The sequence below is a fragment of the Sciurus carolinensis genome, unplaced genomic scaffold, assembly GCF_902686445.1.
Source record: "Sciurus carolinensis unplaced genomic scaffold, mSciCar1.2, whole genome shotgun sequence".
In the NCBI taxonomy this organism is placed as follows: Eukaryota; Metazoa; Chordata; class Mammalia; order Rodentia; family Sciuridae; genus Sciurus; species Sciurus carolinensis.
The window spans coordinates 1,266,012-1,338,100 of record NW_025920142.1 but is presented as its reverse complement, the minus strand read 5'-3'; the positions used below and the strand labels follow the sequence as shown (position 1 = coordinate 1,338,100).

The window sequence follows — 72,089 nt, the reverse complement described above, 5'->3', positions numbered from 1 at the left end:
CTTCTGCCATACACTCCTTGCCTGAAGTTAGGATTCCATTCCTATCAGAGGCTTAATGCACTGAATAGGCAAGACTCTCATAACCTAATCATTTAATATTTGAACCTTTTTGCCTTGTCTAATGCATGAGCTTTTGGGGGACAACAAACATCTACATCATAATGCTGACATTTACAGGAACCCATGTAACTGTCTTTGGTTTCTGATTTCTATAAGGCTTAAGATAAACTTATAGAAGTCAGGATAAGACTTCTTTAAATCTGACATCAAAATTCAGGTCTATTGGGTAATCTGGAAACCCAGACAGGTGAATTGTTTACAAAACTCAGCCATTTCAGTGGACATTTTATATCTACATGAGGTGAGGTGTTTCACTGAAGCAATACAGTATCTAAAAATCTGAATTTATATTTGGACTTGGTTATAAGCAGATCATCCTCACATTGTGAAAGGATTTCTCAATACAGTCATGGACCTCACTAGCAATTTTGATAGACTTGTATTTAAAAAGTAACAAAAAATAAATCCGTATGTAAGAAAATCCAGTAGTACTGAATTGTTACTCATCTCTTAAAATTGGTACTTTTAGGCAGTCATTGTTACCTGGCATTACTATTAGTAAAGGATATGGATTTGGTTATTATTGGATGATTATCTGAAACAGTTACTTTAAACTCTCAGATCTTGCACAAATTAGTATGCATCAGTGGGTTTTTTGAAAAAGAAAGTATTTAAACAGAAGAATTTGGTTATTGCATGCTGTTTGGCAAATGCAACCAAATCTATCTTTTAAGAACTTGACCACAAGAGACTTCGTCCCTATTAATACTTCACTCTTAAGGGGGTATTGTTTCTTCTTGGGTGATTGCCACCTTCTTAAACAAAATATTTTTTGAGATAATATTGATCATCCTTCTCATGGTCCCTTTGACCATTATAGCCTTATTTATTTATTTATTTTGACCATGGATGGTACCCACGGATATATATCCTTCGGACTTTTTATTCTTGTTTCTTATTTTGAGTCAGGGTCTCACTAAGTTGCTTAGGGCCTTGGTATGTTGCCTAGGATGGCATTGAAATTACAATCCTCTTGACTCTTCCTCCCAAACATCTGGGATTAGTGGTATGTGCCACTGTGCATGACTCAGTCATTTTTTAAAAGACCATCTGTACTTCAATTTAATTTATGTTTTAAAAAATTGAATATTTTTATTTTTTCATACATAAAAATTATATTTAATGTATAAAAAGTTTATATTGTTATATATGTACACATAAAATACAAATATCACTTGATTCAAATGACTTTGCTGTAGTCTTAACATATTTCCATTGCTCTTCTCATTTATAATAATTGCCCTGCTCTGACAATCATTTTCACATTCAAACTCTTTTTTGACCTTAATATTTCTTTAAATCTGTATTCCAGATCAAATAAAATTTGGTAAAAATGGAGTTCTACTATTTAATGGACACTTCATAAAATATCATAATGAATATTATTATTGCTATCACATTTTTGGTTTAATGACTTAAGATATGAAAAACTCATAGAATGATATGTACACATGTAAAATAATCAAAAAAGATTATTATCAAGGCAGGCAAAATGGTGTATTAGAGTGAGGCAGCATGTCTCCTAGGTCAGTTACTCAGAACTCAAATAGCAGAAATAGTATTTCTCTCTGAGTCTCCGAGTGAAAACTCCTGAGACTGGAGGGCCAATGTGCTCTTGCTGAACCAGATTGTTCAATTCACTAAGTTGATCTAAAAAATTTACCATGAGTTTACCAATCATCAGTGGAGAGCCAAACTAGGAGTCATCTTGCAAGTACACCACAGCTGTGAAAATGAGTAGTGGAAACCCAGATCTGAGAGATGATGGTGAGGCCTGCATAAACCTCTCTGAGCCTAGTAAAGACTTAACTGAGCTTCACAAACCTAGGGAAAATAAAAAAAAAAACCAAGAGCATTTTTGCCTTGGTAAACTCCAATTGGAGAGGCTAGGGAGAACTCAACTCTCTCCAATGCTGTGAGTCCTGTGGCTCAAAGGAGCTCATAAGACCAGCTACAATGGATCAGAAATTTGATAGGGTTAATTTCAGGGCACTTGGTTCTCTGATTGACTGCCTGACTGGTCCTTGGCATTTCCAAGATCAGAGCAACCACTTTTCCCTTGCATCCACCTAGTTTGATAACTGTTGAATCACTGACACCCACCCATTATAAGGTACTCCCTGTTCCTGGTACTGCCAGTTTTTTGACACACAAGTGATGCTGGCCTTCCCTACATGACTGGTCCCTGGGATCCCAATCTGTCTGGACCCCTAGACCCCTGGGACACAGTCTACCAACCCCTTCAACTTCACATCCTGGCCACTGCTTGATTTACTAGGTCTGCAATTTCACTACTTGGTACATAGTTCAGCCTGCCAAGCTGCAATGTCCCTACCAGCTTAACCTGACCCAGGTACACACATTGCTATCTGGCCCACAGGCTGTCCCAACCAGCCCACCATTTCACCACCTGACCTGTCCAGTCCATCACAGATTGACATCTGTGAGGCTTTAGAAGAATATTGATTCAACAATGCCAGCAACTCACCACAAAATAAAGCATCAAGAACCTCAATAAAACTAAGTCCTTGAAACCGGAATTCCACCTATGGAAACTTCTCTCACAGAACCCAATTGGGTGCATACACTGATAATTGATGGACAGCTCATCCCATTCCACCCCTTAAAAATCTCACAAGAAGGGAAGTTTAGAAATCTTAGAACCCAGCTGGCAAAATGGTGAGCAACACACTAAAAAGGAAGGACTCAACAGTCCAGGCCCATATGCCCACACTCAGTTCACACCTCAAGAAAAAACAAAATCAGTCGGGGACAGACAAACACATATGCTTAGTATTTGTCCAACAGAGTCAAAACAGCTCCACAATTTCATAACTTTTCATCCAGATTGTTCACATTTTTTTAGTTATGTTTTTTTTGATTTGGGGTTCCATTTTACTTGAATTTGTACTGATTCATTCAAGAACACCTATACATATAAAGATTTGTTTCTCTTTCCTATTTTTTAGCCATCTTGTTGAAGATATTTATTTTTCATGGCCAGTTTTTTGAGTGTCAATGTTTTTGAACAGCATAGTTTTATTTTGTTTTGTTTTTTCCACCACTGAATTCTCTATTTCCATTTCTTCCCCTCCCTTTTCTATTGTGACAACCAAATTCTATCTTCATTCTTCTTTTCTATTCCTTCTTCTATTTTTCTCCCTCTTCCTTATTAACAACACATCATGTTACCACTGCATCTGTCCTATCTACCCTTTAAAATTGCAAACTTTTTCTACCTTACTATCTCTTCTTTCCTCATACTGAATTCTATCCTTAATATCTCTTAATGCTATTTGATATATAATGTCTTCCCCTACCACCAATGACAGAGCAGTAATTAATATGGGAGAAGTCATAGACAACACTTATTTTTTGACTTTGTGACAGACATAATTTATGATTACTTATTTTTTACTGATGGAAATCGCTGATCTTTCCATTTTTGTATATTACACCAAGTAACACTGTAGATGTCAAAATAGGAACAAAGTAACTTATCTACTGCTGTATATTTTTGGCAGAGATTTTTATGTATCTTTGGTCTCTGTCCCCAAACTGTAAGGCATTTACAACATAGAGGCACCATATAAATTCATAAGTGAGAAACTCTACTTCTTCAGATCCATCCAGATACATTGGTGGACACACAAATAAGATAAGAAATGAATGGAACACACCATACCAAACAACATAGATTACCTCAACAACAAACTCCACTGACATAATAGAGGAAATGCCAAAGATAAAATTTTGAAAGTTTATTGTTAACTGAGGTATAAGGTAAAAGATGACAAAATAAATGAAAGCAGAGAGAAAATACAAGAAGTGAAAGGTAACTTCAATAAGGAGATATAGATCCTGAGGAAGAATCAATTGGAAATTCTCAAAATGAAGGTATTATTAAACCAAATTAAAAATTCAATGAAAGTCATCATTAACAGACTAGACCACATGGAAGATAGATTTTTCAAGACTTAAGACAAAGTATAGAATTGTAAAACAAAAAAAATGACTACAGATAAAAGATGTTAAAGGACTATGAACAGAAATTTTAAGATGAATGTTCTGAAATACAGACTAAATAATGCACAACCTTAACAATAAAATAGCATAAGAAAAATTTTCAAATCTTAAAAACAAAATGGAAAATTAAATACAGAAATCATAAAGGACTCCAGATATACAAAATTGCCAGAAACTCATTTAAAGACACACCATTTTCAAAATGCCCAATATACAGAAATAAGAATATAAAAAGCAGAAAAAGTCTGGTGACATTTTGAGGAAAAATCAATTCAAATCTCAGCTGACTTTTTAACTCAGACCATAAAAGGTGGGAGATTTTAGAATAATATATACCAAACTCTAAAGAAAATGAATGCCACCCAAGTATACTATATAAAGCAAAACTAAGGTTTTGAATTGAAGATGAAATAAAAAATTTCCATGATAAACAAGAGTTAAAAGAATTCACAAGTTAAAACTGACACTACAAAATACCGTCAATAAAATATTTCAAGAATACATGGAGAAATAACAAAAACCAGCAAAGACAGAAACAACACTAAAAGAATACACAAAGGAGAATTAGTTCAAGTTAAAAACTAGAAATAAACCAAAATGACAGGAAATCAAAAACATCTTTCAATAAAAATACTGAACATAAATTGTCTCAAATCATCAAAAAGACAGATTTGCAGATTGAATTGATAAAGAAGATCCAATTATATGCTGTCTTCAAAAGACTTACACATAAAGAAAGACATCATAGACTAAAGTTGAAAGTTGGGGGAAAATATATTATTCATGTTTTCTTCATAATCAATCAGGGGTTTCTATTCTCATATCAGATAAATTGAACTTCAAAGTAAAGTTAATCAGAAGACACCTATAAAGAAGGCCTTTTATTCTGCTTAAGGGAATCATACAAGTTATAATAGCACTCATTTATATTCATGCCCTAAAAGGAGCAGCTGTGCATATTAAGCAAACTCTCCTCAACATCAAGAATCAAATAGGCCAAAACACTGTATTATTGGGTAATATTAATATACCACTGTGAATATTGCATAGATAATTCAAACAAAAACTAAATAAAGATGCTACAGAATTAAAATAATCTATACTTAACAGACATATGTAGAATATTTTATCCATCATTGACTGAATATACCTTTCTCAACAGCACTTGGAACATTTTGCTAAATACATCTTTTTCTAGTCCAAAACATCGCATTGCAAACACACACACACACACACAAATAAAGCTAATGCTTTGCATACTATCACATAATAATGGAATTAAATTACAAATCAATGTTAAGACAAAAAGTAGGAAATACTCAAACACCTGGAGACTAAATCATTCTAAATTATTTTATTGAATGATGAATGAATAGCAGTATGAATCAGATGAGATAAAAATACTTAGAAGTAAATGAGAACAGTGGTACAACATATCAAAATTTCTGGGCCACTGTAATGGAGGCTGTAAGAAGAAAGTTCATATCATTGAGCTCATTCATTAAATAAACAAGAAGACAGTAAATAAATGAACTAACATGACATCTCAAGGCCATAGACAAAGAAGAACAAATTAATAACAATGTCAATAGAACCCAGGAAATAAAAGCAGATTACAATTCAATGAATTTGACATTATATAATCATTTTAAAAAATGAATGAAAAAAGTTGGTTCTTTGAAACACTAAATAAATTTGATAAATTTTTAGTCCAGCTAAATATAGGGAAGAGGAAAAAAATGCAAATTTTAAAAATCCATGATGAAAATAACATCACAGCCCTACTAAAATACAGAGGAGAATCAGAAAGTACTTTGTGTTCTTATACTCCAGCATGTTAGAATATTCCTAGATACATGTGACCTAATCAAATTGAATCAGAAGGATATAGAAAATTTGAAGAGAACAAATTTTAGTAAGGAAATTGAAGAAGTTATGAAAAACCTACCAAAAGAAAAGTCTAGACTGCATGGATACTCAACCAAGCTCTACCACGCTTTTAAAGAAAAACTAACATCAATTCTCCTCAAATTTTTCCACAAAATAGAAAACTAAGAAATTTCAAACTAATTATATGAAACTAGTAGCTTGATACTATCGCACTCCCTGCCCGCAGAGAGACACGACACCTGGTTCTTTTCAGCCCTTTTATTGCACGCACCCCCATCCTCTCAGTTCTTTCTTTGTTCTTCTTCTTTGAGGAACTTACACTCCAATATATACAGTACCGTAACCAATCAGCCTTTTAGCATGAGGGGAGAGCATGCACAGATACAGGCAGCAAAGGCAGGCATACAGTGGACCTGCACTGTCCATCAGGGAGCTCAGCCAATCCCTCGAACTTCCTCAAAGTAATGTCAGTTGTTTGTGCAAAAGTTAACTGCTCTGGCTCACTGCCAGGCGCCATCTTAGCCTTGTCACACCTAGGGCCAGGGGCCCGGCCGAAACCCCGACAGTTCCCCCTTTTCTCTTTTAAAAAGAAAAGGAAAGCTCGGGACCGTGCCTGTCTTAGGCGGAGTGGTCAACCACCGTCCTTACCCGTCATCGGATAACTGCAGAGCATGCTACAGCTCCTGTCTTAGGTCGGTACGGGGGTTACCTCCTTCCTTACCCGTCTGGCTAGTGATCCAGCATCGTGAGCCATACTTGTGGGGAACTGCCGGCCTCTAGGGCAGCCATGGCCTGATGGAAGATGATACGATCTCTAGCTTGATCTCGGCGCATGCGCATGATAAGGCGTGTGAGGAAGATAACAGTAACAACCATGAACATACAAAAGGCTCCCATACCTGCCCATTGTTTTACAAAACTGAAAGAAGAGGATAGCCAACTTAGCACTTCGGACATTGGAGCTACATCAACTCTAGTAGCATTAAGGCTAACAATTTGAGATCTAAGAATAGCTGTAAGATCATCAAATTCATAAGACCAGTTAGCGCGTAACTGAACAGACAAGATTCTAGACAAGTTTGCTGCATAGCTGAAGTTATGGTAAGCTACAGGTGTAACGCACAGTCCCGCCAGATGATAAATACATCCCACGTTTAACAGTTCCTGTAAAATGTCCATTTGTTCTTGAAGTAAGTCCACTCGCTGGTTCACTAAAAGAATCCCTGCTTTTAAGTGTTGATCCACTGTCTGCTGAGTAGATAAGGCAGTAGCAGTCTGTTGAACCACCTTATTGATTGTGGCTGCAGATTGTACAGACGTAGTTAAGGCTACAGCTGCCGCAGTGGCTGCTGCCGCTGATGCAACTATGGCGGTAATGACTGCTGCGGTGATTCCAAAGTCTCTCTTGTTTCTGGAAAGCAATACTGGCAATTCATCATCTGTAACAGAGACTAGCATAGGCAAGAAGGTAGGAACACACATTAAGTCTGCCAGCAGGAACCTAGAAGCATTTTAACATTGAGAGATAGCACAAATCTGAAGTACAATTGAGAGAAGCAGTTGTTTTGTTACATAGTTGAACTGTTCCTCCTAAGAGACTAAAAAGAGGTAGTAAGTTAGTTTATTCCATGGAAACACACAAACTGAGCCGCAGCTCCAGTAAAGCACTGAGTTACCCTTATTACCCAGAGTTAAAAAACCCCAAACAAAGAGACAAAGAGAAAGTTTATCTTTAGGGGACCTGAAGGTCTCCTCTATTCCCCCTTTTTGTTTATAAAGAGCATTTTTGAGGGTGAGATGTGTATGTTCGACAATACCTTGTTTTTGTGGGTTATAAGGTATATCTGTGGTTAGAGTTATTTTAATTTTAGTGAGGAATTGGTTCTTACCAATTTTAGTTTTTAAAGAAAAATTTAGACTTTATAATGCAGTACAATCTTTAACAGTTGCTTAACCATAATTGTATAAACCCCTATTTTTAAGACAATTGTTCTAAAGAATAAAACTTAAGAGACACAAAGTTAAGAGTAAATTAGTGTTTCTAAGAAATCCTTGTCATTTTACCATGTCATTTTACCATATAGATTGAACTTTGGCTTATATCAGAACATTAGTATTTTACCTTAGGAAAAACCTTAAATAGCTTTAGCTGTTTTACATACATACAACCAACTTAGTTACACACAGACTTGTTGAAACTTATCCTTTGTTGTACACAGACTTTTTTATCCAGAAACATTTTCTTTTACCTTTTACTAAATACATTTTCATATCCAGACCCTTTTATTTTTTTTTCCTATCTGTTGACCCCTTTTTGTTCACATTCTGAAACAACTCTTATAAAATTTTTGAATTTAGATAAATCACCCTATTTTAATAAGATTAAATATTTTGTTGTTTATAGTACTCTTAATTGAAACACAGTTGAAACTTTTGGGACCCTTTATATATAGAATTCCACTTGTTAGGACATAACTCTTAGTAACCTTGTTTTTAGTTTAGTGAGGACACAAAGTAATCGTAAACCCTTTTTATTTACCAACCTATGAAAACACCAATAATGTTTAAGTATGATACCCCATGTAATTTAAGAAGTTAAAAGTACTTGATGTTATTTAACAATTAGCATTTTAACTTTGTAAATTAACCAGACGTCTTTACAAACACATTTGAGTAATCCCATACATGTTAACTCCAATTTATTTATTTTATAAAAACCAAGATATCAGACAAGTGTCCTGAACAGGATCTGCTGCCTCTTTCCTGTTGAAGAAAAGTCCTAGAAGCAATTGATATTAGACATTGTTTAACATCAATATTTTATTAGCTTAACCACCTAGAGAGTTGTGAGTTATTTCTTAAGACATTTTACTTTCATTAGTTTACCCAATTTAAATTGAACCCTTTTAAATCACGTGAATAAAAGTATTTGGATCCATTTTTAAATTTTAATTTTAAGAGCGCTCAGTTTTGATGCAGACAAAACATGACATTAGACAGCACAACATAACACATAACACAAAATCAAAGGCCTTGTAACTTTATAGGTAAATGTTCATTGCAATGAAACAGCTGTTCAAAAACTTCAGTTGAATAAAAAATAGAACTGATCAAAAAGAAAAAAATCATTAACCTAGGTATGTAGGATCAAAATTATGAGCTCAAAAATACAGCATTAAAGAAAAAACAAAACAAAACAAGAATCCTGAAGAATAAGTTAGTTTTGTGTAGCAGCCCAGGAGTTTGAAACGGACACTTCTCTTTTTTTTTTTTTTTTTTCTTTTCTTCTTATCTTCAGGCTACCCCCCTTTTCTCCTTGAGACGCTGTAGCCACATTCCAATGTGGCTTCAGCAAGGCCAGGCAGGGGGAGGAAGGATTACCCAGGACTTTTTAACCCTTTTTTTACCTGGTTGAGAAATCAGGTTAGGTTTGAATGCAGAAAATCACAGAACATTATTTTTTATTACTTTTAAGGAATGGAGCTGCTGAGCTCTCTGCCTAGGGGGACCCTCCCCTAAACTGATTTCCCTCTTTCTAACAAGTTGTTCCTTACACCCACTTTCATTTTTATTTTTGTTTGTCCCTGATCTTATTGACGCCCTTTTTGATGTTTTAGACCTTTTCTCTTATATTTTTTCCAAAACCTGACTGCCCTCAGTCAGAGGCTCCACAAAAGAGTGTTTTTTAACTATTGCCCACAGGTCTCGAGTCTTCACCGGTGTCAATGTCATCATTAATAGGGCGCTTAGACTGCATTGTTAGCTTCCCAAATGTCCTTTCTAGCTCCCCCCCTGAAAATTCCTCTTTTGAATCTTCCCCTTCTGAGTTATTATTTCTTTCTGAGTTCTGAGAACAGAACCGTTTCTCTTTAATCTCTTCTAAAACCTGACTTCCCTCTTCTAGGGGTCCCTTTAGATTTTGTTTATCTTTATGTTGTAAGCAAGATTTAATCAGGGACCAAATGGCTAAAGTTCCAACAGGTAACAGCTTTTGCTTTTTTGTTATGTGTAGATCCTCTCCCAGGTGCTTCCACTGAGGAATATATTTAACAACCCTTTATCTAAAAACCACGGAGAGACCTTTTTTATGGTATCAAGGAATGCTCAAGCTGTTCTGCCTTCAGCGGCATTCCGTGATTCCCCAACAACTCCCTAAGAGGCTGCTGCATTCCAGTCTTAGACAGTTCTGTTCCTATGATTAAATCTTACAGCACTAAGAGCTCCAAGCACACAAACAAGCCACACAACAAACACAAAAATAACACACCACACACACAATTTGGTACCACTGCATCTATCTATGTAGACTCAATTTTGCTGGGTTCCCTACCCTGCACTGCCGGACTCAAGGTCTTGAAATGAATATCACTGATGGACTCAAGGTCTTAATATGAATATCACTGACGGACTCAAGGTCTTAATATGAATATCACTGACGGACTCAAGGTCTTAATATGAATATCACTGACGGACTCAAGGTCTTAATATGAATATCACTGACGGACTCAAGGTCTTAATATGAATATCACTGACGGACTCAAGGTCTTAATATGAAAATAAATACTTACCTTTTACTTTACCTGTAGAGCTCCCGGGTTTTGGCGCCACCTATCGCACTCCCTGCCCGCAGAGAGACACGACACCTGGTTCTTTTCAGCCCTTTTATTGCACGCACCCCCATCCTCTCAGTTCTTTCTTTGTTCTTCTTCTTTGAGGAACTTACACTCCAATATATACAGTACCGTAACCAATCAGCCTTTTAGCATGAGGGGAGAGCATGCACAGATACAGGCAGCAAAGGCAGGCATACAGTGGACCTGCACTGTCCATCAGGGAGCTCAGCCAATCCCTCGAACTTCCTCAAAGTAATGTCAGTTGTTTGTGCAAAAGTTAACTGCTCTGGCTCACTGCCAGGTGCCATCTTAGCCTTGCCACACCTAGGGCCAGGGGTCCGGCCAAAACCCCGACATGATACCAAGATCAGACAGTCATATCAAAGAATGAAAACTTCATGCTGATATACTTGATGATCATAAGTGCAAAAAATTCTTAATAAAATACTGGCAAATTGCATAGAAAAACACATTAAAATTATAGAGCACCATGGTCATCCCAGGGATGTAAGGTTGGATCAACATATGAAAATCAATAAATATAGCCCATAATATAAATAGACATAAAGACAAGAATGATATGATCATCTCAGTAGATGCAGAAAAAGCTTTTGATAAAATACAGCATCCACTCAATATTTAGAACATTGGAAAAACTAGGTACAGTTGGAATGTTCCTATATATGACAAACACAAGGCTGACATCATTCTAAATGGAGAAACTTAAATCATTCCCAGTAAAAGCAGGAAGAAGACAAGGATGTCCTTATTTACCAATTTTTTTCAACATACTCCTTGAAACTCTGGCTAAAACAATTAAGCAAAGATAGAATTTAATGTGATATGAGTGGGAAAAAGAGTTCAAAGTATTTCTTTTTGCTAACAACATAATTCTATATGTAGAAGTCCCAAAAACTCAACTGGTACTATTCTAGAACTCATGAAGATATTCAGAAAAGTAGTGGGATAGAAAACTAATACCCTTAATTTAATTGAATTTCTATGCATAAACTAAAATAGAAATAAAGAAAACTATCCTATTCACACTAGCTTCCAAAAGAAACTACTTAGGAATCAACAAAATTAAAGAAGTGAAGTACCTCTACAATGAAAACCAGTGAACAGAGCTATAGTTTAAAAAATTAGATATCTTGGCAACAAAATAGACACAAAAGAAAATGGAACAGAATAGAAGACAGAGATAAACTCCACATAAAAATACTTACCTCCTATTAGACAAAAGTGTTAAAAGTGCACACTGGAGAAAAAACAGCCTTTTCAACAAACCATGCTGAGAAAACTGGAAATCCATATGTAATAGAATGAAAATTAATCCTTATTTCTCATCTTGCACAAGTCAACACTAAGTAATCAAAGAGCTAGAAATTTTACTAGAAACACAGCACCTACTAGAAGACCAGTTAAGCCCAGAACTCCAACACATTGGTATAGGAACTGATTTCCTGAAAAAGACTCTAAAATTAAAAAAAAAAATAATAATAAAATAGATGGGATAAAACTAAACACCTTCACAGCAAAAGATGCATGAAAACAGAAACTACAGAATGGGACAAGAACGTTGCTACCTGAATATGTTATCAATTTCTAGGATATACAAAGAATTCAGAAAGCTTAACACACACACACACAGACACACACACACACACACAGACACACACACACACACACAATACCAAACAATAAAGGGACAAAGGAACTGAATAGACCCTTCTCAAAAAGTAAATAGAAATGATCAACAAATATTTGGAAAATTGTTCAACATTTCTAGATACTAGAGAATAACAAATTAAAACTGCCCTGAGATTCCAACTCAGGCCAGTCAGTAAGAGCAAATATCAACAATATAAGTAATGCATGTTCAGAAGGATATAGGGAAAACAGAATGCTCACACATTACTGGTGGAACTGCAGATTGTTGCAACCCCTCTGGAAAGCATGGATATTCTTCAGGAGATGAATCCACCATTTATTCCAGTGAAGCCATCCTTTAATATTTTCCCAAAGGACATTAAACTCAGCATACTACAGTGGCACAGCCACATTAATATTTATAGCAGCATGATTTAAAATAGCTAACTTATGAAACCAACCTAGGTGCTCTTCAATAAATGTATGGATAAAGAAATTGGGGCATATATACACAATGTATTGTTATTCAACTGTAAAAATAATGACTCCATGACATTTGCAGTAAATGGATGGATTTGAAGAATATTATGCTAAGTGAATTAATCCAGTTCCTGAATCCAAAGGTTGAATTTTTTGCTGATATGTGAAATCTATATAAAATATAAAGTGGGGGAAAGTAAGAAAAGTACATAAGATTAGACAATGGTGAAAAAAAAGGAGGGAATAGGAATAGGAACATCAGAATAAGTCTAACATAATTTTCCTATGTGTACGTGTAAAAATACATGAGTTCCACCATCATGCCCACCCACAAGACAATTGTCATTCTAATTAGAATTAGTATATCCAATGCTTGTATAAGTTCATATAAATGGATTCTACTGTCATGTAGAGCTAAAAAGAACCAATAAAATTAAATAAAAATGACAACTGTTTGAAGAGCTAGATGGTTATCCTGTTATAAACATAATGTATACATGAAACAAAATTTTATTGCATAAATATAATTTTTATTTTAGATATTAAAATAAGTTTAAACTTGAGAAACAAAGCACAAACAACATATCCAAATGGTATTGTTCTTGTAAGTACCATAAAATATTTGAACTCATTTTAACTAGTAAATATTTCCTTTAAGTGGTCAACCTAATTACCTTTCAAGTTTTCTAATTCTACTGGTCCTGGCATAGCTACAGAAATTACTACATTTTCAGAAAACAGCTTGATCCCAGAACTACTGAATCAGATTTTTCACTTCAGTAAATCTCTGATTCATGGTTGTACAATAATATCTGAGAATTTTCTCTATTAATTACCATAAATTTCTCATGTGAGAGATATGTACCATTTAGGTCATGATATATAAAATTACAAAATCTACATTCTTGTATCAATGTTTGAGTTTTATATTTTATTTCATGAAAGTGGAATTATTATACTCTTTTTGGACTTACATCTCTTTTTCTTCAGAGGCATATAATAGTATCAGTGTATAAAAGTATATTAATAAAAAATTAAAGTCATCATCTATGTGAGAGTCTATTAACTCCTGTTGCAACTTGTTAAATTAAAAACTCTGTGAATGATCAAATAGTCAATATAATATTTGTTTACCTATTCTTATTTCAGAAACTGTTGACTTTCAGGGATGTGACCCTTGATTTGAGTGGGAATGCCTTTAGTCAGTTCAACGAATCTTATATAGAGATGTGATGTTAGAGAATCACAGAAACTTGGTCTTCCTGGGTAAGTATAATTTTTCTTCACAATTTTTAATTAATTATGATTAATTAATTTTTTTTTCTTGCAGAATATATTTTGGGAACTTCTCTATAAGAATATGTGAAAAGATAGAAAAAGCTTGCACCTGTGTAAATACGAGGCTCTTCCCAAACTGCCCTCAACCCCTCATAAAGGCTGCAAAGAATTTATGTCTCATCTCTTATCTTATCTGTAAAGGCCAGGAGACTGACCCAAAAAGCAAACTTAAAGATAATGACGACCCTCCTCTCGGAGGTCAGGGAGACCCAGAACTTAAACTAACACGCTTTACCATTTTATATTTTAACCAATTAAAAAGAACACTGTAAAACTGCTTGCCTTTCATTATAAAAACCCTGCTAAACAAGGGCTCGGGGCCTCTTAGCGTCACTGGTTACCGAGTGTGCAGAGGACCAGGCTCGAGCTTGCTAATAAATGACTCTTTGTTGCTTGCATTGATCGTGGTCTCTGGTGGTCTTTGTGGGGTCTCAAGCTGCTGGGCACAACATGTGTTTCTTATAGAGAAGCATTTTTTGGTACAGAAAAAATGTTAATAACATTTATTTTAGTCTTTAATCTCTCCCTTTCTTGGTAGACTATACATTCTTAACTTTAGAAAAGTGTTACTGAGACTAATTCAGTGATATAAAATATTGTGGCCTGACAAAGCAGAAGACACAGTTAAGAGAACCAAAAGTCAAGGAGGAAGTCAAACTTCAAAATGTTAATGGAGAAATTACCTAGTAGAAAAGATTTTTCAGGAGCTTAGGTTTATTTCTTCTGTGAGTTTTATATTTTATCCAGATTTTTTTTATCCTGCCTATGTACATAGTAATATAAATTTTTCATATGTTAATGTAATAGGGATAGAATCCAAGGGTACTCTATTAATGAGCTACAGGCCCAATCCCATTCTATTTATACTTGCAGAGAGGTTGTCATAAAGTTATTGAGGATGACCTTGAAAATAGTCTTCTTGCCTCAGAATTACACTAGTAATTTTTGAACATATGGATGCCCTTTATCAATATATTCATGAATTTTTCTTATTTATAGGATAAAGACCATAGCATTTTAAAGGTAGTTTTCAAACATTTTCTAATTCTTTTTATTTTTATGTTTTGTTTAAAATTTTGTGATCAAAACCACAAAACAATACTTGCTCTCCCCACCATATCATGTATACTGTTCAGCAATGTTCACTCAAATGGTCATCTAATACATCTGTAGAATGTTGACATCTCAAAAATCAATAAACCAATTCTGATGTAAATAAGTGCTCCTTTCTGTCTTCTTCCATCACTAATGTCATTCTTATTTCTTTTTTTTTTTTTCAGAATGATTTTTTGCTTTTTTTTATGTCATATAAGTAGAGTTCTGTCATATTTTTCTTTGTGGTAGTGACATATTTCAGTTATCAAAATGTCCAAAAGATTTATCCTGTTTAGAGATTTTGCAAAAATGTATTACTTTTTTAACTTGAAAAGTTTTCTGTAGTTTCTATATTCCAAATTGCTCATTTCACTCATTTCAAGGGATTTTTTTTTGCTTTCCTATGGTAGCTCTGTTGAATAATATTGTAACAAACATTGGTCTTCAAATGTCTGTCTCTGCAAAAAATAGCACTGAGAGTTTGAAAGAGATTTACATGGAGTCTCCAGATATCTTGAGGAGTACAAAGGTCTTTTAATTTAATCTTTCAATTCTGGAAAAAAATCATGTTCAAGATTGTTCAATCAATGGTCATGTGTGTGGATTTTTGACCATCCTTTCCACTTTTTGATTTCTAAATTTATTCATTTTTGATCACAAAATAATTTTAATATTTACATACCTATTAACCTTTGGCTTGTTCCTTTTCTGTTGGTTGATCCACTTTAATATTTCATATGCTAATGAGAACAATTATTATATAAGCAAATTCATTTAAAATATTTACAAAGTCTTCTGTTTTTTGATTATAATTTTGTTTGATTTTCTTTACAGCCAGTACGGATTGGTGTCTCCTAGTATTTAGGAGTTTCTTTCTATTTCTTTATTTTCTTCAATCAATTTTAACTATTTATATCTTGGAGGTATGATGTGAGTTGAAACTATATCTATTCTTATTGCAGTATTCTAGGTAAAGTTCTTTTTTCTTATAATATTCTACTTTGCCTCTTTCCAGTTTTTTTAACTTAAAATATTTTATCTCATGTAATTTTATGTTTTCTATATTATAATTGGGCCACCCTAGCTTTTTTTTTTTTTTTTTGGTTAACAATTTTATGGACACTCTTCTATTCTTTTGCTTTCATTCTACATGTTTCCTTAGATATAGAGTTCCCAGTAGATTGCATGTATTTGTATTCATTTTAGATTTATTATTTTTCTTTTAAAAATTTTTATTTGTTCTTTTTAGATATACATGACAGTAGTATGTATTTTGACATATATACATACATGGAGTACAACTTCCTATGTTTGGGGTTGTATGCAATGTGGAATTACACTGCTTGCATGTTCATATATGAGCATAAAAATTTATATCTAATTAATTTTATTGCCTTTCTTATACCCATCTTTACTTCCTTCCCTTAATTTCACTTTGTCTAATCCAATGAAATTTTGTTCTACACTTCCCCACCTTATTGTATGTTAGCCTCCACATATCAGAGAGAATATTCAGACTTATGAAGTGTTTTTTTAATACCTCTACATTTAACATTCACCAGGCACTTCTAAACATCTAGACACACTAGAAGTTTCAATTAAAAACTCAATTTGTCCACTATGTACATTCAGTCTTGAAGAAACTGCACACATTTCACAAGAGTTCTAATTCAAAAATGTCTTCAAAATATGAGCATTCTGGTTCTTCACCAACCAAATGTGCTATAATGCTCTAATTTTAAGAAAATCCTTTATAGAAATTTGAACAAAACAACAAAATTTGTTTACTAATCCTACTTTTATCATACATATCTATTTAACATCTCGAAAAACTAGATGTAGATTAGGACTCATTTTTCCTTTGTATACACTATGTAGAGAGCAAAGTAAAACAAAACCCATAGACATAGGAACAATGGTTACTTGTGCCTCATTGTAAGCACACTGGCATGGTGCTCCAGAGAACCAGCATACAATACTTATTACTCAACAGGAATTTTGGCTATTGTCCTCTACAAAACATTTCATAGAATTTTTTTAAAAAGTAATTTACAAAATGTGTTATATTTTACCACTTCTACTTTTAACTTTAGCATATCTAAAAAGTTGACATTTCTAAAAAAATATACTTAGCATTGTCAAATATATATACAGGAATGAGTCCTAAAATTCACAACCAAGCAATGGTTATAATATAAAAGATGTATTTTATACATAAACAGTCTGACCCAGGATCCTCCCTTCTCATACTTAGTCTTCTTCATGTCCTTTAACCCCCTGAATAAATTTGGACAATGTCACTCCTAGAGGTGGTCTAGCAATTTAATTTCAAAGTCACTTCCAGAAGACATGTCTGACTTTTTAAAACAAATGGATATTTATATAACATTATATCTAACTGTAACATATATCAACAACCACTTTTGCAGATGTAGCAAAAGTTTTACAGGGTTTGGGGGCAAGTTGGGAGCAGCTTTTTCATACTATATATACACAGGCCTTCTACAAATACCCAGTAAATCTTCCTGAAGGGTGTTGGGCATTTCCAACTGGTCAAATAGTTTGCTACACTGCATTTTCTCTATTTGGTAGAACAAACACCAACTGTCCAACGGTGCTCACTTTTCCGCCTTGGCAGGGACTGTTTCCTCCGTGCTGCTTGACAAAGTGCAAACATGGGGAAGGACTTGGCAAGGCCATCATTCCAGGAAATTGCCACTGTCATCTCTCCTAGAAATTGGATGTTTTCTTGTAATTATCCTACTTATAACTATGCAACTGCAAGTCATATTTCCTGGATTGTTGTGATAAGAATTTTAACCTCAATGAATCTGTGGAGATTGGGGGAGGATGAGGAATGGTTTAAAAAAATGTACAAATATCACACATAAGTTTGAAAGTTCAGAGTTTGAGCAGTTCTTCAGAAAATTATAGTTAGAGGAACTGCTTGCTCCTTTGCTGACCACACCTGCCCCAATTAATGCTTTACCAGCAAAATAGCCTGACAAGCAAAACAGCAGTCTTTTCCCCCCAGTTCAAGGACCGCCATACTTAGTTTACAAGATGGGGGGAAATTTGTGGTATTCATCTACAGGGAAACAAGCAAATAAGTATAAGGACCCACCTCTCACAGATCCACCTCTTCCCTACACAGCAGTGTACAATGAAAAAGGTGAATGAATAATTAATATTTATGGTAAATGGACAAATGTCCACTGTTTGTCCTTCCTTTAAAGGTTTGGATGCCAAGGGCCACCCTGGAAATGTAGAAATAAAGAACAAAGAAACAGCATAAACAAACATCTAGAAAAATATCTTAAGATCAAATTCCCTCATTGCATGTTAACTTGTTATGAGTAGTTTTTGCTGGCTTAGGTTTCACATATGTCTTAAAATAGGTAGAGGATAAATCAATGACATAAAGAATAATAGGATAAAATTAGGTACTCAAACTGATTGGCAATAAAATAACCTAACTTAGTCTTAGATGAGCTTGTTTAGGTACTAGAGTAGACCTTTAAGGTTAAATCAAAACAATAATATGAGTTAAAGATTAAGTGCATGCTTTGCCTAGCAATTTGGTAAATTTAACTTAAAATAAAATAGAGTCATTATGCTAACAATAGATCTGACACCAAAGGATAAGTAAAGGCCAGTAGGAAAAAATCAGAAAAATATATTTCAGTGTAATAGGCTTATGTGAGCAACTTTAAGTAAATATAGGAAATTGACCTTAATGTACCCACTGTGTGTTAGACACCTGCTGGAAAGTATGGTCAATGACAATTTTTGAAGTAATTTCTCTACAACTTGTATCTTGTTTAATTCTGTTCTACATAATACTATAAAATAAGAGCTAAAGTAAATCTGAGCAGCACTTGCTTCAAGTTGCTCCAGGGATTGGTGACCTTCCTCTGTGCCGACTCCACCCATTCTTCAGGGAACCTGTGAGTTGCTTGGACTGGCTCCCAGCACCACCTGTCACCTGCACAGCTTCTCTCTCCTTCTGGGATGGATGAGACTTTGCCTTCTCAGGACAAGGTATCCTCAAATGGAGTATGCAGAATGAACATGGAGGGCCCTAGTCTGTGCTGATTGACCAAACTTCCTGTCATCCATTGACCCCCTGCTGGACTTGGCACTTTTGGTTGTTCACCATTATTATTGAAATACCATGCCCCCACCACACAATGGTGCCATTTTTTCAGTTCAAGTTTTGGATAGGGTGGACAGGATTGGGCCAGGAGATTGATAGCAAAGGATTCCTGGGTCTGAGGTCAGAAAGATCAATACCACTATCAGGTCATGCAGGCAGAGCTCCCAGACATTCACAGCCTAAGACAAGAAATGGGCAGTCACAGTGGGAATTCTGGGGTCTGCAGGGCTGATTTTGACCATTCCCTGGAACCCCCATCTTACCCAGCAGCCTTGGGCTGGAGGGCCAGAGAAGGCTCCTAGGAGCAGGTCATGCACAATTTCTTGCCTCTCTCTCTGCCAGAATTCACTGGCACTTTCTTCTTTTATATTTAATTTTGTTAGTCAAGTTGTTTTGATTTGTTTTATAATAATTCATTAATAATCAAATACAACTTTAAAAGTAAAGAACTCACTACTACTTTGTAAGTTGTTTTCTATATTGTATTTTTTTCCATAATTTGCTTAATGGTATAATGTGTGATCCATTGCTATTCATAGTGGCAGGCTTTGATTTCTCTCACACTTTCCTTCATATATTTTTATTCCCAATTCCCTTTATATGTTCTATAGGTTTTTAATTTTTCAAAGAGATACCACTCTTTACCGGTGACAAGTCCTGCTTCCTCAGGTGTTGAAGTATAACGCCAGAAAAGCACGCCAAGGCAAATGTAGAGTGGAAATGCAGCTTTATTAAAGAAAAGTAAAAGCAGACTTTTCCTGGGTGGTAGAAGGAAACCCAAAGGCGGAATCCATGGGATGAGCAAATCTTGTCCTTTTTATGGGTTTTATTCTCCCATTCTTTCTCCCTTATCTCTTCCCTTCCTGCCTATGGGATTAGGCCTGGTTTTGCAGGTGAGATGTAAAAAGTGAAAAGTGGATGGGGCATGGGAAGGGTCAAAGTGATTCAGATAGGCAAGGGCCCAGGGGGTATTAATCAGCACCTTGCTGCCTGTAGTCTCTGACAAGGGCAGGTAAATTTGGTTATCAATGGGTTCTGCAGGTCCTTGACATTCCATTCTCCCAGGGCAGTCTCCAACTTCCAGAGGCAGATGGCTTTATGGCCTCCATTTTCTTGTTCTGACCCAATTTCCTATTTGTAGACTAACTGCCTGTCCCCAATTCTGCCTTCAAAAGGATCTCACTAAGTTGCTAAGACTGGATTTGAACTGATGGTCTTCCTTACACAATACCCCCCATGTTGTTAGGATTATAGATTTGCACACCATTTCTGCATCTCAGAAAATTTTTTGTAAGGACGTCTTCACATACAGAATTTCTGCTTATTTACATTAACAAGTTTTCTCTGAATTTAGTTCACCAAATTTCCTTGGAAAGGTTCTTTAGCATTCTTTGGGTAATTCATAACTCTCACTTATCTAAAGTTTGATTACTAATATTTTTGTGTGTTACTTTAATTATGACCTGATTTTATTTATCTTTATGTTCTGTACTATTTTTAATGGATTTGTCCATAAAAAAAATCAATAGTAGATTATAGGATCATTTGAGAAAACAGTACGGAATATTTTAAATAAACAAAAAAGTAGTCAAGTACAGTTTAAAGCTACATGCTTGAAATCTCAGGTAATTGGGAGGCATGCAAAAGAATTCCAAGTTTGAGGCAACTCACAGAAACTTAGAAACAATATGCCTCAAACAATTTTAAAATGGCTTGTGTCATAGTTCAGTGGAATAGCACTCTTGGGTTCAATTCCAAGCACCACATATTAAAAATAAAATAAAATAAAATAAAAGTAGAATGACCTCATTGTGATCCAGAAATGCCAGTATGAAATATGTATCCATAGGATATTAAATCAGCATGTTGAATATGTAACCTCAATATTGTGTTCAATGCAAGCATGGTTCTCAAAATTCAAGTTATAGAATAAACCAATGTGCCCACTAATGATTGAATGAGTAAAAACATGGTATTTATATGCTATTACTATTTAAGTATGAAATAAAATATACTGCCATTTAACATGATGTGGGATTAATATGCAGAACTTTGCACTATGTGAAATTCAGCAGTCAGTTGCAAGAGCATCTGATTCACATGTGAAAGTTAGAAATTCAGAGTTGTGGCCACCAGGTATTGTGTTTTGTGGAGTGTTGGCATATTGTTATTCAGAGAACAAATTTTTATTTCAATGGGCAAAATGTGGTCAAGAGTTTTGTTGCTCCACATGGAGAATGCTATGTAATATGTTATTGATAAATACTAGTAGAATAAGTGCAACATTTGTAAGCACAAAACTGATAATTATACAAAATAATGCTCATGTTATTAACATTACATTTGTCATTTCACCATGTATAAATACATTAAAATACAATGATATAATTAGTAAATACACAAAGTTGAGTTTGTCAATGAAACAAGTAAATAACACAAACATTAAAAAATATTATTAGTCTTGATTTTTATGTGTTGGTTTAATCCATGTAATATTGACAAAGGCTCTGCAAGGGTTTTAGTGCCTCTCAAACTTGTTTGGATGCATTCTATATATATATGTATATTTTCTCACTAAAATTTTGTTCATATGTGTTCTTAAGATTCCCTACCTTTTTTAAACTTCTTGAATATACATTGTATTAGCATTCAAAACCTACCTGTTAGTTCCAGATCTGTCTTGGTAGACAGAAACCAGTTTTCACACAATCTTCAAAAAGCAGAAATGTTTATGTATGTTTAATATTTTCTTTTTATTCTCCTGAGAGTGAAGATAGTCTGTAGATTTTTTTTTCCTAATTGTACAATGCTGCATTAAGAGCAGGAAAGGCTGTGGTTAATAAAAGTAACATACATTATTTTCCTCTACTTTATTGCTCTCCCTAGTAATGTACTTATCTTGGATACTGTGCTCTCTACAATAATTTGGGTAATTTTTACAACATAAATGTGTGTACATTTTTATATAAGTTTCCATAGTAATGATGGCCTTGGATTTATTAATCTACTACATGAATGAGGTCCTGAGGTTAACATTGGTGTAATTTCCTATGCTATGTATGGGAAATATCTCAGTCTACCAAGTATTGTTTTTTATTTTCATTCATTTCAGCAATGACCTCTGATAATACCCAAGAAATTTTACCAGATCAGGAGAGAAGACATATGTTTCAAAAAGTAATTAATGGAAAACATGGAAATTGTGACCCTGACTATTTACCACACAAGACAGTATGGAAAAGTTAAGTGAGAGTGAATATCACAAATCGTATTATCAAAAATCAGGTCTTATTCACCAGCAGAGAATTTATACTGGAGAAAAACTACAAAATTATAGCATAAGACAAAAGTTTTGGTGAAAAATCACACCTTGTTTGCCATCAGAGAATTTATACTAGAAAGAAGCCATACCAATGAAAAGAATGTGGTAAACATTCAATGCAAGCTCACACCTTATTCACCATCAGAGAATTTATACAGGAGGGAAGCCTTATTGTTTTTTGAATTATCAAATTTCATACCTGTGAAATCATTTCTCATGAAGACTCATGCTTTGCTGTAATCAGAGTGACCAAATTCTAGATAGGTCTAATGACTGGATTATTTGATTCAAAGATGGTCCGTAATATCCAGTATTCTTTATTCAGTCTGTAAGTCTCACCACCTCTGTACTAGGCTCTAAAGATCAATAAAAGGCATCACTCTTTAGGGTTTATGGTCTAGTGAAGTGGGCTATAGCTGTCCCACAGCAGTTCATCTTGTGTACTCTTGTATTAAAAAAAAAAAAAAACTTTATTGAGGTGTTATCCACCCACCATGAAATTCATTTGTGAAGTGTCCAGTTCCAGTTCTAGGGCATTAACACATTCACAGTTTGTGCACCTACACCACTGTCAATCAGAAATTTTCCTTTACTCTGGAAGAAAACCAGTGTACACATTTGTGGTCATTCCCATTTTTAATTCTTCTCTAGCTCCAGAAATCATGAAGCTTTGTCTTAATTATTTGTTCATTAACACTTAATACAGAAGTAATGTACAGTGCATGTCATTTTGACAACATTCATTATCTTAAGTCAGCTCTCTTTCTTTCCTCTTGTCTTTGATGAGCATATTTATACTTCACTGAGTGATTTTATTGGTGATTTTCTGGCCTCAGTACTTTGCAGTAAAGAAAGAACACTATTTCCTTCAACAGGCATTTGTCAGATGCCTCCTTTTTGCCACATTAACTGGTTTCTATTCTCAGGACAGGATCAGAGAAGCCCTGTCCAAGGATAAAACATTTAAACCAAAATTTGAAAGAGGACTCAGTGACAAAAAGAGATGGGGCTAAATATTGGGCACAGCATTTGGAGGTAAGGTCAACAGAAATCTGGTGAGTTCCAAGGCCTGAAAGAAAGCCAGAGTGGCTGCACTGCTAATAGGAGGGTGGTACATGTGAGATGAGCAGAGTCATGGTCACCTGGGGCTTTTTTGTGGGAAACATGTTTGGATTTTCCAGGTGCAGTGCTATGATCTAATTTGGTTTAAGAAGACCTGGCTACTCTTTCAATAATGGAAAGCAAGGGTCAAATTGAAACAGAATACTTGGTAAGCTTCTGCACATGTCCTGTCCATTGGCACTGGAAGCCTTGGTTAAGACAGGGTAGAAGAAATGAAGTAGGGTGGACAAATAAAAAAAAAGTCAGGAGGAGAATGTCAGTTCTTGAAGATAGGTTGAATTTAAAGTGGAGTCAGGGCCTGATTTGAGCTCTTTGGTAAACATTTTTTTTAATAGTTAAGAAAGCAGGATTCAAATGGCTTTGAAACATATGAAAACCCTAGGCAGAAAGATTGGACATTTGCATACACACAGGTCTGGAGCTCACAGGAAACCTGGAACTGGATAAGCAGAAATGGGATTCATCATTGTGGAGGGAGAACTTGAAACCATGTTAGTGGACAAGCTCTTCCAGGGGAGAGTCTAGTGAGAAGAGATGCAAGCTCCAATAATCTACAATTTTATAAAAAAACAGAGATAAGATGCCACAGGAGTGCAACTGGGGTGGAGGCATCAGGGGAGCCTGGTGGCATGCAGTGACTAGGAAACAGACTTTTCAGTCAATTCCAGCTTTGTTGAGGAGACATGAGTCAATAGGAAGTGATTTCAACATAAAAAAATGAATAAGAGATCAGCAAAGCAGAGACAGAGTTTGGGAGGCATGAGGAAGAAAAGCAATCAGAGAGCAGGGGTCTGGGAAGCCTATCTTTAGAGCATTCATCATCTTTGGGTAAAACCGGAACATAACAAACTCAGCTCTACAACCTGGTTGGGAAGAGGCCCAAATTTACCCTCAATAAATTATAAATTGGAAAGCTCCCTGGGGAAAAATGTGTTGTAGACAGATTAGTAAGTTTATGATCAGACAACCAATGAAGCACTAGCTCATGCTTCACCCAGAATGATTTTTCTTCCTGTTTTAATGCTTGGCTTTAGTACTTGCTGATGGTATTGCCCTGTTTTACCTTGGAAGTTTATAAATGAGGAGGCATCCTTAGAACTTTCTTATCTTTTGAGAGCATGGATCTTTCCTTCTTCCATCTAGACTTGCCCATTAGTAGAACAGGTAAATTATTATATCTGAGAGATAACTTATGTCTTCTGGCGATATGTGCAATGTGTACATTTTTATAGTTGAGGTCCATAACTTATTGCATGAATCAATTTTGATAATGGCCTATGCTGAGTTATTTTTTTATTTAGGAAATCAACTTTATGAAGACTATGCTCATGGTCTTTTTAACATCTATCTTTCATTCTATAAAATCACTGAGAAACCATTATTGCCTAATTTAGTGATTTAAATTATTATTTTTCTGTGCTTTGTAGAATTGGGCATTCTATCTGAAAATCTATCATGCCAAATGCTTTGAATAACTAAGTCACTCTCAATACTTTTATTATCTTTTTCTTAATTTTAAAATGGACAAATAAAGAGAAATCATAATCTGGTTTGAAGTTGCTATATATGGGTTAAACTTACTGAGTTAATTTTCAGTTAAATTTAAGAATTTTATGTGTATAAATAAATGGAAACAATACTCATGTTAATTAAATTTGAAGAGAAAGGAAGCATTGGCAACCTGCCTTTGCCTCCTCTCTGATCCTTTTTTGTGAGTGGACTGTCTTCTTATTTAGTGCTTGATCTTCATCCATTACACTTTGAATAAATTGTAAATGTTCTGAGTACAATTTAGTTCTTTCTTTGATATTCTGAAGAAATAAATAATTATGGAAGTCATGAAATTTTTAAATAGTATCTAGTGATTAAATTTAACGAAAATACTATTTCTGAATTGTTAATGGAAAATGTCACTGATTTATCACAATTTTGTTATCTCACTATTCTTCTTAACATCTTTAGGATTTTATAACTAGTAATATTGGAAAAAGGTAATGATCAGAAAGGTACCTAAGAATGTGAACTTGGAAATCAGACTTCTTGGGTTCAAATCCTGGCTCTCATACATCATAGCATGTGACCTTGGGCACACTACTCAGCCTCTCAGGAAGAAGTCTTCCATCCCTCTGAGGACATAAACCATACCTTTGTCCAGTGTCTCCATACTGTATATACTACCTGTGTGTTATCAGATTGTTGGAGTATCACATGTTTGTGATCAAATAAGCCTATCTTACTTAATAATGGTCCCAAACATAAGGAATAGTGTTGCAAAGGAGGTACCAGGGCATAAACCATGAAGGATGGATTAACTTTAGTACTCTGTGGCAACAATGAAGCTACCTAGAAAAAAATCACTATTGGGGGATTTGGTAGTGTTCATGTTTTCAGAAATCCTTTGAGGGTCTTGGAATATATTGCCTGGGAATCAGGGGAAGGGGCTTCAATATTATTACTTTTTTGAGTGTTTCCAACAAAGGTAGGGACAATGGTGGAATTATTCTGCTGTTAGTTCAAGCAACATTAAGAAAGCAAAATTACATTTTGTATATTTGAATACCCTCATGCCATCTGAAGGGGTAAAAATTATTGCCTTAATCCTTTTGTGAACAAGAGTTCAACTTCTTAATAACAGTATGTTGAAAGGAACTGAAGAATTAGTACTTAAATGATTTCTGTGAGATAAGTTGTAATTTTTGCAGGTTTTAAAGTATTATCTAGTTAGGCGTGGTGCCATATACCTGAAATCCCAGTGGCTCAGGAGGAGGATCACACATTCATATAAAATTCCTGGTATGTTTTTGCTGTGGAACTGGGAGTGACAAGCACACCTTTTCCTTGCTTCCTTTCCTGCCCTATTCAGTTACCTTGAAAGTAAAATGTATTTTTGTGAACAAGTCTCTGAGATGTTGTTTGTCTATTTCAAGGCCCTGTTTTAGGAGACAGAGAAAGTACTGGTGATCTAGACCATCTTCTGAGAAAGAATGGTGGTGATGATGGCTGCTGAAGGAAGGGTCCCACCCTCACAGTCTGGGTCAGAGAAGGAGGTACAGAGCAGCAACAACAAATGTTTTGCCCTCTGTATCCTCCACACATCTCATGCTAACATACTATAGCTATGTAATCTACCTGTTTGTGTGACTGCATAGATGCACATGTATGCATCAGATAACTACTACACACATTTGATTTTACTTTTGACTTTGATAGTTACATGTGATAGTTTTAATTTGATAATTAAATAGATTATGTAGTTCCCATAATTTGAAACCTATTAGAGGAGTAAAATTCTTTGACTTTTATCTGTGTATCAAGTAAAATAATACTGATTTTTAGTGTATGATTTATAATGAAAATAAATTATCTCACACATTTTTGTCTCCAAGTGGAATAGTTTCAGGTGGAGAATAGGAGCTGAAATTTGTATCATACATACCTTTCCCCCTTTTAACATTTTTGACTAAAGAAAAAATTTTAAAAATAAGATTTGTGATTGGGACCTATCTCCTTGTTCTCATGGTTTTGACAGGCCAGTGAGGATTCAGGACTAAAAATCAACTACTTTTTTTGCATTTTGGCTTTAGACCTAATTGCCAGTTTATGATTTTTTTTCCATCCTACAATGAAAGTCACTAAATAAACAAGTGGGCTTGGAATCAAGATAAATTTTTTTTGCCACGAACGGTGGAATACACCTCTAATCCCAGCAACTTGTAAAGCTGAGGTAGGTGGACTGCAAGTTCAAAACCAGCCTCAGCAACTTAGTAAGAACTTGTCACTAAACAAAATATGAAAAAGTGATGAAGATGTGTCTCAGTAGTTAAGTGTCCTGGTTCAATCCCCAGTACAAAAAAAAAAAAAAGTGTCTTATTGAAAAGTCCAAAAACCTACACTACACCATGCAACTCATACAACTTTTCTTATTGTTTTAGAATTTGATTAGTGGCACTTACTCAAAAAAGCAGAGTTTCTATGATTGTGTGTGTGCATATATATATATATAATTATCAATATATTTTGCTTGCTTTCTGGTATCTGGAATGGAATAGACCATGGCCAGCATGTTGAGGAAGAAAACCTAACTCTGGAAACTTTCTGCTTAAAGCTCCCTGCTTTCACTCAGGGCAGTGTCTCTCCTGTTTTTTGGACCTGAGAAGAAATACAGGTAAGGAATTGTATTCCTCGCCTAAAAGAAAAGCCAGTAAGAGACTTGCTTGAACCTATGTGTATACATAAAATATGCACATATATTACATATAAACAAAACTTTTAAGTACCTGATTGTTTATGGGGTTCCTTTTCTATAATCTGGGAAAATCCTGATTCAGTTTATAACAAGTAATGACACCAGCCAGAAGTAATCTCAACCCTCCAGAAAAAAATACAGATTTCTAGGTCATTTTCTAAATATAGTTGAACATGGTTGATAGAGGCATGGAACAGACAACTCTTTTATTGGGGACACAGAGTAAAAGCACTCTAAGAAACACAATTAATTGTACCACCTTTAACCACTAGAAAATTCAAATTTGGAATTTAGACAAGGAAAATTCAACCTTTTATATTGGGATTGTGGATGGCATTCATATCTACAGTGCAAAGGTTATTATAAGCTTTTGAAAAAAAATTTCATGGAAGTGGCAGATAATGGTTAAACAATCAGTATTTACACAGTGTTTCACAGGTACTTTTTCAGCTGTGGCCACAGCACATACACTGTAAGGAGCAAAGTTAAATGTGTGACATTCTGTGCGCTGTGTAACTTACAAAAAAGAACTTCTTGACTCTGCGGTGTAACTTGCAAAAAGTAACTTGAGTGCTCTGTGCTGTAATGAGGTAATGATGTGATGTTGCCCCAAGATAAGATTGACGTTGCCCCAAGTTGGAGACACGTGCAACTGACCCGGAGTAAGGTAACTAACTTTCCTTGGACCAAGACCAACTGGCAGGGTCTGATAAAAAGGATTTAAAAGGATTCAGAATGAGCCTAGCTCCAGTTGCTGTTTTACACCAATGACGCCAGTGTTGCACCAAGCCTGAAGGGGACTCACTGACTTGCTCATTGCTTGCTGGAACATACATCATTCTGACCATGACCGAGATGTTCCTGTGGAAGTGACAGCGGAGCTGCCTGTGTGCATCCTGCCTGAGACGTCTCTGCCTATCCTGCCTGCCACGACCTTGCCACCCACCTTCGCCTTCCAACCATCCTCACTGATCAGGACTCCAGCTGGAGGGAGCCCCCAAGCAAGATCTCATGAGCTGTCTTTCTGACTGACCTCTGGGAGTCACTGCCCCTTGACTCAAGACATGTCACACAGGTGTGAACCTTAGAAATGGTTCTCAGTAAGGAGTGAGTCTTGTTTATTCGGGGCTTATAACAATTTAGTGATTAAGTTATGTGTGATATTGGTGTGACTAAAAGTTAGAATAACTATAAATAATTGTGTGATCAGCATCAAATAAAAGCCAATTGATTTGGGGCCAAATTTACTCTCATTGACTCCTCCTTGCTGCTCATGACATACATGTATTACTAACCTCCATGAGGAACATGATTCATCTATGTCCTCTAAAACTATTCCCATTTTAGTGATGAGAAAACACAAGTTTCTGGATATTAAATGGCAATTCAACTGCACAGAGATAACTACCCAGAGGCAGAACTATATAAATTCTTTCAAAGCTCCTCAAAGGTTGATTTGCTCCTGATATAGAGGATGTGTCTGGAGAAATATTATTTTCTCTCCATTTTGAATAGAGTAACTAGGGAAGACATCCCAGGAGCAGAACAAATGTATTTTTTTCCATCTTTCATGTTAAGTAATTCCAGAAACTGAGCTATCAACCTAGATTCCTTCAAGTTAATGCTAGGAGATTACAGGGTGCAGAAAAGCACATCACAGGCCCAGAGTCTGAATATGACTTATAAAAGAAATAAATCTAAAATGCTCATGAGAACTTTTGAAGAAAAAATATGTAATTATTTCCAAAAATATATGTCCTTTGGTTGCTATCTCTACTATATATCATTTAGAAAACAATAAATTATGAGGCATATATCTATGATTTGCCAAATCTTATCCTATATAAATTTGTGTCCAAAATCCAGAAAAGAAAATGCATGATTCACTGTCAAAAACATTATAAAATAAATCTTTAAGTATTGGGGTCTTTAGCCCCCTTGCTCTTATTGACCAGAGGCAAGAGAAGGGGCACTCTCCAACAAGGCCAGACTGAGAAAGGTAGGGCCGACTGACCACCTGCACCCAGCCCTCTGGGCGTAGGACAAATCAGACACATCAGGGACACCAGTCACAGCAGGAACTCATTTACTGAGGAAGTCACACACCTTTTGTGTAGGTTGGAGGCTAGGCAGGAACCAATCAGCTTAAAGGTCAGCAAGGCATGGGGAGTTAAGGCAGGTGAGAGTCCCATAGGACTATATGGCAACCATGAGCTGATCACGTTCACGGAATCCCTGGCAGTGGTCCGATTTATCATCATTAACTTTTGAAACTGCCCTTAAGGCCTTGATCTTGCTCACTCCCCAGGGAGTAAGGAATCAGCCTGAGTTAGTTAACGTGTCATTAGTCCCAACATTTAAGGAAGAGGAATGGCTGTTTTAGTGAGCGTGTCATTCAAGAATTTACTTAACCAATGATTTTTAGTAAAAATATTCACTTTTCTGAATCCATAGGAAAGTGAGATTTTCCTTATTTATATTTCCTGTTAGAATTTCCTAAGAGAAGCCTAGATTTTATTTGAAATAACCTCCAACTACAAAACATAAAAGATACCTACAATACAAACTCAGGGGTATAAAATATAAGTTTTTTTATTAATTAGAAGCAAAACCTTTTTTTCTCCCTTGGAATCCAACTTTATCTGCCTTTTTGAATACATTTTTTTTTTTTAATTTTTGAAGACAGAAACCACAAAAACATCACAGGCAAATGCCTTGAGCTGCCAACTAATACAGGGAATATCTATATCTAAGTGTTCAATAAGCATAAATATTTTAAAATCCAAAGAAATATTAGAAATATTTAAAGAAATATAAAATAAAATTTTACTATAGGCAAACTATAATATTGATGGTGATATAAAGCAAATGAATATTCATAAACTCAGGAGGAGTTTATTATCATTTGTGGAAACTCTTGATAATGAAGATATATGATGCTCACTGTCACAGAGACTTTAGAAATTACAGCATATGTGACCATGATAACATATAAGAACCCAACAGAACTCATCCAAACACCAGACATACAAACCTAGGGGCATGGTTCAAATGCGTGTGCATCTTGGAAGAGATAAAAAATAATCTGTAGAAAAAATGGTTACTAGGATCAACTCACATCTTTAGCTATATTATGTCCAGTTTAAGAAATATACAGTACCATGTTTAAGTTTTATATATGTGTAATATTCATGTTTTATTTCACATGTATACATGCTGAGAAAGAAAAAAATGTTTAACTTGTGAGAAAATAAATATTGGAAGCAAATAACACACTCACACATCCCATGTGCAGATGATAAAACTCATCATTACAAAGAGGACAATTTTCTCCTAAATTAACCTACGATATATCTCAGTAAAATTGTTATGTACCTATATAAATATATCAGAGTAAATTCTACTTTTATGTATCTATAAAGCAGTAACTTATAAAACTATAAATAAAAGAAAAAGAGGAAATGGTAAGAGAAGAGGATAAGAGGAACTACTGGGTAATAAAATGGAGCAAACCATATTCCATGTTTCTATGATTATGTCAAAATGAACCCAAATACTATGTGTAAATATAATGCAATTATAAAACATTCACATTTTACTTTTAATGAAATAAGAAAACAAATTATGAAGTTCTAAAATTTATTCACAAAATTACACATAATTTTAGCCAAAAAAATTTTCAATTATAAGAGGAAAAGGAGTACATTCATGTACATTGTGAAATTATACTATTGTAATAATCATCAAGAAACTATTTAGAAACTAAATACACATTTTGAAAAAAATTATATGGTTAATTGTAATAGAAAATTCTACAAAAATCAAAGCATAACAAATCCAATCTCACCAACTAACCTAGACCCTGTCTCAAAATAAAAAATAAAAGTACTATGGATATATCTCAGTAGTAAAGTATCCTGAGGTTCAACTTCTAGCAACACAATAAAAATAAAAGTAAAGAAGAAAGTAAAATTGAAAATTAACTAGCTCAGGAGGAAGTGAGGTTCCTATAGACCACAGCTGCTCTCCTGCAAGAAAAATGGCATGTGGAGATTTGATCATGATAATGGACCCAAATGTTAATCACCAGCACCAAGAAGATGCTGGGCCACAGGCACACACCTGCCAGAGAGTATTTGAGGTATGGGTCAATGATGCCCTGCAAAGATAAGGAAGGCAGTGAGGGGTCTGTGCCACTGATGTGCTCCCCATCTGGATGGCCAGCAGGACTGAGAGTTCACTGCCCCACAGGAGGGCTCAGGCCTGCAGAGTCCAGAGACTGTGCAGAGTCCCAGTTTGCTATCTCCGGTTCCTGCATAAGCCAGTCACACCTTTCCATCACCCTTCCTCCCCAGACTCATCATGCCACTGCCCACTCACCATTTCTGGGGTCTAAGGAGCCAGTACTTGTCCCTAGAGATCTTCAACCACTGCACAGTGGATCAACCTGGGTCTCCAAAGCAGGAGAGTGAAGCCTAGAGCTGAAAGGCAGATATGGTGTATGCAGCAGAAACAGAGAAGAAGCCAGTGGAAACCCATCCCCAACTCCCTGGCAGTTCATGCATTGGACAGATCTAAGTGCTCCTGATTGGATGGAGATTCAGACCATGCCTCTTAAATCTGAGATCAAGGAGACTTGTGTGTGATTGACAGTGGATAATATCCAATCCAGAAAAGAATAAGGCCAGAATGACAGGTGAATGTGTGCAGCTTAATTTTGTTTTCTTTGTGGTCTGGGAATTGCACACCTGAGATTCAAGCTGCTGCTATTTTAAGGCAATATTTCCTTCTAGAAGTGGGATCTATTCCTACCAGTAGAACACTTGCATTTAACCTGCTGTAAATGCCATTTCTGTTTATGGATTATATATGCTAGTATATTATTCCTGAATAAAAATAATATAATGGCAATTACTATAAAATGTTATTTAATTTTTCTGCTCTCTGTTCTTGGTAGAAGACAAACTAAATTATGAATGGGAAACAACCCTTTAAAGCATTAATATCTAATGAAAACAACTCCTAAGACACAAGAGTATTTTAAATATTTCTAGTATTCACACTGATAGCATAAATAGAGTTGAAATTGATATTAATAACATAACAAGCTTTTGAGAATATTACCTTTATGTGACTTATAAAATACTACAAATGAAGTACATGTGCTTTTGGAACTACACCCTCAAGTTTGACTCTCAATCATACCTCAATTTACAGGAGCCACATTACAGATTTGAGGGTTATGGGTTCCCTGATATCAGTGACTTACAGGGCCTGGTCTATCTCTTTACATGCTAGTGTTGAGGGATTAAATTCCCTAATAATATTTCTCCTCAGACCCAAAATTAGAAGAAATAATATGCTGAGTGAAAGCAGAAAACTCCAACCAAAAAGTGTCCAAAACTAGATTATTCTGTCTCACTTCATACTGGCCCCAAGTTTTTCACATTGCAGATATCATACAGCAGAAAAAAGAAGGGATTTCAGGTCAGTCAATGTACAGAGGACTGAGAGTTCTTTGATTTCAGAAAACTCCTCAGGACAAAAGGTGCTGTTTGAATGGCTGGGGAATGCTCTGCAATTCCTCTGTCCTGGAGGCCTGGAGATATTTTCTTCTTATAATAACTTTTGGTACTAGTGGACTCCGAGAAGCAAGCAAGTTATGTGATCTGCACATGTGCAAAGCTAACTGTACTATGTAACCTTTGCTACTTGATATGACCCTGGAATAGATAATAAACTAGACTGGCTTTTTCACAGAAACCACTTCTTGCTCTTCACCATCCTGTGTGCTTGCCTCTTTATTAGCTCTTCCTTATAACCCATTAAAGCGTTAATATTCATGAAAACAACACCTAAGGCACAAGAGTATTTTAAATATTTCTAGTATTCACACTGATATCATAAAAAGAGTTGAAGTTGATATTAATAACATAACAACCTTTTGAGAATATTACCTTTGTGACTTATAAAATACTACAAATGAAGCACATGTGCTTTTGGAACTACACCCTCAAGTTTGACTCTCTCCATCATACCTCAGTTTACAGGAGCTGCATTACAGATTTGAGGGTTATGGGTTCACTGATATCAGTGACTTACAGGGCCTGGTCTATCTCTTTGCATGGTAGTGTTGAGGGATTAAATTTCCTAATAATATTTCTCCTCAGACCCAAAATTAGAAGAAATAACATGCTGAGTGAAAGCAGAAAGCTCCAACCAAAAAGTGTCCAAAACTAGATTATTCTGTCTCACTTCATACTGGCCACAGGTTTTTCACATTGCAGATATCATACAGCAGAAAAAAGAAGGGATTTCAGGTCACTCAATGTACAGAGGAGTGAGAGTTCTTTGATTTCAGCAAACTCCTCAGGACAAAAGGTGCTCTGTTTGAATGGCTTGGGAATGCTCTGCAATTCCTCTGTCCTGGAGGTCTGGAGATATTTTTTATTATAATAACCTTTGGTACTAGTGGACTCCAAGAAGCAAGCAAGTTATGTGATCGCACATGTGCAAAGCTAACTGTACTATGTAACCTTTGCTACTTGATATGACCCTGGAATAGATAATAAACTAGACTGGCTTTTTCACAGAAACCACTTCTTGCTCTTCACCATCCTGTGTGCTTGCCTCTTTATTAGCTCTTCCTTTAATCCTTTTAGCTGGACCTCAATTAACCTTTACAGCTGGGATGCTGAACAGGGGCACTTCTGGATGTGCTGATGGGAAAAGGGGATAGCTTACTGCCTAAAACAGGTTTTGATGTGCATCACTCATTGACTGGTACTGATCCCACTGGTAAGTTATGGGGAATTCACTCTCTGACACTCAATGTCATCATAGGGCTAAACTTTATTTGCTTCATAATGCTAAACATACTGTAAGTAATTCTGATCTTGCTGCTTTGCTATTTGAAATAGATTTTTTACTGTCCATGGAATCAGAGGAGTGGGTTCTTAAGACCCCAAAATTGGGAATATATAGGTAAAATATTGCATGAGGAGACAAGGGTTCCTGTATCTGTGTTACATGCTTGGTATTATTGTTGAGATCCTATCTCAAAAATAGCCTTGACAGAGCTACAAGATTCTCCAGTAGTCTCTAAGATTGAAGTTTTTTTCTCAGCCATCTCCTTACATTCCTACTCTTCTCCCTCTTCCTTTTCCTCCCCCAGTCCAGTCTCATTTATCTGAATGTCTCAGACAGGCAACTGCAGAGGGAGGAACTCATACTTTGATTGTCTGCACAATTAGATTAAATAATGCTAATCAGTCAGAATGTGAATAATTGCCTTTTGCTGTGTTTAAAAAATTAAAAAGAATGGTGTCAGAGAGTGGAAAAAATAGTAATTTTTACTCTTAATATGATAAATGTGCTGGGTAAGGGTTATGCCTTGGTTCCCAATGATTGAAAACCTTTGGTGAAAATGGTTACTTCTCCTGCCCAAAATACAGTGTATTTACAAGAATACTCTGATTTAGCCTGTGTTCAAGCTGAGGATAATGCTCAAGGCAATGTTAATATTGATTATGATGACTTGATTGGCAAGGGGCTAAGAAGGACATTACAACAATAAGCTCAGTTGCCAACAGCTGCCATTGCCAGATTAGAACCTTAGTTTGTAAAGCATGGAGGAGGATCCCAGACACGTGGAATCCTTCCAAGTCCATTGCTGTAATTGGACAAGTCACAGGAGAGCCTTTCATTAATTTTCTTAACCAATTGAGTAAAGTTATTGAAAGACAAGTAAACAATTTGGAAGCTGCCAATATTCTGACTAAACAAATGACTTATGTAAATGCCAGACAAGATTGTAAGTAAGTAATAAAATCTATTTGCCATAAAGTGGATACTGCATTTTCTGATTTAATAAAGGCATGTCAAAATATTGTAACTGAAACTCATAAAGCAGCTTTACTGGCTGATGCTTTAAACTCCCCCACAAACTTTGTTACAATTGTAAAAATCCTAGCCATCTTCAAAAGGACTGTAAGATTTTTTTTAAAAAAGGGTTACAAAAGCAGTCCAATCAGAAATGTCTAATATGTCATAAAGAATTTCATTGAAAAAAAAAGAATTTTATTGGGTTAATTAATAGAGCAACAAGGCTCCTAGCTCTGCCACACTGCTGGCCACTTTCTCCTCCCTACCCAGCCCTGCCACTCCTTCTCATGGTTCTCCCAGTTCCCAACACCCTCACTCCTGGTGCCTACCCTACCCCCTTCACTCCTCCTTCAACAGCCAGTGGGGCCACCAGAGCTGTCAACTGAGGTGCCTCAAACTGCCTGCAGACACCATCCTCCTACCAGCTGGGGGTGGAGGATGAGTGTCAGTGGAGCTCCCGTGCTTCCCAACTGAAAGAAAGGGATCCATTCCCTTCTTTGCAGCTACCTCTCCACTTCTTTCACTTTCTCTGAGCCCTTTATTTTCACCTCTCTAGCATCCCCAGCTCCTGCCACCATAAAGGTGAGAAGTGGGTTCCATAAATAAATCTATATATGTGTACATAGAAAAAACTAAATATACTTTGTTGTTTTCTATGGGTCAACCAGATTAATTTAAATGACATGGGGATGGGGGAACTCTGTGTGTTTTCATTTTTAGGGTGTCTTGTGTAACTTGCTCTGTGCTTTGGGGTTTACCTGGAAGTGAACTCAAGGGGCCACTTGGAGAGTGGGTAAAGCCCTAACCCATTCCTCCATGTGTTTTTCAAGGCAGATGTGGTGTTGTGGGATCCACCAGGCCCCAAAGCTTTAGACATAGCTCTACTTGGCTGGGTACAGGGTCCACCATTTTTCTCTACCCATCTTGATTGTTGTCCTGCCCCTACCTAGCCCCCACTGCTGAATGTTCAGAGAAATTTGAAAACATTGCTTTTCACAAGTGCAATTTATCCCATGGATCTGAGGAGCAAGTGGGCATCCTGGAAGGCATCTCCCTCACCTCCTCATGCTGTGCAAAAGTCTACATAGTTCTGCTGCTTTTTTCCTGTATGTGTGACCTTTGCCTCATTTATCTTGTGGAGAAGAAGATTCAGGTACAGGGGTTCCCAGTCCCAGAAAGTCCATATGTGCATTTTGCAACATGAGGTGATTCACCCATGCCTGCCTCTACACTGTTCCAGGACCTTTACTAGCAAGAATGGTGGTGGGTGTAGCTTTACTGAATATCAAGAGTGGAGGGGCAGGGATGAGGTTACCCTCAGACAAACACAGACCCCAGGTTCTGCCAAAGGCAAACAGTCTCCCAGTTCCCCTCTCCACCCCAAGCTGAGGTCAAGTTAGGACAGTGTCAGAGACATCTAGAAGCACAAGAATCCTGCGGGGGCATCTGGAATTCCATCCAGTGCTTGACAAAGATCCTCTGGAGGATGATTGCAAAGGCTCATCCTAAAAGGAATTGCCAGATGTTTTGCTCCGGAGCATGGTGTTTTCTCTGCTGTGTTTCTCTGACAATATGTTACTCATTTCAGTCTGAACGGACTGCTTAAGGGGATGAAGGGAATACAACAAAAATTCCAGAAAATATTACCTACAATCTGAAAAACAATGAGTCTTTACCACTAACAAAATTAAAAATGATTTTGCAAGCATGCAATGAGTCCCTGAAAGCCTCTGGAGAAAACAGTTGTAGATCTGCCTTTGTCTTCAACAGGCTGGTTAAATTCTAATGATGGTTTTGTTTATGTGTGGTGGTAGGGTAAAAAAATAAGGTTTCACAACATTCCTTCCTTCCTACAAAGAATATGTCACCCCTATAATAAATGTTGGTACACAATAACCACTGCAACCGCTGTCCTCCTGTAGCCCTTAACTCAGCAATTTAGATATTAACCAGATGGACCTAGTAGAGATGGTCACATGAGATTACTTGTCTATCGCTTTAACCACGAGAATAATAAGAAGAGTCTTAGGTCACATAGAGTTTAGATATTAAGGAAATAAACATTGTATTAGCTCATTGATGTAGTTAGAAATTCTTAAAACAATTGTGATTAGGTAAGGATAATCTGTAAGGTTGCTGTTTTCTGCCTATGCTTTGGAAACTTCTTTAATATTAACCACAAGATTGCCATTATAGCCTGAAGAAAAATGTATATAAACCCAGCCTTCCCCAGAATAAAGTTGGAGTGATTGCACCAGAACTAGAGTCTGTGTCTTTCATTCTCCATCCATCGCCAACGCTGTCTCCCTGTGCCCTGTTTACCTGTGTGGAACCCATGGACTCCTGCTAGGGCTGGACCCTGGCAGAATCCCACCTTGACCTGAGAGATCAATAGAGCACCTTTCAGGGGCAGGCCCAAGCAGATCCTTGCCTACCTGCTTTTCCTCAAATGTACATAGATCTGGGAGGAGGCCAAATTCTCACAACTAGATGCATGAAGTTGGGAGCACTCATGGCTTTGTCTGTGCCTTGTCCTGTTTGAGGTCCTCTGTACCCTCTGCCTGCACTGGGATATCTGCATCTCTTGAATTGTCACAAATGCTCCATCCTCAAAAGAATTGATTGTGAATACATTGAAGACATTCATACATATATTTTAAAATGTTAAATTTTATGTTATGTGAATCATCAAAAAAAAAAAAGATAAACTGATTCCTAAAAATTTAGGGCATGAACTCAAGTCCCTGGATTGTGCATTCTTAGATTTTGAGCATCAACACACAACCTTCTTTGAGACTTTTCTACTTATCTCATGGTGTATGGAACAGTAATTTTCAGGCTGTGCCTCAACTTGAATTACTCCATCTTGTAGAAGAATAATTTTCCATAGCTACTCCATTTTGAGTAAAAGTCTCAAGATAGATGGCTCCACACCTTGTTTGTACCATTAAATCACCACCATCTGCCTGAAGCCACCATCAGCTACAACTCATAAATAATTTATGTGCATTCACTTATTTTTTTTTTATTTGCAGTGCTGGGGAATCAAACCCAGGACCTTGTGCTTGCAAGGCAACCACTCTACCAACTGAGCTATCTCCCCAGCCCATGTGCATTCACTTATAAAAAAATAAACCAACTAGTACCTGGACATATGTGGACATTCCAAATCATATCAGGAACACCAGACCCAGACTCCTATCAACCTTACCACATGCAACCTCCTCACCTAATACCCATAAAAGAATCCCTGAGAATGGACATGGCAGCACCCTGAACTAATTACCCAGTCACTCACCATGAGACTTGACCAGAATTACCACAGTGTTTGAATTCTGAATCTCCAATCCTCAAATTTCACCCTGCCCATGATGATCACACACAGCACTCTCCAAGTTGACAGTCAAGCTGTTACTCTGACACAGAAACTACCACACATTTGGATTCTCTGCTTTAAAGCTCTGCAAAACTTTTTGTTAAAATACTCAACTGACCAACTGGTCAACTGGTGCTATAAATACTCAACTGGTGTGAGTATTGATCCAGGGCCTCAGACATGATAGGAAAGCACTCTACCACTGAGCCACAACAAAAGCCCCTACTTACTTTTTAATGTGGGAATTGATATTGTTCAGCAAATGGCTTACAAGTTGAGTCAATTTACAAGTTGTTGGGCAGTTAAGTTTCAGACTTTTTTGTTGCCTACTATTTAAATCTCAGAGGGGAAATAATTATTGCATTCAAATAATTTAATAAATTTCTGGGGGACTTTTAAAGATGGTGGACTAGAGGGTGGCTGCATTTCATGTTGCTCCAGGACTCAGGATTCAAAACAGGAGATAGTGAGTGACTTGGGACCAACTCAAAGTCGCCGGGTGAGTCTCTCCAGTTGGGGAGGCGTCCCAGATGGGGCGGTAGCCCCAGAATGCAGGGAACTTTGTGAAGTAGAGTTGCCCTGCAAGACACCACTCCCCATGCTGGAGCGGTAAACACGGACCACTGGGAACTTTGCAGAGGAAGCTGTTCAGCACAGCGCTTGGTTTCAGAGTAAACTGCCAGGCTTCAGCGGCTGCCCAGAGGATGGCCTGCATAAGCAGGCGATTAGGTGCAGAACAGGGTCCCAGGTCCTAGGCGGCTTTTCGGTGGAAGAGCTGCAGAGACAAGCTGAGGGGTGGAGCGAAGATTCCAGGGCTGCGGGCCGATTCTCTGAGGAGAGGCAGCCTAAGGAGACTCGTCTGGGAAGGGTGAGGCTCCCAGGCCCAGGAGGTAGGTCTGGGCCCCTGGGAACATTGCCTGGGAAGGCTGCCGTGCCCAGGCAGTAAGATACTCTTCTCCCTGCTGGAGCAGTGAACACGGACAGAGGGGAACTTTTCAGAGGAGGCCGCTCAGCACAACGCTTGGTTTCGGAGTAACCTGCCAGGGCTCCGGCGGCTGCCAGAGGAAGAGCTGGGCGGCGAGCTGTTTGGACGCAGAGCAACCTCCTGAACAACGGGGGGGCTGTCCTGAGGAGGCGGAGGTGCACAGTGAGTTGCTTGGTCTCCAAGCACCCAAACAGAACACCGGGTGGCTGCCTGGAGGAAGAGGTGAGCGGTGGGTCACTGGGGCTCGGAGCATATGTATGAGGTTCCAGGAGGATGCTCAGAGGAGGGGTCACATAGCCAGGCAATTAGGTGCAAAGCACGGTCCAGGGACCTAGGCACCTTTTGGTGAAAGAGCTACACAGAGACAAGCTGAGGAGCAGAGTTAAGGTTCCAGGACTGCGGGCAGCTTCTCTGAGGAGGGGCAACCTAAGGAGATTCGTCTGCGAAGTGTGAGGCTCCCAGGCCAAGGAGTTAGGTCCGGGCCACTGGGAACGTTGCCTGGGAAGGCTGCCCTGCCCAGGTGGTAGTTGTGGACTAAGGGGAACCTCTAGGAGGGGAACTGATCAGCGAGGCCTCCCCACTGGGTGAGTCTTCCCGACCGGGTGAGGTTTTCCCACAAGGATGGTAAAACCAGAGACACAGGCCCAAACAGGCCTTGCCTCAGACCGCAGCCTACTTCCCCTTTGGATGACCATTGGTCAACAAGTGGAGGCACCTCTGCCCACTAGCAGAAAATATACCCCACCTGAAGACCACCACCACTAGAGAGGCAGCTTCCTTGGGGAGCACCGCATTATCAACTTCCTCCAAGACTTCAGGCTACTGAAGGATAAGAGGGGATACACTAGCAATCTTCAGGGACATTATAAGTCATTAGAGGAAATCTGCAACATCTCAGCAGTCCATTGATACCTGAACGACATGAGAAAACAAGGGAAGAAAATGCCTCAAACAAATCTGGATGTTACATCAATAAAGTCCAATGACAGCATGGCAGAAGAAATGACAGAAAGGGAGTTCAGAATGTACATAATTAACATGATAATGGAAGCAAATGATGAAATGAAAGAGCAAATGCAGGCATTGAATGAATGCACCAATCAACAGTTAAAAGAGCAAGTACAGGAAGCAAAAGACCATTTCAATAAAGAGTTAGAGATATTGAAAAAAAACAAAACAGAAATCCTTGAAATGAAGGAAACAATAAACCAAATTAAGAACTCCATAGAAAGCACAACCAATAGGATAGAACACCTGGAAGACAGAACCTCAGATATTGAAGACAAAATATTTAACCTTGAAAACGTAGTTGAACAGAGAAGATGGTAAGAAATCATGAACAGAATCTCCAAGAACTATGGGATATCATGAAAAGGCCAAATTTGAGAATTACTGGGAATGAGGAAGGCTTAGAGAAACAAACCAAAGGAATGAACAATCTATTCAATGAAATAATTTCAGAAAATTTTCCAAATCTGAAGAATGAAAGGGAAAATCAAGTTCAAGAGACTTATAGGACTCCAAATACACAAAATTACAACAGACCCACCAAGACACATTACAATGAAAATACCTAACATACTAAATAAAGACAGAATTTTAAAGACTTTTAGAGAAAAGAACCAAACTTTTTTTCAGGGGAAAACCAATACGGATATCAGCAGATTTTTCAATCCAGACCTTAAAAGCTAGAAGAGCCTGGAATAACATTTTTCAAACCCTAAAAGAAAATGGATGCCAAACAAGTATCTTATACCCAGCAAAACTTACCTTCAGATTTGACGATGAAATAAAATCCTTCCATGATAAAAAAAAAAACTAAAAGAATATACAAAAAGAAAGTCAGCATTACAGTACATTCTCAGCAAAATATTCCATGAAGAAGAGATGAAAAACAAAGAAGCAAATCAGCAAAGGGAGGAGCTATCCTAAAGGAACTCTCAAATAAAGAGGAACCAAATCATGTCAAAAATAAACAAATAAATGAATAAAATGAGTCAAATGACCGGGAATACAAATCATACCTCAATAATAACCCTAAATATTAATGGACTGAATTCGTCAATCAAAAGACATAGACTGTCAGATTGGATAAAAAAGAAAGATCCAACAATATGTTGCCTGTAAGAGACTCATCTCAAAGAAAGAGATACCCATAGACTAAAGGTGAAAGGATGGGGAAAAACACACCATGCATATGGATCCAGCAAAAAAGCTGGGGTATCCATCCTCATATCAGATAATGTGGACTTCAAGCCAAAGTTAGTCAGAAGGGATAAAGAAGAACATTTCATACTGCTTAAGGGAACCATAAATCAGCAAGACATAACAATCATAAATATCTATGCCCCAAACAGTGGCTCATGCGTGTATGTCAAACAAATCCTTCTCAATCTCAGAAACCAAATAGACCATAACACAATACTACTAGGGAATTTTAACACGCCTCCCTCACCACTGGACAGATCTTCCAAACAAAAATCGAACAAAGAAACCATAGAACTCAATAACACAATCAATAATTTACACTTAACAGACATTTATAGAATATACCATCCAATCAAGAGTGAATACACTTTCTTCTCAGCAGCACATGAATCTTTCTCTAAAATAGACCATATATTATGCCACAAAGCTAATGTTAGCAAATACAAGAAGAGACACTTCTTGTATTCTATCAGATCATAATGGATTGAAATTAGAAATAAATGAAAGAGTAAAAAACAGAAACTACTCCAACACCTGGAGATTAAACAATATGCTATTATATGATGAATGGATAACAGAAGATATTAGGAAGAAAATTAAAAAATTCTTAGAGGTAAATGAGAACAAAGAAACATCATATCAAAATCTCTGGGACACTATGAAAGCAGTACTTAGAGGAAAATTTATTTCATGAAGCGCATTCCATAAAAGAAGTAAAACTCAACAAATAAACGACCTAACACTACAGCTCAAAGCCCTAGAAAAAGAAGAACAGACCAACACCTAAAGTAGTAGAAGAGAGGAAATTGTTAAACTCAGAGCTGAAATCAACGAAATTGAAACAAAAGAAGCAATACAAGAAATTGACAAAATAAATGGTTGGTTCTTGGAAAAACTAAAGAAAATTGGTAAACCTTTAGGCACACTAACAAAGAGAAAATGAGAGAAAACCCAAATCACCAAAATTCGGAATGAACAAGGAAATATCACAACAGACACGATTGAAATGCAAAACATAATTAGAAGCTATTTTGAAAATCTATACTCCAACAAAATAGAAAATTTTGAAGATATCTACAAGTTTACAGAGACATATGAATGGCCTAAACTAAATGAGGAGGACATACACAATTTAAATAGACCAATTTCAAGTAATAAAATAGAAGAAGTCATCAAAAGCCTACCAACAAAGAAAAGTCCAGGACATGATGGGTTCTCAGTTGAGTTCTACAAAACCTTTAAAGAAGAGCTCATTCCAATACTTTTCAAAGTATTCCATGAAATAGAAGAGGAGGGAATTCTCCCAAACTCATTTTATGAAGCCAATATCACCCTGATACCTAAACTAGACAGAGACACATTGAGGAAAGAAAATTTTAAACCAATATCCTTAATGAACATCGACGAAAAAATTCTTAAGAAAATTTTAGCAAATCACATTCAAAAACATATTAAAAAGGTAGTGCACTATGATCAAGTGCATTTCATCCCAGGGATGCAAGGTTGGTTCAACCTCAGGAAATCATTAAATGTAATTCACCATATCAACAGATTTAAAGTCAAGAATCACATGATTATTTCAATAGATGCAGAAAAAGCATTTGATAAAATACAGCACCACTTCATGCTCAAAACACTAGAAAAAATAGGGATAGTGGGAATGTTCCTTAACATTGTAAAGGCCATCTACACTAAGCCCATGGCTAATATCATTCTAAATAGTGAAAAACTGAAAGCATTTGCCCTAAAATCTGGAACAAGGCAAGGATGCCCTCTTTCACCACTCCTATTCATTATCGTCCTTGAAACTCTAACCAGAGCAATAAGACAGACCAAAGAAATTAAAGGGATACGAATAGGAAAAGAAGAACTCAAACTATCCCTATTTGCTGATGATATGATTATATACTTAGAGGAAACAGGAAATTCCACCAGAAAACTCTAAGAACTCATAAGTGAATTTAGTAAAGTAGTGGGATATATGATCAATGCTCATAAATCTAATGCATTTTTATACATAAGTGATGAATCTTCAGAAAGAGAAGTTAGGAAAACTAACCCATTCACAATAGCATCGAAAAAAATAAAATACTTGGGAATCAATCTCACAAAAGAGGTGAAAGACCTCTACAATGAGAACTACAGAACATTAAAGAAAGAAAATAAGAACACCTTAGAAGATGGAAAGATCTCCCATGTTCCTGGATAGGCAGAATTAATATTGGCAAAATGGCCATACTACCAAAAGTGCTATACAGATTCAATGCAATTCCAATTAAAATCCCAATGACATACCTTACATAAATAGAGCAAGCAATCATGAAATTCACCTGCAAGAATAAGAAACCCAGAATAGCTAAAGCAATCCTTCGCAGGGAAAATGAAGCAGGGGGTATTGCAATACCAGAACTTCAACTATCCTACAAAGCAATAGTAACAAAAATGGCATGCTATTGGTACCAAAATAGGTAGGTAGATCAATGGTACAGAATAGAGTACACGGACACAAACCCCAATAAATACAATTTTCTCATACTAGACTAAGGGTCCAAAAATATGCAATGGAGAAAAGATAGCCTCTTCAACAAATGGTGCTGGGAGAATTGGAAATCCATATGCAACAGAATGAAAATAAACCCATATCTCTCACCATGCACGAAACTAAACTCAAAATGGATTAAGGATCTCGGAATCAGACCAGAGACCTTGCATCTTATAGAAGAAAAAGTAGGTCCAGAACTTCAACATGTCGGCTTAGGACCAGACTTCCTCAACAGGACTCCCATAGCACAAGAAATAAAAGCAAGAATTAATAACTGGGATAGATTCAAACTAAAAAGCTTTCTCTCAGCAAAGGAAACTATCAGCAATGCAAAGAAAGAGCCTACAGAGGGGGAGAAAATCTTTGCCAATCATACTTCCAATAGAGCGCTAATCTCCAGAATCTATAAAGAACTCAAAAAACTCTACACCAAGAATGTAAATAATCCAATCAACAAATGGGCTAAGGAAATGAATAGACACTTCACAGAAGAAGATATAAAAGCAATCAACAAACATATGGAAAAATGTTCAACATCTCTAGTAATAAGAGAAATGCAAATCAAAACCACCCTAAGATTCCATCTCACCCCAATTAGAATGGCGATTATCAAGAATACAAGCAACAACAGGTGTTGGCGAGGATTTGGGGAGAAAGGTACACTCATACATTGCTGATGGGGTTGCAAATTAGTGCAGCCACTCTGGAAAGCAGTATGGAGATTCCTTAGAAAACTTGGAATGGAACTACCATTTGACCCAGCTATCCCAGTCCTTGACCTATACCCAAAGGACTAACAATCAGCATACTACAGAGATACAGCCACATCAATGTTCATTGCTTCTCAATTCAGCATAGCCAGATTGTGGAATCAACTTAGATACCCTTCAGTTGATGAATGGATAAAGAAACTGTGTCATATATATACAATGGAATATTACTCAGCCATTAAGAATGATAAAATTATGGCATTTGCAGGCAAATGGATGAAATTGGAGAATATCATGCTAAGTGAGATAAGCCAATCTCAAAAAACCAAAGGAAGAATGATCTCACTGATAAGTGGATGATGATACACAATGGGGCATGGGAGGGGTTAATTTTAGGGGTAGAGTTAGGGTTAGGGAGAGGGGTAAGAATGGGGGAAGGAAGGACTGTATAGAGGGAAAAGAGGGATGGGAGGGGTGGGGGGAAGGGAAAAAATAACAGAATGATTCAACCAACATTACCTATGATTGCCCACTGCCTGCGGGGACAATCACAACGTGTACAGTCTTCTTCATCACAGGAACCAAAAAGGAGTTTATTCTGCAATTCTCAGACTTATATTGAGAACATCAGCCTATCAGAGAGTAGACTACCAGGAAAGTCAGCCTATCAAGGAAGAGTCTCCAGGCAGATACCAGAATCGCCTCATGTACAACAGCCAACCAGAGTTACTTCCTAAAACTTGTATATGAGTGCAGCTATGTCTGGCAAGCTGCCAGGCGCCATCTTAGAGATCAGGCCATGGTGCGGCTCTGGGTCCCTCAGAGCCCGCCCCTGACAATTACCTATGTAAATTTATGATTACACAAATTGTATGCCTTTACTCTATGTACAAACAGAGAAAAAACATGTATCCCATTTGTTTACAATAAAAAAAATAAATATATAAATTTCTGAAGCCTGAGAAAGACAGGCAGAGGGCATTAACTGGGTTGGGATAATTACTTCATGTTTTAAAGATACTCATACCTATTAAAGATTATGAATCCCCAAGTTTTGGGGGTTTTACTCCCCAAATTGATTAAAAGTTGTGACATTTTCTAAAGACTATCTGACTTTGAATGTACTTAAGTCTATCTTAGTAGGATAAAAATTTAAAGTTTGTGTTTGTGAAGGGAAGAAAAAGTCACATTTTTTAAATTGTCCTTAACCTTAGTGATAAAGTCTCAAATATGCACATTAATAATTTTTTATAGGAATCAAAGTTCTTGCTGCTCTGATATATAAAATATCAATAATTTTGCACTTATAATAAGATATCATTTCTTAATCTCTCTAGCACTGACATGGTTTTTTATAACTATTTGGACTGTACTTAATTCTTTAATCAGGAAAAAGGACCAGGGCTTGAAGAAGGGAGAACCCAGCTCTATAGTCCTGGCTGTGTCACTGTTGAGCAGTTTATCAGGTGATCTTTAGGGAGTTCCTGCTCCCTATACATTACCTTTGCTTCTTCATCAATGATATGGAAAAAGAATAGATGACTTTCAAGGTCTCTTCCAACTTTAAAACTGTGTATTAGTGTCTGGAGCCAGCAGGCAATGCTCCCGCCTCGCCACATGTTGAGCTAAGATGGCACCTGCCAGATGCTGGTGGGGGTGCCTCTCCTGCACACGTAACTGTCAGACAATACCAGGTGTGTATCAGGCTAGATTGCGTGGTGCTTCATGACTGGCCAAGTATACTTCCTTGTTCGAGCTCTGGTGCGCGGACAAGTTTTGCCTTCGCATGCTTTCCCCTGATTGGTTTTTGTACTTTATATTAACTGGGTTTATTCCCCCAATAAATGAGACTTGATCAGGCTTTTCTCTTGTCTCCATTTCTGGTGTCTCTTATCTCTCCCAATCCTCCAGGTTCCCATTGCAGTCCTGTGGGTTGGGTCATATTAGGTGATTATTGTTGGCAGATGTTAAATATTTCATCTAAACCATTCTCACTTAGAGTGGTTTTATATTTTAGTCATCACCGTTCCTTGATAATATGTCTCTATTATGGCAAAGGACCACATTTAACCTACAGTGAATAAATGAGTTCATAAACCCAGGAGTCTGGGTTTTGTCTTATTTCTATGTTGAAAAAGGGAGCTTGTCCTGGGAAACTCTGGCTTTAATTCACTGATTACAGTATAAACATGTAAGTATTGGTTGAGTCAGAGGTCTCTGCTGTAAAATGAAACAAGTATGGAAATTCAAAAAAACATTAAAATTAATCATGTATTTGTCACTGACAGTAGTCCAGATGATGGATTTCCTCCTGATCTCTTCTACTGCAGTACACTTTCCCTAGCAGTCTTTTGACAGTCTTTTTTAAGTACAAATTCTTTACCACTGAAGATATTGCCAGTGGAAGATGATTAATACAGGTCAAGTCAGAACACTGCTGCTTCTATGCTACTATGGTGGCATATATCAATCTATGCTATCAATACAAATTATATAATTACTTTAGGTATAGATGGAAGAGAAAATAAATTAACTCAATATTACTGTAATTCATAGTAGAAAACACATTCATTAATTATTTTATGTATAACTTAGAAATTTATAGTTTCCTTAGGAGAGCTTTGGTAGAAATATATGCTTATTTTTGTGAGAAGCTGCAGGTAAAAGAAAATTTTTTTTCTGATAAGAAATGGAAGAAATCTTGGTAATACTGTCTGTTTCATTCTCTTTCCTTCCCCCATGTACTCCTACCACATAAAATGAAGAGATCTTAAGTTAATAGTGACTTTTAATTTTACCTACATTATCAAATATGAAATGTATCTGTTCCTTTTAAATTTTTTATGTTCTTATTTTTTTCCTTCCTATTCTTTTTATAGTTACATGATTATGTGGAAAATCTATCTAGTGTACTCTTGAGTATATAATAGCATCACTTCTAGTATATTTGTTTCCTGTTATGCCTAAGGTTTTGTGCTGGCACCAATTTTCTTAAATCAGGTGATATTGCAATTTTGGAATTTGCATTTTGTAATTCATGGTATCATGAAGAATGAGCACTGAAGTGACAATGTGTTGTTTAATGTTTTCAGGAGCATGTATGATGATGATGAGTTTCTGATGTGTCTGACAGTGATCATGTAACATCTGGTAAAATTGCCTTTTCCCCCTGTGTAATGTAGAGGCAGTGTTCTGATTGGTGCACTGTAAACTTAAGTACGGGTTGTGTTTCATAGGATTGGTGACAAGGCACTATTTCCATTTGATATTTAATGTTAGATTATGTTCACTCTTGACATGTACTTCAACTTTTTCTCCACCCACAGGTATAAGTAGTTCCCAAATTATATCAAAGAAAGAAATTCATTGATCCTTCCTTCAGAGAGTGGAGATGAGACAAGTGGATAGAAGCTGTAGGGAGGTGACTTCTAGATTAATTAGTGTAAAGAAAGTTTTTTAGTCAGAATATTCCAACAATCTAAAACAGTCTAACTAATTCTTTGACATTGGACTGAGTTTAGTAATTCTATGTGACTACCATTCCTATCAGCCTGAGTGCTTGGACAAGTTGAATGTCAGGTTTGATTTCTTGATCAGAGTTTCAAGGAAGATGGGGATTTGGTGTGAAGAAGAAAATGCACCCCCTTCAAATAAAAGTGAACATTTCAAGGCTGGGTTGTGGCTCAGTGGTAAAGAGCTTTCCTAGTATGTGTGAAGCACTGTGTTTAATTCTCAGCACCACATAAATAAAGGTATTGGTGGCATCTACAACTAAAATAATACATTAAAAAATTGAGAATCTTTGAAAAGAAGTTAATGTTTTTTTTCTTTCAAAAGATCTTATATCATGATAGACACTAACAGTATTTACTATTGATACTCATTATGATTCCACATCTGTCCCCAAGAAGTATACCTATTAAAGCTACTGATCTTTGTGAATAGTGGCATTTCCCCCACTGAATGATAAAAACAATAAATAAAAATTGTCCTTTTGTGACCAACTGGAAAGAAAAAGCTTATAATACATAGGAGGTAGAACAAGGCCTTTCTGCCAGAGGCTATTGTATGTGGGCAAGATTCTGCCTTCCTCTTTGGCCTTCATCTTGACCCTTACCCCCTCATGTGGTGTCCCTGTAAATGCTAGTGAACACTACCCACCAGGCTTCAGTGCACAATAAGCTTTGTAGAGGTGCTCCATTTTTTCACATGCCAAACCCTTCATAAACCCAAGGCCTGTGACCTGTTCCCACCAATGCTGGAATGCTGGGTTCTCAATTAACAATAGTGGTGTCAGCTCTCATGGTTACAGCAGAAAGCAGTGTTGTCATGCTTCTGTACACACTGCACATTCCCACACTGCAGGCTGCCAACTCATCACCTCCACAAGGCAGGTCCCATCATCACCTATTTCCTCTTACTGATAAAAACACAGCAAGGAAAGGAAATAAGCTTACACAACTTCCAAGTGGTGGGGCTCGGGGTAGAGCTTAGGGACCCCTGAACTCACAGCCCAAATACTATGGCCAGTATCATCCAAAACAAAAGGTTTTCAAAGATGAAAGTGACTAGAGGTGACAGTGGAATGCAGATGATAGGGTAGAATAAAGAGGGAGGGTCTGGGACCAGATCTGACAGACTCATGAGAAAAATCACTGAGGACCCCATGACAGATCTGGACAGGCAAAGACAACTTAAAAGAGTGTAGGCTCAAGAGAGCTGCAAGCTCATCAGGGATGACAGATTGGCTAGATGGGCAAAAAAGGAATCAAAGGAGAAAGGTTCTGGGAAGAAAGGTGGACTGGCCTGCCACCAAATGTTTACCCAGAATACCAAATATTCTGCTTTTTAATGGTGTCTATGACTGTGCCCCCTTATGAAGGCTGAACTCCTCTCTCCTTATTTCCCCTGAAATCAACAAAACCAAATGCACAAATTAGTTTCCAGTAGATTCATCTTCAGCCTGGGAGACTTTTGTGGCCATCTTAATCTGATTTTGTAAAATGCATAATTCAAAACCACATTACTAAAGTCTCATGTCTTAATATTTGGGTATATTGAAATGTTGGTTTGCTTCTCTCTCAGACTCAGATGCACACACACAAACACACAAACAAACAACTTACGGTTGAATGCTAAATTTATCTTCAGGTTTCCTTGAAATAACTCCTTCAAAGTTCTGTTCTACTTCAGTGCTGTGATATTTTTTCTTTCACCAAATGGTCAATCAGCAACCTCATTCTTTGTAAAGAGAGTAAATATACTTTATAGGCCTCTGTTCCCAATACAGACCTGAGAAAAGAAAGCACAAATCTTTGAAGACACTCTCAACTCCATTGGTGACCATCAAGTTTGAACATCCCATCAAACTACACAACAGAAAAAATAGTCCTTGGCTTCTCAATTACCAAGCCTGCATGAATAAAAAAGTCCACATTTCATAAAGATTTCTTAAAAGACATGTGGTGTGGGATAGAGTAGGGGGTGGAAACATTCCCCAGTGGAACTAATGACTCAGGATCTGCTACCAAAAAAGAGATTTTTCCAGAAGGAAGTGTTTCAGAAGATTATATATATATATATGAATATACATCTCAAAACCACATGTATGTTGTAAATAATACACAAAATAAATTTAAAAACTCACATGTAATCTAAGAAACCCAATTTAGGATGCTGAGGCAGAAAGGTGGCAATTTTTTTTTATTAATTGCAATTTCAACATCAGCCTTAGCCCCAAGAATTTTGTGTCAAAGGCAAATGGTTGTTTATGCACACCCTAGTACCAGCTGTTGTCAACAAAAGTGACCTGTTAATGTTATTACTACAAGAAAACTTCTGTTCCCACCACTTAAGACTTACCTCCAGGAGGAGTTCAGCACAGGATTAGTAGTTTTAGAATAGTGAGGCTGACAACACCCAGTATTTGCCCTTTAAAATATTAATATGAATACATCATTTTTGAAAGCCAAAACCAAAACCAAACCCAAGAGAAAACAAAACAAAGTGAACCTTAGAAACTTAATAATGCCCTTCAAAAATTAGCAAGTACCTGTGTCAAAAAATAAAATTTGCTACAGAAATGGCTCAGTGTTTAAGCACCCCTAGGGTCAATTCCTTGTACAAAAATAAACAAACAAGAAGGGAAAAGAAAGGGATAAACAAACATAGTGCTCAACAAATGACAGTGTGTGGCATTTATCTGAATTTTGATTCAAGCAAACTATTAAACAGAAAGGTACAATAGTAAGTAAAATGCAAAAATGAAGCATTCTTATGCTTTAGTATTACATGTTTAAATGGTTAAACATGCAATCCAGAAGTACTGAACACCACTGTACATGGAAATGTATCTCATTATGCTTTCATGAATGTTTAAAAGTTTTCTTGATGAAAAATAAAATAAACTTAGAAGCATCTCAGGACACAGCAGTCCTACAGAAGGATTGGTGCAGGGCATTGCCGGGGTCCAGCCCTAGCAGGAGTCCATGGGTTCCACACTGGTAAACGGGGAGTGGGGAGACAGCGTCAGTGATGGATGGAGAATGAAAGACACAGACTCTAGTTCTGGTGCAATCAATCCCACTTTATTCTGGGGAAGGCTGGGTTTATATACATTTTTCTTCAGGCTATAATGACAATCTTGTGGTTAATATTAAAGAAGTTTTCAAAGCACAGGCAGAAATTGTTTTTAACAAGGAACAGAAAATTATGAGAAAACAGTAACCTTACAGATTATCCTTACCTATTCACAATTGTTTTAAGAATATCTAACTACCTCGGTGAACTAATACAATATTTACTTCCTTAATATCTAAACTCTATGTGACCTAAGACTATTCTTAATATTCTCGTGGTTAAAACAATAGACAAGTAATCTCATGTGACTATCTCTACTAGGTCCATCTGGTTAATATCTGAATTGCTGAGTTAAGGGGTACAGGAGGGCAGCGGTCTCAATTGTAATTGTGTACCAACATTTATTATAGGGGTGACATATTCTTTGTAGGAAGGAAGGAATGTTATGAAACCTTATTCTCTTACCTCACCACCACACATGAACAAAACCATCGTTAAAATTTAACCAGCCTGTTGGAGACAAAGGCAGATCTACAACTATTTTCTCCAGAGGCTTTCAGGGACTTATTGTACGGTTGCAAAATTATTTTTAATTTTGTTAGTGGTAAAGAACCATTGTTTTTCAGATTGTAGGTAATATTTTCTGGAATTTTTGTTGTATTCCCTTCGTCCCCTTAAGCAATCCATTCAGACTGAAATGAGTAATATATTATCAGAGAAAACACCATGCTTCGGAGCAAAACATCCGGCAATTCCTTTTAGGATGAGCCTTTGCAATCATCCTCCAGAGGATCTTTGTCAAGCACTGGATGGAATTCCGGATGCCCCCGCAGGGCATCCTGGGAGGGTTGACTATTCTATGATCCCAAATAAAGCAGGAGTGAGCATGGCCCAAGTAATGAATGTGGACTCAGAAGGCTGGGTCCTACTCTGGTCATGTTCTTCCTAGATGAGTGACCTTGGATGGAGACACATCCTACTGGAACTTAGCCCTTGGTGTATTCATGGGGACATCCCATCCAGTCCACACATTTTAAAGGTGCTGTGAATCATGAACACTGATATTCTAAGTGCTGGCAATAATATAAGCTGTGTAAGCCTATGGTGACAGAGAAGTCACAAAAGGATTTTTGCTGGCTTGACTGGAAAAAAGACAGCTCAGTCATTCCACAGAAACAGTCCCTTATCCAGTAAACATGCAAATACTCCAAGAACAATGCAGATGATGTCTATGGGAAAGAGCACAGTTGGCTGGCAAAGGTCAGCCAAATAGCACTTCAGTCAATTAATTGGCTTCTGCTCCTCACTGCTTACCAAGATGAGCCCAAATGAGACTTACAGCAGAGAAGATAAGTGAACATTAAGACATGCCTCTGAGACCTTCTCTCCTGAAAAAAATATTTACTTCAACCAAGGAAAGACATCATGAACTCACAGCTCACCACCTCAGGAATAGCACTGTGAGTAGGCTAAAGTGACTGACAGAGCTTTGAAGTCAGACTCTGGGATCTCCATCAGGGGTCCTCCACTGGGCAAGGAATGTCCCACCTGAATATCTCATCATCTATAAGCTGGGAAACAACACCATTGAAAGAGTAATCTGGAGGGTAGGATGTGAACACATGAGGGTGCTGGAACCATCCCTAAATATAGAGAATGTGCTCAAGGTCAGAGCTGTCACATGCACTAAGGGACTATGTAACAGGTACCTACCCTTGAAATAGGTCAGGAGGTATATAATGATGTCACTCAGTCCTATTACTAGGGATGCTGCTCTTGAAAAATTTTTATGGGGCAAAATAGACTTCTAGGTAGATACCATCATATCATGAATAAAGAAGGTTATTTAAGAAAGGGATCAATCCATAAGAGCACAAAATGTTCTTAAACATTGCACCCCTAAAGACTGCCAAATACATGAAGAAAAAAATGATAAAAATAAAGAGGAAACACATAATCTCAATAGCTTGGGAGGCTGGGGTCGTAGGATCATGATTCAAAGCCAGCCTCAGCAATGGCAAGGTGCTAAGCAGCTCAGTGAGATCCTGTATCTAAATAAAATGCAAAATTGGGCTGGGAATGTGGTACAGTTCAATCCCCAGTGACAAAAAAAAAAAAAGAAAGAAAAAAGAGGAAAAATAACAAAATTATTTTTTGAGATCTCAACAATCCACTCAGTTAACAAGTAAACAGAAAATTTGTAAGGATACAGATTTTAACAGTTACAAACTTGACCTAATTTAATTTATGGAACATTCCACCAAAACAACAGGACAAAATTTACTGGTTTCCAGGGTACAAGGAAGAACACTTTCATGACAAAACCTTAGTCTAATCCACAAAACTCTCAATAAAATTAAAAGGATTCTAATTATGCAAACTATATGCTCTGATCACAAGAGAATACATTTAGAAAATGCAACTGTAATATCACTAGTGATCATATGAATGTTTAGAATACAGAAATAAAAAAAGATTACAACAACTTTTGGTCTACAAATTCATTGACATTGATAAAATAGACACATTTCCTAAAAGAATAGAAATATAAAATCTTACATGAGAAAGAGATAACCTGAACAGCCCTGTATCTATTAAAGAATTTGAATTGACTAAAATATTTCCATTAAATCTAGGCTCAAGTGGGTTTACATTTTTTTAAGTTTTTTTTTTTATTATAGTGCAAATTAAACCCAGTGCATGACACATGGTAGGCAAGTGCTGTACCATTTAGCTTCAACCCTAGCAGGTTTTAATTTGAGAGACGTTCTCACTAAGTTGCTGAGTTTGGCCTTGAACTTGCAATCCTCCTGTTCTTAGCCTCCAGGGTACCTGAGATTACAGATGTGCAGCAATGTGCCCAGGTTTTCTTAATTATAGACCAAATACCTCAAGAAGACATGTGCAAAACCTCTAAAAATTTTAACAAATTGATCTTGGAAATATAAAATATGGACAGTACATTTTGACCAAGTGAGAATTTTCCTAGGAATGTAAAGATGGATCATTCTTTTTAAATCAATAATTTTCTAGTAGATGCAAAACAAAGCATTGGACACAACTTGATACAATTCATATTGAAAACTCATCACACTAAAAATAAAGGGAAAGTTCTGGAAATTTTATCAAGTTCAATAAAGAAAAGTATATAAAACCAGACTCTGAAAGAAAGAAAGCTGTGTCCAGCAACAACACAACTATCTATGTATAATCTTCTACTAAAAAGCTCATACAAGGAAGAAATCACTTTAATGTAATATAGAATACAAGATCTACAGGAATATCAAATGTATTCATTCAAGAAAGGAAGAGGGAAAGTAAAGACATGAAAATTTTTTGTTACCCACTTCAAACATAGAAATAAAACCTCAGTGGGAAACTAATCCATATGCATCAGAAAAAAAAAAAAAAAAGAAAACAAGTCTGGTGAAAAGGCAGAGAAACCAGATCACTTTACATATGTTGGTGGGAATGTAAAATTATACAACACCGTTAAAAATACTTTGACACTTTCTTAAACAACTACACATGGGTCCCAGCAATGGCTCACCTTGGCATCCATCCCAAGGAAATGGAAACAGCTCCACAAATATCACAATATAAATATTTCACAGCAAGATTGATAAGCACCCACCAAACTGGAAATATCTTCATGAACTTTTGATGTTGGCCAATGAAGGGCTGTTTGTCCATGCCACAGAGTACAACTGAGCAATAACATGGAAGAAAATACTGACAGACACAGGAACCTGCTTGAAGAATATTGTTGGGTAAAAAGAGTCAATCCACAAAACTTACACATTGTGTAATTCATTAACACACATTGTTGAATACCTGGCATTACAGGAATGCATCACTGTGTACAGATTTTACAAATAATTTGAGGAAATAATACCAACTTTCACAAGTCTTTGCAAGGGATGCTTATGATATAAATCTAAATCTTGAATGATAATCTGCATGTGAAGAGTCATATATGGAAAAGCTGCAGAAGCATGCACACATGCCAGTACATGTAACTCTGGTGAACCTGACTAGGCTTAAACTGGAGCACACTGAGTCCAACTTACCAATTGTGCCAGTACACTAGTTAGGCAAGATGGTTTACCATTAAGAGAAATGGAGTGAAGTATACATTTCTGATTTATTTCTTATAACTGCACATCAATTTTTACCTACTCCAAAATAAAATATTTTTAAAAAAACAAATAATATGCTTATCAAATGATTAAAAGTATTGGAGTTTTAAGTCCAAGAAAAATATATTTTAAAAATAAAAAATATAACATTATAACTTTGTTCTTTCATTTTATCTGTTTCTAAAATATTCCTAAATAATTAGAATATTTTTATTGATTAAAGATTAAAACAAAGGGACAAATTATGCAGATAAAAGTTATACAAAAAATTAAAAATTAATGTCAATGCAAAAATCACTTTAAATCAATTGCACTTCTATATTGTAAGAACAACAACCAAAAAAATTATTTTGGTTGTTCTGAGGATGAAATTCAGAGACACTCACAAACTCAGTCCCATTTAATTGTATTTTAAAATTTGCAGACTGGTTTTACTTATGTTTACTTATCCTCCTGAGTAGCTGGGAATGCAGGCATGGCTCTTTGCACTCAGCAGAAATTGAATTTTAAAATAGCACCATTTATGACAGACATCAAAAAGTGTAAGTACTTATGAATAAATTTCACTACCCATCAAAGAAACATTAATATAAAAACCTGAGGGAGATTTAGAATGGTGTGGGCAATAAGGACAGGATGGCAAAGGAGGAAGCCAAAGGCAGGACAGACAGTGAGAGAACACAGAGTGAATGCCAATAAGGCCAAATTTCTAGCTGACAAATGTGCCCATGGACATGAGCAGAGACCCAACAGAAAGACTAAAATAGATGTGTGGGCATGGGAATAGGAAACAACAATAAATAAAAGAGAGCCTGGGGTCAGAGGAGATAGGAAAAGGAGGAGGGCCCAAAACCTTTGAAAAGAACAAGTCAGTACTTTACTATAGGAGTCCAGGCTCTGACTCTGGGGCCCCTTCTCTTCAGAGGAATCTGTTACTTTAATACCTTTGCTATTGTGAAAAATATGCTGCTTGCTTGCTATCTTCCTGTCCTATTCAATGCAAAAAAAAAAAAAAAAAAAAAAAAAAAAAAAAAAAAACCTAAACATTTTTGACCAAAATTACTCAGTGGCTGGGTTTTGGAGAGCTTTGTTTGCATGTATCAGTTACTGTGTTAGATCCCAAGCACAATATGCATTAAAAAATAAATAAATAAGTAAAATGAAGATCTTAAAAATTAATTCAAGACCTATACCTGGAAAACTGTGCATGTAAAACAAAACTAAGAGAAATTTAAATGACCTAAATAAATTGAGTGATATGTCATGGTCATATATGAAAAGATTCAATATTTTTTAAAATCTCCATTATTCCTTACACTGAGTTATTAATTTATTGTATCTGTAAACATAAACCCAGGAAGTCTTGTGAAAAAGCTGAATCTAAAATGGAATAAAAGAGTGGAGTATAGAAGAGTCAAACCAGCAGAAGGAAGTTGGAGGAACAGCACTACTCAGTTCCAAGATTATTGCAGAGCTCAGCAAACATCACAGTGTATAAGGAAAATGAGACCAAGTGAAGACAGAGGACACAAGCAAACTCACACCTAAGTGGTCAAGCAAGTTTTGACAAACATGCCATGTCAATGGGAAAAGGAGAATCTTTTCCACAAATGGTGCAGGAAAATTTTGTGACCATATGTATAATAAAATAAAAAATAAATAAATAATTTCAAGCTCTGCCTTAAACACTATAAGCAACTAAGAGGAATGATCATAGATCTAAATGTAAGTGAAAAAACATAAAATCTTCTGAAATAAGAGATAAAAATCATCATGACCTGAGTTTTGGCTGACTTCTTACATAAAATACAAAGTACTAAAGAAAAGGAAAGCTGGATGTACCTCAGAGGTACAACACTTACCTAGCATGCTTAAGACCTTGAGCTCAATTCCCAGTACAAGAAAAAGACACTAACAATAAATGAAAGGACTGCTTATGCACATGGACTGGTGAAAACTTGGAACAGTTGTAACTTTGTACACACCATTGGAAATGTAATGTGGTTATCTCTTTGGAAAGAGTTTGACAGATTCTTAAAGTGTACACCTACATCATGGTCAACATATTCCACTTCTGGGCATCAACCAAGAGAAATTCGAATACAGTTCTGCATGTATGTTCTGCATGTACAGCAGAGGTGAATAAGTGAATGGGTAAGCAGATTAAAATATACACAAAGAAATAATCAGTACTAAAAAGGAAGAAAACAATACACAGAAGATGAGAAAGTCTAAATTCTACTATAAAATAAACAAGAACATGAAAAATGTATGATTATATAATGTATTAAAATTTTATAGTCAGAAAAGGCACAGCAGCAGTTTCTTGGAAACAAGGAGGTAATAAAGGGAAGCAAGAAACTTCTGGGGGAAATTGATACATTTATTATCCTGGAAGGGCTGAAGATTCCTTAGGACACAACCTAAATGCATGCAAGTTTTTATAAATTAATTATACCACAGTAAAGTATATGGAAAAACCCAACAAGTCATATATTAAAAGTTTAAATTTAAAAACAATGGGGCCAAGAAATTAAGACTTGAGTAGGAAGATAACCACAAGAACAAAACAAACATTTCTAAATAACAAATGATATCTACATACAAGCAAGCCACTGTGAGCAAAAGAGCATGTTAAAATGTAATAATATAGAGCAGCATTGTCAAGACAGATCCTGGAACACCAGAGTTTCTTCTAGGGTACCACAAGTTCAAAGCTATTTTATTGTAAAAGCCAAATGTTATTTGCCTTTTTCATTGTGGTTCTCCCAAGAGCATATAGTTGACCAGGCTGGGGAGGTAGCTCAGCTGGTAGAGTGCTTGTGTTGCAAGCACAAGGCCCTGAGTTTGATCCCCAGTACCACCAAAAAAAGAAAAAAAAAAAAACTGTATAGTTGAATTTCCCACAGGTTACATGGCAAAAGATGAACCTAAAATATAGAAAGAGGGGAATGCAGCTGTATTCTAATTTCAAGATTTGCAGAACTTTAAAACAATACTATTCTTTCTACTGATTTCTTTGGTGATCGTACATATTTTACTAAAAATACTATGTATGTTAACATGTAATATGTACACATTATTTTATGTGAATATAGTGTTTTTCAAATTCTCAGTTTTAATTCACAACAGGGCAAATATTGATATAAAACCTAATATAAATGAAAACTCATTTGATTTTTTAGTGTTGGGGAAGAGTTATTAATTTACCATCAAAAACCTCTCAGGCATTCCCCTTGAGGGGAAAAAATTCCCTGTTAATGTCTGGCCAGACACCCTATGGGAGGGTGTCCACATTCTGGAGGGAAGACCTTCCAAATATTGACTGCAGGTGTGGCTGCTTTATACCATACCTGGGCCATAAAAAGCTCAGCACAGATTTTAAGACTCAACCTTTAGAATCATGCACAGCATCTTACAATGAAAGCTGCACAAACCAACAAATGAATTTCATTGTTTGTATCTTGGATGTTTTCATCTCAATTTTGTATGTGTTCATTTCTAATGTGTTTTATATGAATATTATTCTACAACAGTTTGGAATTGTTTAAACATTGTGCTTCACCATGGAATCATGGAGAAACACTGACCTACATAACTATCTTTTTTTTTTCCTTTTTTTTTTCTTGTGGTGCTGGGGATTGTACATATCTTTCAATAATAGCAATTGGTATGTTTCCTATAGAAAAATGTTAAGACTAGAAATTATCTCTACTTCATTAACAACAATGAAGAGGACTCCCTCCCTCTTTATGCTATTTCTCATATAAATATCAATGCAATCACACTTACAATGGGAATTGGCAATGGCAATATGAATCATGCATACTCTCTTCAGTGAAGAAATTTTCCATGGTTTCAGATGGGTTGATTTCATTAAGTTCATCTTTGCTCTGTTCTGGAAATTAGAAAAAATGATGAATACTTACAAAAATGATATTTTAAGCAAAAAATTTCATCACAGCAAAATAAGTCAAAGGGGAAGGAAAGAAGGACAAGACCCACTGAACGACCTGGAAAGCAAATCTCACAGGGTGCTTTAGGTGAAAGACTTGACTTCCTACATCTATCTCCTTTCTCAAACAGGTTTATTCTTGATTTGGATCAGCTGCATTTCCATTAAAAATGATGAGGATCATCCTACAAAGGGGCCATTGATTAGCATAAGCCCTGAGTTTCACCCTTGATTTTCTGCTAATTAATTGCAAGGCTGCCAGTCATGGTGGCACAAGCCTGTAATCCCAGCACTTGAGAAGCTAAGGCAGGATGGAAAGTTCAAAGCCAGCCTCAGTAACTTAATGAAGGTTTAAGAGACTCAACAAGTCCTTGTCTCTATGTAAAATATAAAAATGGACTGGGGATGTGGCTTGGTTTTTAAGCACCTCTGAGTTCAATCACTGCTACCAAAAAACAAGCACAAACATGCATACAAACTAATTGCAATACCATCAGAAAATTGCTCAATTTCTCAGTACTTCCATTTGTTCACCCATAATATGGAGGTAACATTTTCTTCATGTTTTTTGAGTGAAGGAGTGATGACAAAACCAGACCTGGTTGTGAAATAAAATTACAAAAAACATTATGGTCAGAGTCCAGTGCCTGGGGAAGGGGTCAATTCCCCTCCCCTCTCTTAGCCTTTCTCCAGGAAGTCAAATTGACCAATAAATAACTGCCCTAAGAGTCTAACTAATCCCTCCTGAAATTTAATAGATGTCTATGAGAGGAGCTGTTTCTTCTTTTCTCTTCTGTGAGCACACTTTATGTTAGAGACATGGCATGAGGCCTTCAGTCACATAGATTAGATATTAAAAAAAAAGAGAGGTTCTTTCCATGGGGTGATCCAAGATGGCGGACTAGAGGGGGACTGCATCCCCAGTCGCTCCAGAACCCAGGAGTTAAGAAGGGGAGGCATTGAGAGACTCGGACCAAAATAGAGCCACGGGTGAGTCTGCACACTGGGTAAAGCTTGGCCTGGGTGGCAGGCCCAGAGAGAGGTGGCTTATTGGAGCAGGGTAGGGCAGCTAGAGTCTTCCACAGGTAGCCCTGCGCACTCTGGAGCTGGGCCCCTCCCACACAGCCAGCTTCTCCAGGTTCTCGGAGCAGGCCCCCTACTGAGAGCCTGTCTGATCAGAACAAGCTCCAAGTCCCGGAGCCAACACGGCATACTCGGGCCCGCAAGCAGCTTCAGGGACCAGGACAGGGCTGCCAGTGATCTCCCCAAGCAGCCTGGACCTTGTGGTGGGAGGTGCCATTCAATGCTAGCTTCTCGGAACAGACTGCCCAGTGAGAGCGATTCTACATAGAGACAGCCACAAGTCCCCGAGCCAACGGAGAGCTTGGATCCGCAAGCAGCCTCTGGGATCAGGGCAGGGCAACCAGAGACTTCTTCAGGCGGCTCTGCCCACTCCGGCCGCAGGATCTTTCCACGAGGCGATCCAAGATGGTGACCTAGAGGGTGACTGCATCTCCAGTCACTCCAGAACCCAGGACTCAAGAAGGGGAGGCATTGAGAGACTTGGACAAAAATAGAGTCACAGGGTGAGTCTCCCCCACTGGGCGAAACTTGGCCTGGATGGCAGGCACAGACAGGGGTGGCTTATCATAGCAGGGTTGCGCAGCTAGAGTCTTCCCAAGGTAGCCTTCCACACTCCGGCAGTGGGCTCCCTCCCACACGGCCAGCTGCATGGTGCAGGCCCCCAGTGAGAGCCTTTCCGCACAGAGCCAGCTCCAAACCCTGGAACCAGTAGGGGCTAGGGGCAGCTTTCTTCGGAAGCACTGCATTATCAAGTTCCTCCAAGACTTCAGGCTACTGAAGGCTGGGAGGTGATACACTGGAAATCTACCGGGACACTATAAGCCAATAGCGGAAAACTGCAATATGTCAGGGTCCCACTGACAGCTGACCAATATGAGAAAACAAGGGAAGAAAATGTCCCAAACAAACCTAGATACTACATCAATAAAACCCAATGACAGCACAGCAGAAGAAATGTCAGAAAGGGAGTTCAGAATGTACGTAATTACAAATATCAGGGAAGCTAATGAGGAGATGAAAGAGCAAATGCAGGCATTGAAGGAGGAGATGAAAGAGCAAATGCAGGCATTAAATGATCGCACCAATCAACAGTTAAAAGACCAAATACGGGAAGCAAGAGATCATTTCAATAAAGAGTTAGAGATACTGAAAAAAAACGAAACAGAAATCCTTGAAATGAAGGAAACAGTAAACCAAGTTAAAAACTCCATAGAAAGCATAACCAATAGCATAGAACACCTGGAAGACAGAACCTCAGACATTGAAGACAAATTATTTAATATTGAAAGCAAAGTTGGCCAAACAGAAAAGATGGTAAGAAATCATGAACAGAATCTACAAGAATTATGGGATATCATGAAAAGGCCAAATTTAAGAATTATTGGGATTGAGGAAGGCTTAGAGAAACAAACCAAAGGAATGAACAATCTATTCAATGAAATAATAACAGAAAATTTCCCAAATCTGAAGAATGAAATGGAAAACCAAGTATGAGAGGCTTATAGAACTCCAAACATACAAAATTACAACAGACCCACACCAAGGCACATTATTATGAAAATACCTAACATACAAAATAAAGACAGAATTGTAAAGGCTGCGAGAGAAAAGAATCAAATTACATTCAGAGAGAAACCAATAAGAATATCAGCAGATTTTTCAATCCAGACCCTAAAAGCTAGAAGGGCCTGGAACAACATATACCAAGCCCTGAAAGAAAATGGATGCCAAACAAGAATCTTATACCCAGCAACACTTACCTTCAAATTTGACGATGAAATAAGATCCTTCCATGATAAACAAAAGCTAAAGGAATTTACAAAAAGAAAGCCAGCATTGCAGAACATTCTCAGCAAAATATTCCATGAGGAAGAGATGAAAAACAACGATGCAAATCAGCAACAGGAGGTGCTAGCCTAAAGGAATAGCCAAATAAAGGAGAAACCAAATCATGTCAAAAACAAATATGAGTCAATTGACTGGGAATACAAATCATATCACAATAATAACCCTGAATGTTAATGGCCTGAACTCATCAATCAAAAGACACAGACTGGCAGATTGGATTAAAAAGAAAAATCCAACAATATGCTGCCTGCAAGAGACTCATCTCATAGAAAGAGACACCCATAGACTAAAGGTGAAAGGATGGGGAAAAACATACCATGCACACGGACACAGCAAAAAAGTTGGAGTATCCATCCTCATTTCAGATGATGTGCACTTCAAGCCAAAACTAGTCAGAAGGGATGCTGCTTAAGGGAAGCATAAATCAGCAAGACATAACAATCATAAATATCTATGCCCGGAATTTGGCTCATCCACGTACATCAAACAAATCCTTCTCAATTCCAGAAATCAAATAGACCACAATACAATAATACTAGGCGATTTTAACACACCTCTCTCACCACTGGATAGATCGTCCAAACAAAAATTGAATAAAGAAACTATAGATCTCAACATCACAATCAACAATTTAGACTTAACGGACATATATAGAATATACCATCCAACAAAGAATGAATACACTTTCTTCTCAGCAGCACATGGATCCTTCTCTAAAATAGACCATATTTTATGCCACAAAGCTACTGTTAGCAAATACAAGAAGATAGAGATACTACCTTGTACTCTATCAGATCATAATGGATTGAAATTAGAAATAAATGACAGAATAAAAAACAGAAACTTCTCCAATACCTGGAGACTAAATAATACACTATTATATGATGAATGGATAACAGAAGACATCAGGAGGGAAATAAAAAAATTCTTAGAAGTAAACGAGAACAAAGAAACATCATATCAAAATCTCTGGGACACTATGAAAGCAGTACTTAGAGGAAGATTTATTTCATGGGGCACATTCAAAAAAAGAAGTAGCAATCAACAAATAAACGACTTAACACTACAGCTCAAAGCCCTAGAAAAAGAAGAGCAGACCAATACCAAAAGTAGTAGAAGACAGTAAATAGTTAAAATCAGAGCCGAAATCAACGAAATCGAAACAAAAGAAACAATTGGAAAAATTAACAAAATAAATAGTTGGTTCTTTGAAAAAATAAATAAAATTGATAAACCCTTAGCCACACTAACAAAGAGAAAGAGGGAGAAAACTCAAATTACTAAAATTCGGAATGAACAAGGAAACATCACAACAGACACGAGTGAAATACAAAACATAATTAGAAGCTATTTCGAAAATCTATACCCCAACAAAACAGAAAACCTCGAAGACATCAACAAACTTCTAGAGACATATGAATTACCTAAACTGAACGAGGAGGACATACATAACTTAAAAAAACGAATTTCAAGCAATGAAATAGAAGAGGTCATCAAAAGCCTACCAACAAAGAAAAGTCCAGGACCAGATGGGTTCTCAGCCGAGTTCTACAAAACCTTTAAAGAAGAACTCATTCCAATACTCCTCAAACTATTCCATGAAATAGAAGAGGAGGGAACCCTCCCAAACTCGTTCTATGAAGCCAATATCACCCTGATACCTAAACCAGACAGAGACACATCGAGGAGAGAAAATTTCAGACCAATATCCTTAATGAACATCGACGCAAAAATTCTCAACAAAATTTTAGCAAATCGCATACAAATATATATTAAAAAGATAGTGCACCACGATCAAGTGGGTTTTATCCCAGGGATGCAAGGTTGGTTCAACATTCAGAAATCAATAAATGTCATTCACCATATCAACAGACTTAAAGTTAAGAATCACATGATTATTTCAATAGATGCAGAAAAAGCATTCGATAAAATACAGCATCCCTTCATGCTCAAAACACTAGAAAAAATTGGGTTAGTGGGAACATTCCTTAACATTATAAAGGCAATCTATGCTAAGCCCATGGCCAATATCATTCTAAATGGTGAAAAACTGAAAGCGTTCCCCCTAAAAACTGGAACAAGGCAGGGATGCCCTCTTTCACCACTTCTATTCAACATCGTCCTTGAGACTCTAGCCAGAGCAATTAGACAAACCAAAGAAATTAAAGGATACGAATTGGAAAAGAAGAACTCAAACTATCCCTGTTCGCTGATGACATGATTATATATTTAGAGGAACCTGGAAATTCCACCAGAAAACTTTTAGAACTCATAAGTGAATTCAGTAAAGCAGCAGGTTACAAGATCAATGCTCATAAATCCAATGCATTTTTATACATAAGTGATGAATCCTCAGAAAGAGAAATTAGGAAAACTACCCCATTCACAATAGCATAAAAAAAATAAAATACTTTGGAATCAATCTCACAAAAGAGGTGAAAGACCTCTACAATGAGAACTACAGAACACTAAAGAAAGAAATTCAAGAAAACCTTAGAAGATGGAAAGATCTCCCATGTTCCTGGATAGGCAGAATTAATATTGTCAAAATGGCCATACTACCTAAAGTGCTATACAGATTCAATGCAATTCCAATTAAAATCCCAATGATGTACCTTGCAGAAATAGAGCAAGCAATTATGAAATTCATCTGGAAGAATAAAAAACCTAGAATAGCTAAAGCAATCCTAAGTAGCAAGAATGAAGCAGGGGGTATTGCAACACCAGATCTTCAACTCCACTACAAAGCAATAGTAACAAAAATGGCATGGTATTGGTACCAAAATAGACAGGTAGATCAATGGTACAGAATAGAGGACACGGACACAAACCCAAATAAATACCATTTTCTCATACTAGACAAAAGGTCCAAAAATATGCAAAGGAGAAAAGATAGCCTCTTCAACAAATGGTGCTGGGAAAACTGGAAAACCATATGCAACAGAATGAAATTAAACCCCTATCTCTCACCCTACACAAAACTCCACTCAAAATGGATCAAGGGCCTCGGAATCAGACCAGAGACCCTGCATCTTATAGAAGAAAAAGTAGGTCCAAATCTTCAACTTGTTGGCTTAGGATCAGACTTCCTTAACAGGACTCCCATAGCACAAGAAATAAAAGCAAGAATCAACAACCTGGGAGAGATTCAAACTAAAAAGCTTTCTCTCAGCAATGGAAACTATCAGCAATGTGAAGAGACAGCCTACAGAGTGGGAGAATATCTTTGCCAACCATACTTCAGATAGAGCGCTAATTTCCAGAATCTATAAAGAACTCAAAAACTCTACACGAAGAATACAAATAATCCAATCAACAAATGGGATAAGTAAATGAACAGACACTTCACAGAATAAGATGTACAATCAATCAACAGATATATGAAAAAATGTTCAACATCCCTAGTAATAAGGGAAATGCAAATCAAAACCACCCTAAGATTTTCATCTCACCCCAATTAGAATGGCAATTATCAAGAACACAAGCAACAGTAGGTGTTGGCGAGGATGTGGTGAAAAAGGAACACTCATACATTGCTGGTGAGGTTGCAAATTAGTGCAGCCACTCTGGAAAGCATTATGGAGATTCCTCAGAAAGCTTGGAATGGAAACACCATTTGACCCAGCTATCCCACTCCTTGGCCTATACCCAAAGGACTTAAAATCAGCATACTACAGAGATACAGCCACATCAATGTTCATTGCTGCTCAATTCACCATAGCCAGATTGTGGAAACAACCTAGATGCCCATCAGTTGATGAATGGATAAACTGTGGCATATATATACAATGGAATATTACTCTGCAATGAAGAATGATAAAATTATGGCATTTGCAGGCAAATGGATGAAATTGGAGAATATCATGCTAAGTGAGATAATCCAATCTCAAAAAACTAAAGGACAAATGATCTCACTGATATGTTGATGAGGACATATATTGGGGGGTGGGAGGGGTTAGCATTAGGTTTAGGGTTAGGTTTAGGGTTAGGGATAAGAGTGTGGTAAGAATGAAGGAAAGAAGGACTGTATAGAGGGTAAAAAGGGTTGGGAGGGGTGGGGTGGAAGGGAAAAAAATCATGAATCAAACATCATTGCCCTATGTAAACATATGATTACACAAATGGTATGCCTTGACTCTATGTACAAATAGAGAAACAACATGTATCCCATTTGTATACAATAATAATAAAAAATAAATAAAAATAAAAATAAAAATCAGCAGAAATAAATGAGATGTAGACTAAAAAAAAAAAAAAAGAAGAAAAATCTCCAATGATAGGATGGGTCTAAGATGACATCAAATAACATATAATTATTGTGAGAAACTGTGGATCAGGGCTTAGAATTTTGGAGTGCTAATCTTCTTTGGGACCTCTGGCGTAAAATTAACTTTGGTTTCTCCTAATGTCTGAGTGCCATCTTGTCATTTTCTCAACAAACGGTGATGGAAAATTATACTTCTACAAGATAGCTCCCAAAGAAAAACAGAGAGACTTGCACCTTGTAGGATGGAGGGAAAACTAGTCAAGCACTAACCTCTCAGTAAATCTTTTCTTAATAGCAATGCGCCCTGAAGGAAAGGGGCGGATACTGAATGCACTGCTCTGGACTTTGACCTTCTCCCAGTGCAAAATAGTCCTAAAAGGAGGCAAAGAAAATTATCATAACTCTGGGAAACAGTGGATTTCAGAGAAAGAAAAGCAATGGGCAGGATTTCAGTACTCTTTCCTCAAGATCTGAACTCCTCTATCTTCAGATAACAATAAATTTTAATCTTTTTACAACTACCTTCCTAAGTTAAAAGTTTAACCAGCAAAATTAATTCCTCGACTGTGCAGTCTGCACTTCCATAATCTCCAAAACTATAAAACCCAGATTTCTTCTGTAACCCGCAGGCCATCTCCATACCCAGAAAATGGGCCCTCCTGTGCCTGATTGACTTTGCTTAAAAATAAAACAAAGCTTGCTGATCTGAGGTTTGAGTCCTGTCTCCTGTGTCTGTCATTTGTGGGCCATGATCTTACAATCATCATCCCTGTGATTTCACAAGTTCACCAAATAAGAAATGGCTGCTATACAGCATAAACCACGTCTCCCAGAGTTCCTTCCCTGGGACAGTGTAGCTTTCATTCATCAGGCTCAAGAGGGATCCAGAAATATAGAGTTTTAGCATGACTTACCTCACTCAGGTCTTGTCCAGAAGGTCTGGGGACAGTGACAAAGCTCAACCACAGCATAGCTTGAGAGTAAAAAGTCACAGAGAGCAAGGGTGGCCTGAAGTGCACAGTACCTTCTCGATCCTGTCCAGGAAGAGCTCTTTGACACAAGTTCTGCTGCCCTACAGCAGACCTCTTGTCTTGAAGCTGAATGAAATCGCTCTGTCCACGTGAACACTGAAAGCCTGCAGCTGCTCAAGCAGCACTGAAGTCACAGAAGGAGCCACCACCACACACCCAGCACCACTCAAACCTGTGCTGGCAGCGCCCCCTTACGACACCACCAGGTAGAGCCACTGGCCCAGCATAGTGCGTGTGCATACCCTCCCCCCCGGGAAATCACTGGCACTCTGGGAATCAAGAGTGGGGCCCTTGCCGCTGAACCCGGGACAGCCCAGGTGGAACGATTCTTTTGTGAAATTCCAGCAGTGTCTGAGTTAAACCCAGCCAATGTCAGGGTCCCAAAGGATTGGATGGTGGCCCAGGGGCCCCCAGTGTACTTTTATTTTTTGTTCCTGGGGTCAAAGATCTTGGTAAAATAGAATAAACTCTGGTGGGGGTGTTGGTTGTGGTAAATTCACCACCAGTGGTTTGGAGGGAGCTTACAGTAAGACGAATATTCCATTTTTAAATGGAAAATGTAACAATGGAAATCACTTTGTTTTGCTTCCTAGCTTGTAGGTGTTAGAGTTCAGGTACTCCATGATGGCGAGGCAGGTTACCAGCACAATGCCACTGGAAGATGAGCCAGGAAGATGAGTCATCTCATCCTTATTTGCCATAAGTTCCATTGCAGTGAACAACTCCTGCCACTAAGGACTTATCACCATGGCAACTTCCGACTCAGGTTTGGCATAAAATGATCAATGATGACAAAGTGGGCAGTATTCTAATTTTGTATTTTAACGTAACCAATGGGAGAATTTTGGACCTTATTCTAATAATGTGTTACTAGATAACTAAGGGGAGCAAACGGGGTGAGGCCTTCAATCAGATCTGTATAGGGAAGGGAATGCCTCACAGTCAGCAAGTGAGACAAATTTTCCAACTGTGGAGACTTGAGTTTCTCTTGCTCAGCCCATCCTATTTTACCCCACAGAATGATGTTTTCACCTTCACTTTCAGTAACCAAGTGAAGCCAGAATTAAGGACAGGGAGTTACTGTAGAAATAGGTGATCCAGGAAATGAAGGCCATGAAAGACATCTGCCTCTGGAAGTTGGAGACTGCTCTGGGAGAATGGAATGTCAAGGATCTCAGAGCCCATTGATTACCAAATTTGCCTGCCTTTATCAAGGACTGCAGGCAAAGAGCTGCTAATTAATGTACCTTGGGCCCTTACCTGCCTGAATCACCTTGGCCCTCCCCCTGCCCATGGCTTCTTAATGCAAAACCAGGCCTTGTCATGTAGGCAGGAAGGAGAGATAAGGGGAGAGAGAACTGGAGAACAAAAGATACTTTAACCTATAAAAGATGTAGGGTGTGCTCACTTCTTTGGACTTTAGAACATCAGCCATGGTCCCCTTCTTCCTTCCGGGAGAAGTCTGTATTATTACCTTTAAATAAAATCTGCTTAATATGCTTGTCTTGGCGTACTTCTCTAGTGTTTAATCTTCAACATTTGAAGGAGCAGAACTGGTCACTGTTAAATGGCGGTATCACAAGGACCTGGACACCAACTGCAAACCCCAGTAGCACATGTAATTAGCATCATTTCTTTGGTCAGAATACAACAACATTAAAAAAAAAAGTGGAAGAGAAGCCACTCAGCGAACTGAGAAGGGATAGGTTTAAGGAATCCCACAAAAACCACACCGGACACAGGACATCAAATAAGGAAATTTATTAAGCAATCAGAGTGTCTCCCTGCAGGGTAAGAGAGAAAATGAGAGGAAAATAGAAAGAAAAAGAAAGAGCATGTGCTAGAGAGAGTGAAAAGTCAGGAGGATAGAGAAAAGTGTGTAGGACAGACAGAAGAATGGAAAAGATGGTGGGGGAGCTACAGTAAAACAGTTGAATTCGGCCGGGCTAACAGGGGACCAATATGGGAGAAGGATACTTGCAAGCTGACTGATGAACCAATAACTAGCTAGGATGTTCACAGATTGACAAGTGGTTGGGAGGCGGGCAAAATGACTGTACCTGATGGGCGGAGGAGCAGCTTTATACATTACAATAGGACTGGATGGAACACGCAATAGGGAATGTTGATGTAAAGAAGAAAGAAAAAAATTCTCCAAAGATTAATAATTATTTGGGAATGCCAGACTTTCGCAATGTTGACACTGTTAGGAGTTCAGGTACACCAAGATGGTGGAGACAAGTTACAAGAAAAATGCCAGTGGAGGAAAAGACAGGGAATCTCTGTAAGTACCACTGCCATGACAACTCCCGCCACTAAACACTTATCACCATGGCAGCTCCCGCCTCAGGCACGGCATTCTCAAGCAACCAATGGGGATGAAGTGGACAGTATTCTAATTAGGTTTTCTAAATTAACCAATGGTGGAAAATTTAGACACTATTGTAATCAAATATTACAAGATAATCAGTGGGAGGTAATCAATGGGAGCAATCAAGTCTATATAGGAGAATAAATGTTTTAGAACTAGACATATAAGACACTGATTTCTGGACTTTCTAGATTTGTGAACCTTGAACCTGTCTCTCAGTCAACCCACTGCCACTTGCCGCCGCTTGCCGTGGACCAGCGGGACAAAGGACACATACACTTCAGAAGTTCATGAAGCAGCTTCCTCTTTATTAGGATAACACCCTCAATATATAAGCAGTCTCATGCATAAGCAATTGTAATCAGATATGTCCATCCAATCCTATTAAATCACGAGCTGAAGCATATATGTAAGATATATCTGTCCAGGCGCTAAGCGGCTGAACTAATCATCATACAGTCAATGGTAAATGCTTTCTGTTTTTCTCAAGGCGCATTCAGCACGCCTTTTGGCTCTCTGTCAGTCACCATCTTAGATGCATGTGGCATAACCCTGGGCCCTGGGTCTCACCTGCCACACCCACTCTACTCCAAACTAAGGAGTGTTGCCTGCACCTTCACCTTCATTAATTCAATACTTGCCTGTTACCTCTAAGTGTCTTCCTCAGTTCTTTGTTTATGACATCAAGTATTTGAACCCCAACTGGCACCTCCAAAATATTGGTACCTGAGCACTGCAGTGGGAATATGCATCTCGTTGTAAACTGTGGGCAAAGAGGTTGAGAGAAGAACAAATATTTGAAACTAATGCAGATTACATCAGCTCTTTAAAGACTAAATCTTGGCCACCTCGGTTAAAACCAAGAGTGACAGCAATCTGAGAGTGCCCAGACAATGGTTTGACAGATACTTATAGAAGTACTTTTTGTAAAAATTGTGCTCTCTGTGCAAATTGTGATTATGAAATAGTATTTCTTGATAGTTACTAACAAGTGAATATTGCCCTATCTCAGTATTCAGGTATAGTCAGTCTGAACTAAAAATCAGGGGTGAG

At 37.2% G+C, this 72,089-nt stretch overlaps 2 long non-coding RNA genes across 2 annotated transcripts; both read right to left on the bottom strand.

The window, feature by feature from the left end:
- Positions 1 to 38,476: 38,476 nt before the first annotated feature.
- LOC124974311 (uncharacterized) lies at positions 38,477 to 60,303 on the bottom strand. Its single transcript, XR_007106771.1, has 3 exons — positions 60,274 to 60,303; positions 39,089 to 39,148; positions 38,477 to 38,550 (listed from the first exon to the last, which is right to left on the bottom strand). It is a non-coding gene; the product is annotated as an uncharacterized LOC124974311 (long non-coding RNA).
- Positions 60,304 to 60,329: 26 nt separating this feature from the next.
- On the bottom strand, positions 60,330 to 67,988 carry LOC124974312 (uncharacterized). The gene is made up of 3 exons (XR_007106772.1): positions 67,905 to 67,988; positions 60,928 to 61,034; positions 60,330 to 60,379 (listed from the first exon to the last, which is right to left on the bottom strand). It is a non-coding gene; the product is annotated as an uncharacterized LOC124974312 (long non-coding RNA).
- Positions 67,989 to 72,089: the final 4,101 nt, after the last annotated feature.